General features: G+C 33.4%; 1 protein-coding gene and 3 pseudogenes across 1 annotated transcript; all 4 read left to right on the forward strand.

The window, feature by feature from the left end:
* The first annotated feature begins 9,295 nt into the window (after positions 1-9,295).
* Positions 9,296-10,213, forward strand: LOC141421563 (olfactory receptor 4A15-like). Its single transcript, XM_074067857.1, has one exon. It carries the CDS (start codon positions 9,296-9,298, stop codon positions 10,211-10,213), a length of 918 nt encoding a protein of 305 aa, XP_073923958.1.
* A 12,216-nt stretch (positions 10,214-22,429) lies between these two features.
* On the forward strand, positions 22,430-23,340 carry LOC141413760 (olfactory receptor 4A16-like; annotated as a pseudogene).
* An 8,313-nt stretch (positions 23,341-31,653) lies between these two features.
* On the forward strand, positions 31,654-32,600 carry LOC109676227 (olfactory receptor 4A16-like; annotated as a pseudogene).
* A 6,655-nt stretch (positions 32,601-39,255) lies between these two features.
* On the forward strand, positions 39,256-42,973 carry LOC109676229 (olfactory receptor 4C6-like; annotated as a pseudogene).
* Positions 42,974-60,948: the final 17,975 nt, after the last annotated feature.

Consider the following 60,948-nt stretch of genomic DNA (forward strand, 5'->3'; position numbering starts at 1 on the left):
CCTCCTATTAGTGGTCGCCTAGGCAGGATGTTTTTGCACACTCAAGGGTTCAATTTCTCTTGGTGTTAAATCTCCATTTCTGTGGTGCCAGTGTCATTGAACACCTCATCTGTGACATTGTTGAAAGTTGCATTCACTGGCACTTACTTTATAGTCCAGACTCTTATTGCCAATGGTGAAGCAACCTGTATGGTGGTCTTTATCCTTCTCTTAATCTCCTATGGAATCATCTTGAACTCTCTTCAGACTCACAGAGAGGAAGGGAGGCAAGAAGCCCAGTCAATTTATAGCTCACACATTATTGTCATTGTGTTCTTTTTTGTTTCCCATATTTTCACGTATGTTAAACCTTTTCCAACTTTGCTATTGTTAATCTCCACACCATTTTTATACACTGTCTGTCCATGTTTAATTCTTTAATTTGCTATCACCTGCTTTCATGAGAAATGGGTGACTAATACTTTCATTAATCTGTGGGATTAATAAAGTAGTTGATAAATTGTGTCTTTCATTATTCTATCTGATTGGGAGTTTTATGTACTTCTATTATGCACTTGTACCATTTTAGGATTACTTCTGACAGTCAGGTCAATATCTATGTATTTTCAATTCAGCGCATTTGGAGGGTAGGTGGTATTCAGTTTAGTTAATAAGCTTCTCAGTTAACAGTTTTGTTAAATGCCACACAGGTGTTGATAAGGCCAGACCCAAATTCTTGATGACAGGAAAGATAGTTGGTTGTAGAAAAACATAGTAGGCCAAGTATAAACACAGTTTTATGATACTCTTCACTAGTAAATGTGTAAATATTAGATTCCCAAAGAATATTTTTTATTTTTCCTAGGTATTGATGCAGAAAACAATAAAGGAAATTTGAGTTTATGTACATAAACAACATATTTCCTAAATGTTGCATTGAACTTCAATATTTTAATTAGAAACTTATCAAGCATGCATTTAGTATAATTAAGTTTTGTTACATTTGTATGTTAAAATAATAAAGGTTTGTTCTTTGTCTATTATCATCATAGATCATCACAAACCATGAAGAAGATTGAATTATTTTTATTGCAATATGGAAAACAATTATACTTTATAGAATTTTTGTGTTTTTTAAAATAAGTCATAGTCTGTATATATGTAGGTATACCATGTTTTGGTATGTGATATATGTAGATAATAAAAATATTACTGAAATGAAGCAAATTTTACATATTCATTATATCACATAGTTACCTAAATATTTGCTTTTGTGTGAAGTGTTTCTGAAACTTACTGATTTGTCATAAATTCAAAATACAGTATAATTTATTAGCTATTATCCTAATGTCAGTCAGAGGATAAGAAGCACTGGTAGATATGTAGGATACACAAATCTAATGTACTTTTCTTACTGAAGATACATATTTGAGATTTTATTTTTAAATGTCATATCACAATTTTATTCATATATACTATCTGAAATTTAATCATCAATATTTTAGCATGTTACATAGAATATTCTCAAAATAAATAAAAATATTTTGTATTCTATCCGATTGCAATTCCTCTAACTCTCCCATAAATAATCCCAATAATAATCTGTTAGTCATAGTTAAAATAGATTATATGAAAACATATATATTCTTAAAACATACCAATTATATTTTCTTACTTATTATCTTTATAAAAAATTATATTGTACATTAAGTAGTTTCTGATGTTTTTTGGCAGTACTAAGGGTTGAAGTCGAACTCAGTACTTGTTAGGCAGGGAATCTTCCACTTGAGCCACTCCACCAACCCCTTTTGCATTATTATTTTTGACATAGGTTCTTACTTTCTGCCTAGGCCAGCCTGGAACCTGATCCTCCTATTTGTGATTCTCTAGGTTTTATTTCCTGTTTTATATTATATATTAAGATATTTTAGACATCCTGAAGAATATATTTTAACTATGATGTAATTTCATAAACTTTTATAGATAATTGCATTGTCCTAAATTGCAATCCCACCAGCAATGAACAACTGTAACTTTGTCTACATCGTCACCAAAACTTCATAGTCCAAGATATTGATACTTTTTTGAATATAATGGTTACAAAACTGTTATTAATTGTGATTGTGATTTTCCTTATAGCAACTGAAGTTGAGTGTATTCATATGTTTATTGGGCATCGACTTTTTAACATTTAATATGAAATGTGTGTTTATATGTTTTGTCTATAGATTATTTTCCCTTATTTTTAATTATTGTAGTTATTCAGTTGTTCTGTGAACTAACTGTTCATTTTTTATACGATCAGAAGGTTATCTCTGTCTTGTTTCTTTTAAACACTATTATTATTTCATCTAATGCATAGAAATTTTTATTTTATTTAAAATATGTTTCTTTAAATATAGCAAGAATCAATCAAGAAAAATTGTATATCCTGAAACATATTGTTTTGAAATATACACATATTTCAGAATGATTTAATTTGCATATGCATTTCTTCACATAGTTAGCATTTTTTGTGATGAGCACATTTATAATACACCCTTTTAGTCATTTTTAAGTGTTCATTATTAATAGCTATATTCACTATGTAGTACAATAGAACTCTTGGGCTAATTCCTCCTGTCAACTGTAAATTTTTAACCTTTGACCAGCACACTCTCATTCCTGTCCCCGTCTCTACCACCATTCTGTTCTCTACTTCTTTGCATTCAGAATTTTGTAGATTCCATACATAATTGAAATTATGTGGAATCTGTCTTCCTGTACTTGATTTATTCCACTTAACAGAATGTTCTTTATGTTCTTGCATGTTGTTGCAAATAAGATTTCTTGTTTTATAAAACTGAGTAGCCACAATAGCCAAGTTATGGAAACAGCCAAGATGCCCCACCACTGACGAATGGATTAAGAAAATGTGGTATCTATACACAATGGAATTTTATGCAGCCATGAAGAAGAACGAAATGTTATCATTCGCTGGTAAATGGATGGAATTGGAGAACATCATTCTGAGTGAAGTTAGCCTGGCTCAAAAGACCAAAAATCGTATGTTCTCCCTCATATGTGGACATTAGATCAAGGGCAAACACAACAAGGGGATTGGACTATGAGCACATGATAAAAGCGAGAGCACACAAGGGAGGGGTGAGGATAGGTAAGACACCTAAAAAACTAGCTAGCATTTGTTGCCCTTAATGCAGAGAAACTAAAGCAGATACCTTAAAGCAACTGAGGCCAATAGGAAAAGGGGACCAGGTACTAGAGAAAAGGTTAGATCAAAAAGAATTAACCTAGAAGAATTAACACCCACGCACAGGAAATCAATGTGAGTCAATGCCCTGTATAGCTATCTTTATCTCAACCAGCAAAACCCCTTGTTCCTTCCTATTATTGCTTATACTCTCTCTACAACAAAATTAGAGATAAGGGCAAAATAGTTTCTGCTGGGTATTGAGGGGGGGAGCGGGAGGGGGTGGAGTGGGTGGTAAGGGAGGGGGTGGGGGCAGGGGGGAGAAATAAACCAAGCCTTGTATGCACATATGAATAATAAAAAAAAAAAAACTGAGTAACATCCCATTGTGTGTATCTGCCACATTCTCCTTACGCTAACACTTAGACTCATCTATCTATATTTTGGTTACTATCATTACTGCTGCAATAAACATATATTATGTAGATGTCTCTTCCACATACTTATTCTCATGTTCTCGTGGCTATTTTATCTTTAATTCTCATTTGTCTCATTTTATTGTTTTGAGCCTTTTCTCATGTGCCTGTTATCTATTTGTATGCCTTCTTTTGAGAAGACATGTCTATTCAGACATGCCCCTTTTAAACTTGGATATGTGTTTTTTAATATTATAAGTATGTTTTATTTCTCTATAATTTTCAACACATTTTCAAAACTTCTAACCCCTTTCCATAATCTGACAAGCTGTGAATTTATATCTAATATGCAAATATTTACAGTGTTTCTAAATTATCTTTATTTGATCAATCAATTATTCCTGTTATTTTAGGTCTAGATCATGTAAGAAGATTTTGACATGTAATAAAAGGTCTACAGCTCAAAACTTATTAAAACAACATTTTCCAACATCAAAATAATTTATGAGATTTTCATAAACCTACTGGGGTTATTACTGACAGTGCATTAAATGTATAATTAATGTAGTAAAGAACTGATATCTTTACCCGATTGAATTGTTTTATTGAGGAACATAAAGTCTATTTACTTATGTCTTTTTGAGATTTTTGATTAATTCTTTTCATTTTGTTTTACTCATGTTGAACAGTCACATCTTTTGAATTTATGTTTTGCAAGTTGGGTCACCAAAATATTCTTTCTACATTGTATTTTGTAAGTAATTATCACTAGTATTCAAGAAAGTTTATCCTTGAATTTAGTCACTTTACTTAATTCTTATTAAGGATAGATTTTTCAATTAACTTTTTGGATTTACTAGATAAATAATGATCTATGAAATAAGTGTATTTGTTCTACAATAATTTATTTCTGACATTTTCTAATGCATCTATTCTAATTTTATTTTGGTACTAGTTAAACTTGGAAAATGAATATTAACAAGTGGGTAGAGGAAACTGATTTATACATATCTTCAGTAGTGATGCCTGTGGCATTTCCCTATAAAAATGTGTTTCTTAGAAATGGTCATTACAACCTGTATATCAGTGCCATGACTAGAACAGACAACATATTTCAGAGGAGCAATCAAAACCCATTTATAATATTTCTCCACTGACAAATCATTGATTATGTATCATACCTCTACCTTCCCCTACGTCCGTGATGAAACACTGAGAAACTCAGAAACGACAAATTCCATAAAGGACTAGAGAAGAAATGTCTTACCAACTAGTAAACAACTGATTTATCTACTATTAGAAGAGTCATTTAGCTATTTAAACCAAGAATTGTTCTCAAATCTGATGCTAACTTCACTTTCTTCCAAAGCATTTTTGAAAAATATTAGTGTATGGCCTAGGACAATTACTAAATCAGATTCTCTTTAGCCTCACCAGAACTTGCTATTGCAGAGGATTTATTTTATTTTTAATTTAGGCATTTAAAATAGTGTGTTGTGATACTTTGTTATAATTTTCATTTTTAATGATTAAATGAGCACTAAATTCTTTTTGAATGTTCTAAACATGAGTTCTTTGTAGCTGTGTTGTTGAGTCAATTCTTGTATGTATATAAAACGTGGATATTCATGGTCATTGTCAAAACCTGATGAAAGGTGCACTGGTGAAGACTGTTTATGAGAATACTTAAGATCCTCCTCATTTCTGAGTCCACTGTTGCAATAGGTTGTCCTTCTATTCTGATTTATTTCTTTGAATTTCTCTTCTATTTTTCTTAATTAGCATCTGAGGATTTGTCAATTTTGTTTGTCCTTTTAAAATATCATTTTTTATTATTAATTTGTTCCTTTTGTTCTTGTATTCAGTATTTGATTTATGACTATTCTAAACGTTATTTTTTCCTTCCTTCTGTTATCTTTGGGTTGATTTGTATTTCATCTCTATCTAATTCCTATGATGGAGACTTGGTAATTTATTTCACATTTTTGGAGGGGTCCAACCAGGGTTCGAACTCAGGCCTTCATGCTTACAAAGTAGACACTCTATTGTTTGAGCCACATCTCCAGTATATTTTGCTACAGTTATTTTGGGGACAGGATCTTGTAAACAATTTTCCCAGTTGGGCCTCAAACTACTATCCTGATCTCAGCTTCCCAAATAGCTAGGATTATAGGCATGAGCTACTGGTAGTTGGCTGAGATATTTTTTAAACGTAGGTTTTTAATGCAATAAGCATCCCTGAGTACTGCTTTCCTGTGTTCTCTATATCTGGTGTGTGACAGCATATATGAACCTGGAGGATATTATACTATGTTATATGTCAGAAAGAGAAATTGATAATGCACTGTCTCACTTACGTGGTATATAAAATAGTTAAATTTACAGAAGCAGAGAGCAGAATGGTGCTTGTTAGAGTCTGCGAAGAAAGGAAAGATATGAAAAGCTGCAAAGTTCAATATGCAAGGTAAGTGATTTCTGCATTTTAATATATAGCATAGCTGCAGTTTACAAGAACATATTTTATCTTTCAAATTTAACAAAAGGATAGGTCTGAAGTTTTCTAACCATGAAATAAATGAAGAAAGAAAACATCAATTATCTAAACTGAGAGGTATGTTCATTAGCTTAATCGTGTTGTTCATTTCACAATGTATACATGTGTGAAAACTTCAAGCTGTTTAAGTACATGGGATTCCTATTTGTCAATTAACAACAATGAAGCTGAGAAAAGCTTAAAAAAATAGAACAATAATGCTAGTACTATTAAAATCTGACTACTGGTCACTGCAGGTTAGAATCCTTTTGAAGTCATTTTTACCTGTGGAATATATTTCAGTAGAGATTAACAGTTAAGAGTATTGTGTTTCAAATTTTTTAGGTTGTTTAATTTGTGAATAATTAGAGAAAATTTAGTCATGTTTTGTCATCAATTTCTAGGTGAGGTGAGTTGTTTATTATCAGATATGGATTCTGTATCATTTAAGTACTGTGACATACATAGCAATCTATGTTCTGGACCATGTATTATCTATTTTGATGAATGTTCTATTAACATTTAGGGATTTGTAGCATAATCTCAAACCTGTTTTCTCTTTCCCTACTCCAATACTAATACACAGGACATTTTCCTCAGTATTTCCACTTTTTCTTGCTATTAAATTGCATGAATTCCAGTAATTTTTGTTATTAACCACACAAAAATTACCTGTTTTAAGCTATGTGATAATCATGACCTTTTTTCTTAGGGTAAAACCTTGCTTTGTCTGCATTTGAATGCAGTGTTCAATGACGTGTTCTGAAATAAGTTTTCCTCTTATTCTGGCTGTGAGTTCAGACATCAACTGAAAGACCCTAGATTAAACTATACATTCACTAAATTCATATATTTTGTAGATCATGATTTTAATAAGAGAGTTTTCACATATTTTATTCCTTCCCCTAATGGACTTTATGTTTTTGATGATTTTTATCTTAATTTGTTCATTTATGATATTTTCCCCCAGATTTATGTTTCTGTAAATCTTGTTCCACAGTGTTCTTTTTTTTGTGGCATCTCTGGAGATACATAGCCTACTCACAGAATTATGGTTGAGGTGCCAATGAATTTAATTAGAGAAAAATCACCCTTGGAGATGAAATAATTGAATGATTAAGCAATATGTTCAGCAGCTCATATTTAGATAAAGTGCCCACAGCATTCTGCCCTTTTCTCAGAGTATTTTTCTATATCAGTATTCACATGCTTGAATTTCAAAGCAAGATCAAAGAGAGATTAAGATTCTCTACCCTTTAGGCAACCTAAAGTCATGCTACATGAAGACAGGCCAGTGTTCTTGACTGAGAATGAAAATATTTTAAAGGTTATTTCATTTTTCACTTTATTGGAATAAAACACACATTACAAATATTTATCTTAAGATTCATGATTCTCCTTTACACAAAATTCATTTTTCAACCTTAAAGTGCTTATTTAATATTTGTTGTTAAGACAAATTTTTGAGTTTCTGTTTTCATAATCAAGATTCAGAATTGATGAGGTGAGAGGACATTTTTGATAGTCATTTAAAAATCTTGATAATATAAAAAGTAACATTAGTTTCTGAAATTGTGATGAATCAGAATTTCTACAATCATTATAAGAATTGGTCAGAAGGAAACATTTCAAACTCCAACAGTGTGTCATTCTGCTCTCTGTTTTCAGTGAATGAATCATTTAGGACCAAGGAGAAGGCACCACAATCCAGAATTTGGACCGAATGACTGTCTCCTTATGCAGGTAATCCAGAAACTGTTCTTACATGCAAGATTCTGAACTACACTTTACATTCTGCAATAGTACATTGGTGTGTAGGAACTTAAAACCTTTTAAGAGATCTTCTAGGTGATTCTGATAATCAGACCCATTACAGGTCCATTGTGACTGCTATAATATATGTGTATTGAGTTAAATGTGTAACCCTGCTTTAGATATCTTAACATTATAAAAACTTAAAATAAACGTATCTTCATTAGTCTCAGTGTCCTTAGAAACAAATTTAAAGTGTAACTGGAAAATATTTTAATGGGCAGATATTTATAAATCTCTTGATACAATCAACTAGGTTTTTCTCTGTTTATTTACTTTATGGTATGCTTTGCAGAATTCTCAAACAATATGTTGGGATTTCAGTTAGTAGTTGAGATTTTCGTGACTCTTGAATGTAGAATGTCATATCTTCTTTATTAACTTGAAAGTAAATGTAGCATAAATCTTTCTTTAGTTTTACATTAGACCTTTAATCTACCTTTTTTTTTTTATGTTTATAGTATAAGCTAGATGTGAAATTTTGCTCAAACCAGGTGGGAAGCTGGCTGGGGCAGACTCATTTTCTCATAGTCTCTTCATTTTCCACATTTCTAATTTCTATTTCTCTCTCCACTAATCTTTAAAAATGCTGAAGTTAGGACACATGCTTTAGCTAGTCTTATAGTCTTATAATCTCTGACAGTTGTGGGATACAATAAGTCTTATCATTCACAAGTAAATTGATGGAACTGGAAAACCTCATCTTAAGCAAAGTTAGCCAGGCTCAGAAAGCCAAAACTTGTATGTTTTCCCTCATATGCAGACTTTAGATCTAAAACAAATGCAGTAATATTATTAGACTTGGGTCACACTCTAAGGGAACACAGGAGGAATAGGGAAAGGAAGGAAACCCAAAACATGGAAGTGTTTGATATGCCTACGGCAGAGGAGTTAATACAGTAACCTTAAAATGACAGAGGTCAATATGGGAAGGTGACCGGGAAGTAGTGAAGAGGTCAGGTAGAGATGAGTCAATTTGGATTGTAATACACTTGTACATGGAAGCAGTGCTAGGAATCTCTTTGTATAGCTATCCTTATTCAACTACCAAAAACGCTGTCTTTCTTATTATTGCTTATGTCTACTCTTCAACAAAATTGGAGAAAAGAGCAGAACATGTTCTGTCTATAAGCAAGGGGGGTGGGGGAGAGAGGGAGGTGGCAGGGGGCAGCAGGAAGAAATGGCCCAAGCAATGTATGCACATATGAATAAATCAATAAAGAAAAAAAAGAAAGTCATAATGTATATTGGCCTATTTATGGAATGCATAAATAAATTAACCCAAATTTCATAAAGTCACTGGTAATAATTATATTTGCAGACAGTGCAGTCTGACCACTGACATAAGGAAGCGCAGAAGGACATATGGAACAAAGGAACAATGTGACTGAATTTGTCCTCTTGGGGCTCACTCAGAGCCTACACGGTCAGAAAATATTATTTGTTGTGTTCTTGCTCATCTACATTGTGACGATGGCAGGCAATTTACTCATTGTTGGGACTGTGGTGGTCAGCCCAAGCTTGGATGCCCCTATGTACTTCTTTCTTGGCTACTTATCATTTATGGATGCTGTTTATTCAACTACAGTAACTCCAAACATGATTATAGACTTACTCTATGAGAAGAAAACCATTTCCTTCCAAGCTTGTATGAGTCAGCTTTTTATAGGACACTTATTTGGTGGTGCTGAGATTTTGCTTTTAGTTGTCATGGCCTATGACCGCTATGTAGCCATCTGCAAACCCCTGCATTATCTGACAATCATGAACCAATGGGTATGTGTTCTGATGTTGCTATTGGCCTGGATGGGGGGTTTTGTGCATGCTGTAGTTCAACTTCTCTTTGTTTACAATCTTCCTTTCTGTGGCCCCAATGTCATAGACCACTTCATCTGCGACATGTATCCATTATTAAAACTTGCCTGCACTGACACCTATGTTATTGGCCTCACAGTGGTTGCCAATGATGGGGCAATCTGTGTGGTCATCTTTATGCTCTTGCTTATCTCCTATGGGGTCATCCTGCACTCCCTGAAGAATCTTAGTCAGGATGGGAGGCGCAAAGCCTTATCTACCTGTGGCTCTCACATCACTGTGGTGGTCCTCTACTTTGTTCCTTGCATTTTTATGTATGTGAGACCTCCTTCGATATTGCCCATTGATAAATCCTTGACTGTGTTTTACACCATTATAACCCCTATGTTGAATCCCCTAATCTATACTCTGAGAAATGCAGAGATGAAAAATGCTATGAAGAAGCTCTGGACTAGAAAACGAAAATAAGGAGGCAGAGAGATGTGTCATCTATTTTCCTTGAAGAGTTGCTTCTTTCAGAAAAGCTATGCATGATTATTTTGTTGTAGCAAATTTTCCCTCATAATTAATAATGGTGCACAGTGAATAAGCATTCGTTATGGAAATTCTTCCAATGATCAGCATTTGTCTTCAGAATATGTAGCAAATACACATTCATTTTTTGGGTATAAAATGATTCCTTAGAGATTAAAAAGTTATGTGCTGTAATTAATGCTGTAAATTAATTTTACCTAATTGACTATTTTCTCATGTTTCTTTCTTAAATAAAATTAAACCTTTTTCATAAGTAATAGTGTTCATTACAGATTTTAAAAATAATGAAGAAATAATATGTAAATTCTTGGTTCATTCCACACCTCACAAACACAGAGACTATGAACTGATCATATTAACATTTGAAGTATGTATTTTATTTTTGTACTTGTAAGAGAGTTTAAATATATAGTCTTATTCACATTGCTTAGATATAAGGGTGAATGAAGAAAAATATCATAGTTTTAACACTAATTTTGAAAAGGCTGTCTGTAGCAAAAGATTCTGAAAGAATGAGTGAAATATGTATAAAAATAACTAAATCTTACTTATTTCCCTTTTGGGAAATCAGTTGAACTCCTTAAGTGGAGAAGTTTTATGCTGTATATTCATAAAAATAAAATTAATATTCCTAGTTTAGAATATCTGATAGTACCTTTTCTATGTTTCAACATGCCTATATCTTTCTTTCTTGAGTGTTCTTAGCATCCTAAAAGGGACCAAGCTCTGCCTTTCCTATGTAAAATTATATATCCCATCATCCATGATCTACAAATGTACAATGCAGAGCTCAACACTAGAAGCTTTGGAAAATATAATTGTCAAGCAACATTCTGGCAACATATACTGTCTATTTTTAATCCCTGTATTTTTTTTACTTACATATACTTATGATTTACTATTATTTTAATTGTACATATGTTGGGTACAGTGTAATAATTTGACACAAGAATATGATGTGTAATGACCAAATCAGGATAGTTAGTCTTTCCTTCTCCTTTAAAAATATTTTATTACCACATAACACTTGTACATATTTCTGGGTCAGGGTGTGATATTTTCATATGGTTATAAAATGAGTGCTGATCAAGTGAGGTCAGTTGATTTTTCTTTCTCTTTGTCATTCATTCTTTTTTGTTTGGAGACTACAGAACCTTTACTGATTAAATGCAGATAATTAGGTAATAAAGATGCCACTATATAGTATAATATTTGACAGAAGCATTATTGTTAAATGATTATTTAAAAGGCATCATTCTTAAAATCTTTCTGAAAATTTCTCTCTCTAACGCATGCTTCAAATAAAATATTTTCTGTCCCTAAAATGGTATAAAACATCTGGAAAAAGAAACTCATTTTTTCTGGCCTTTCTTGCTTAATCTGGATTTACAGGGCTAAGGCTATGGGGAAATGAGTGCTTTTCATGGCAAATCACATGGTAGTGGTAACTTTGTATCATTATTTTTATCTTCATTATTATTTCATGTAGATTGCTTATATTATTTCAAACTCTTTCCAATCATTTTATTTTTCAAAAATGATTATCAAGCATTTGATTATATCAGAGCTTATGAATTAGATTTCCATTATTAAGCATATAATTAACTTCCAAATTGCATAGCCATATTGAGAGATGAGATAATAGCTGGGTTAATTATTTCTTTATTTTTATTTATCCATAAGTACCCTGAAGTCAGGAAAAGATACTTACTTTGTGCTTTCTGTTTGCACAAAGTTTGGAATGCAGAAAGTAGTCCATAAATGTCATCAATTACTTATATACTTGATTTCCTAAATGGTTGGAATCAGAATGTTTGCTTATGAACATTCAGGAACTCTTTCTATATTAAAATATACATGTGTATGTAGCTCTTCTTTGATATTTACTATTAATATTTACCTTGTTTTGTTAAAATTGAGTGGTTTTATATACTGATGTTTTGTACTTTGTTTTCAACCCATCAGTGACTTAATTTTGGTTGTTATAAGATCTAAGCTAATGTTACTGAAATAGGTGAAGACTGCCTTGAAATTTGTGACATTAACTTTCAGTAATAATTTAAAATTTCTCCTTTTTTTCAGTACTGGCAGTTGAACTCAGGGCTTTACATTTGCTAGGCAGGCACTCTGCCACTTGAGCAGGCCTCACACCTTCATCCCATTTTGCTCTGGTTATTTCTGAGATTGGGTCTTGCATCTTTCCCAGGCTGGCTTAGTCATGCTATTTTATGCTTCCCAAGGTAGCTGGGATGACATGAGTGTGCCAGCATGCCCAGTTTTTCTGTTGAGATGAGGTCTCATGGCCTTATTTGATCCTCCCTCCCTACCTCAGTCTCCCAGCTAGGTTGGATTACAGGCTTGAGTCACTGTGCCTAGCTGAAATTTCTTCTGCTAATATGTTAAACTTTTTATGTCTGGAATGTTCAAATCTGTATCATTTATTTGCTTTTTTTGGTTTATTCTTCTATAACAAACTGTTTGTTTAATTAGTGAACGATTTTAATGACTTTTATTCAAGTTAGGGGCAATTCTGCTAGTTGCTCAACATTTTCAAAAGTGTCTTGGAACTCTTAGGTATTCATTCTCCCTGATAAAACATAAGGTTTTATAAATCTTGAAAACTTTTAATAAAATCGTATTTAGAATTTCATAACCTTACATATTTATTTATAGGAAAATGGTACATTGTAATGTCTAACCTTCCCATCCAGAATATTATGAATGTTATGAAGGCTTTGTTTTCCTTTCTGAGAATTCTTACCAGAAGATATCTGGCTCCTGTGTTCTAGCATGGATGAATCCCAAGCAGGACACATGGATATAGTAAGGGAAATAATGAAGTTTATTATAGGTGAAGGGGGAACAGCATTACAGATGTGGTCTCTAGGTGGAGTAGAGGGGCCCTGAGCAGGAAAACAGAGACATCTTTTTTTTCAGACATTTTAAATACCATCCTTAACTTGAAGGTGAGGAAAGACCTGTTCTATTCCAGGTCTCCAATGACCTGCAAGTAGGGCAGAAAGTGGGTAGACTGGCATATACATTTATGTTAATTTTCAGGTAACTTAAATCCATGTGGGGGGAAATTTGCACAGTTTCCTTTATTTCTAGTTCAATGGCTAACAAAGGATTTGGAATTGAAAAGGGGTTCAGAGGGAGTAATTGAGAGATGGCATCTAACCTGAGATGATTACATTAAGTTATACAGATTTGAGAGCCCTGGTCTTTCCTTAATTCATGTCTGCCTTACCTTGATTGATAAATCTCAACAATTTGCAATCATCTTCATAGAGTCTATGTACATCTTTCTTTTTGACCTTTATATTTAAAAAACTGAGTGTGGTAGTGTGGGGCTGTAATCCAACTATTTAGGAGGTAGAGACAGGAGGATTGTGAATCCAAGGCCACGTCAGGTGAAATTAGCAAAACCACATTTCAAAAACAATGTGCAAACCAAAGGGGTGGGAGCATGGGTCAAAGTGGTAGAGTCCTTGCCTAGCATTCAGGAAGCCCTATGTTCAGTCACCGGTACCCACGAAAGAGCATTCTCTTATTTACATTTGAATAATATTATTAAGGTACTCATCAGAGAGGACTCAGGGCTTTTTCTTTTATGAATTGAAGTACAATCCTCAACATCATAGTAAAAGATGTATATTCAGATTTAGAGAGGCTATTTTTGACCATACATAGTCTTTATGTTGTCTCATAGCAATCTTCATCTGACCACACATTTGGATCTGTGTTCAACTTTATATGGATATTATGTGACCACTCATAGCTCACTATCCAATAAAACCTTAGTTTGTACTCAACTCAGCACATAGGTCAATATCTTAATTTTTATTTTGAAGCAACTGCACTTTGAGGTTCCACCCATATCTCTTTTGTATGATATAAGACCATGTTTTAGGGGACTTAAAGTGACCATCAGTTTAGTTTTCCTCAAAATTTCATGGGCTGGGAATTTAGGGAGAAGTTAACTAAATATTTCTTCTGCTTGTGCAGAATGGCCTGAAGATGCTCTGTATAATTCAACTGATAACTGGGAAGTCCATAGGGTTTAAGACAGCTCATTTCACATTCATTGTATGTTGGGAGTGATGACTACAAGGGATCCACTTGTTCCCTTTCCCTGTCTATTTAGAAGCAGGATAATAGATTCTCTTTAGTTGAGAGTGAGACTTTCCTGGGTACTTAGAGATCATATGGGGAGAAAGTACTTCACTGAAGAGCTATGTCCAGAAGAAACATGGTGTCATGTCTAAGATCTATTGGTCAAAGCAGTCACACGACCATATCAGATTTGAGATGATGCAAAAATACATGATGAACCTTGATGGGAGAGTGACAAAGTCACATTGCAGAGCAGCATGTCAAACAATTATGGACCTCTCCAAAAAAGGGTACTTAGAATTTTAGACAGGCTGAATTAGAGCTACAGACCTATATACATTGCATAGATTTATGAAGATTTTTAAATACTAATTTTTTAAAAGTTTTGGTATTTTTAGTAGTTTAGGGATCTTGCTCATGTGTTTCTTAGTATTTATGTTTTCAGATGCCATTATAAAAGGTTCAGTTTTTTGTGTATGTGCGCAGTACAGGGGTTTGAACTCAGGGGCTACACTTTGAGCCACTTCACCAGCTCTTCTTTTGTGATGGGCTTTTCAATAAACGGTCTTGCTAACTATTTGCCAGGGCTGGGTTTGATCCTCAATACTCCTGATCTCTTCCTCCTGAATAGCCAGGATTGCAGGCATGAGCAGCTGATGCCCAGCGAAGAGTTCAGGTTTTTAAAATTTCTATTTGCTATTGATGCTAGTACATATAAATCCACCTGAATTTTTTGCCTTTGGAGTTATACAAAGTTTCGTAGTTCACTCACTGTTTTCCAGTAATCTCTCTCTCTCTCTCTCTCTCTCTCTCTCTCTCTATATATATATATATATATATATATATGTAATACACACACACACACACATATATATATATGTATATACATATTTTTTTGGATGGGAGAGTAGTACTGGCGATGGTACTCAGGGAATTGCTCTTGCTTGGCAGGCACTTTACCCCTTGAGTGATGTCCCCAGACTTCTGTAGATTCTTTAAGAGATTCTATTCTACGATCATGTTTTTAAATGAAACTAATTACTTATTTGGAAAGATCTGGGAGTATTTAGCTTTAAAAATTATTTTTGGTTCATTTTCAGAAGGGTATATTTTTCTTTTATCCTACCCAACTTTTCCAAATTCTTAAGTTTGCAGGTATGTGTGCTTTAGTTCTGACATCGGTAGTTTGGGTTTTTACCTCTTTCTATCACTAAGGTAAAATTAATTTTATTAAAAACAACAACTCTTGGTTATTTGAACCTTTATTTTTTCTTTTCGATTGACTTTTAATAATTATGAAGTCCTAGTTTTACTTACCTAGGTTTAGCTTACTCTTCTTTTATTGCTTCTTAAGGTAAATGCTGATTCTTGGCCCTAGCAAATGTTTCCCAAAATTCACTGAAGCAGTTCTTCATGTGTTATAGTACAATAGTACCCATTATATTTGTAGTTTTGTTTGGCATGGTAGAATGTATGAATTATTTTCCCATGATTACAGGTCATTCTTGCATATGTCAAAGTGGTGACCTTCAGAAACTAGGCCAAAGACATCCTATTCTTCTCGGGATATATTAAAAGGAAAGGAAATAAAAATCAAATAAATATAACTGCACTTTCTTGCTCATTCCAGCATATTCACAATATCTAAGATATGGAAATAAACTATATGTCTACATATGTGTGTGTGCATGTGTATGTACTAAAAAAGAGGAGATTCTGCCATTTGCACACACAAATGGACCTAGAGATTATTCTAAGTAATATAAGTTAGATACATAAAGAAATATATTGAATGATAACACTTGTTTATGAAATCTAGAAAAGAATAAAAATGAAGTATGCACAGAAAAACAACAAAACAGTTGGTATCATGGAACTATAATTGGTGTTACGGGGGAGGAAATTGGGAAATGTACGTCAAAGGATAAAAAGTAGAAAATGGATAGAATGAGCAAGCAAAAAATCTAATACACAGCATAAGGACTACAATAAATAATAGTGTATTGTTTTCAGGCTTTTTCTTAAGTGAGTATATTATAATAGTTCTTGCCATTATGAGAAAATGTGGATAACTATGTGAGATGATGACTATATTAAATTTTTTATTATAACAACCTTTTATTTTATATACATTATGATAACATGATGTTACACCTTAAATATATGCAATAACATTTTTATTCAAAAAATACCTGAGTGCTTTGGACTTGACAAACTTTATACTCTCTCAGAATAAAAATGCTGACTTTTATAACAGTGTTCTATATCACTGCATTTGTTGGTCAACCATCAAAGGCTTGTTGGCCTTATGAATTGTTTAGTCCTGACTATGCTGAATCAAGCCTTCCCTTGCTCTGGGTCATGTTTCTAAGTCAGATTATCTGGAAAATTCTCTGTGCTTCCCTGTCTGCGTTGCCCAGTGGATCAAGGGACCCTGGAAGTATCACACAAATTCAGAATCCAAGATTGTAAGTGTTTAAAATTTTTCAAAGGCAAATAAAATTGTGTGTGTGTTTAAATATTAATGTTCTTTTCAAGTCTGCATTTTTTATTTTTCTATTGCTAGTGTTATCAATTTGGCAATAGATATGGATTATAGAGAATTACTGTGAACTGTGGCATATTAGGAGGGAGCATCCACATCAGTTAATAGTTTCATTTATTTTTCTTAATGTCACAAGTAAATTCTGATTCCGGGTTGTTGTGGACACCATCTGAATGTTTTCATTCAGATAAACAGTCAGATAAACAGAAAACAGTAGTGGTTCTTTGAATTCAATGAGAAGGGACAGAGGAAATTGTACATTATGCATCTATTGATTTTCCATTTTCCATTCATAATTTATCTCACAGTATCTACAATTATGTCAGAAAATTGGTTACAATTAAAGTATGTTCATACATATCTTACCACTTAAACAATTAAGAGATGCACAGTATTAGTATTTATCTTACAAAAATATATATTATATTTGGATTTGTTTGGTTAATTGAAACAGACATTCTTAGTAGACTCCGTCACCTGTTAAAGAACTTTAGTTGGTTCAGATTGGTATTTATTTAACCACAAGCACTTATAATACCAATGATACATGCTGTATCATTCTCTTTTCCTTTCCCTCTTTCCCCAAGTCCCAGAAAGTAGTTCCACTATTACAAACATGTTCTATATCTGAGTTTGTATATGATCATGATTGTTTTGGTGTATATGTTTATCTTTGGATCTATCTTCCACATATGAGATAAAACGTGCAGCCTTTGTCTTTCTGAATTTAGCTTAATTCACTTAGCATTATGTCCTCCAATTGTAACTCATTTACCTTCAAACCACATGTCATTATACCTTATGGCTGAGTAATACTCCATGGCACATATATATATGTATATATGTATATATATGTAAAATATTTTCTTTATCCACTCATCAATTGTATGGTACCTGGGCTGTTTGCAAAGGTTGGCTATTATGAATAGTGCTGGGATGAACATAGGTGTACAGGTGTCTCTATTGTACCCTTACATTTTTTGGGGTAAATGCCCCAGAGGGGTATCAGTGGATCATATGGCAGTTCTATCTTTAGCTTTTTGAGGATTCTCCATACTACTTTCCATAGTGGTTGTACTAATTTGCATTCCCACCAACAGTCTATGATTTCCTGTTTCGCCACACCCTCAGCAACATTTGTTGTTGTTATGGCCCTTGATAAAGTCAGATAAATCTAAGTGTTGTTTTGATTTGCATCTCTTTCATAACCAGGGAAGTTGAAGACTTCTTCATGTATTTCCTGGCCATTTGTGGCTTTTCCTTTGAGAATTCCCTGTTTAATTCATGTGTTCATTTCTTCATTGGAGTGTAGATTCTTTGGGGGCTGAGTTATTTGAATTCTCTATAGATTCTGGATATTAGTCCATCATCAGATGAGTAGCTAGCAAAGATTTTCTCCCATTCTGTGGGTTGTCTCCCATTCTGGTGACTGTTTTCTTTTCTGAGCAGAAGCTCTTTCATTTGACACAGTCCCATTTGTTCATTCTTTCTCTTAGAAGGTCAGGCTTTTGAATTCTGTTTCGAAAGTTTTCCCTCTATCTATCTGTTCCAGTGAATTTGCTGCTGCTTCTTGGAGTTTAGAAGTTCTAGGCTTTATATTAAGGCTTTTTTTCCATTTTGAGTTTATTTTGGTACAGAGAGAAAGGTGGGGATCAAGTTTCAATATTCTATATGTGGATATCAAGTCTTTCCAACAGCATTTGATGGAGACTGTTTTTTCCCTATTGTGTGTTTTCAGCTCCTTTGTGGAAGATTAATTGGCTATAGATGCTTCAGTGTATGTCTGGAACTTTTATTCTGACCCATTGGTCTTTCTGTCTGTTTTTGTTATGGCTTGGTAGTATATTTTGATGTTGGGTATTGTGATGCCTCCAGCATTGGACTTTTTGCTCAGAATTGTTTTGTCTATTCAAGGTCTTTTGTGTTTCCATATATATTTCAAGACTGATTCTTTCATTTCTGTTTAAAATATCATTGTAATTTTTGTAAGGATTGTGTTGAACATGTAGATTGCTTTTGTTACACTGAACATGTAGATTGCTTATTTTCACAATGTTGATTCTACAGATCAATGAGCCTGGAAGGTCTTTCTATCATCTGATTTTTTCTTCGATTTCTCTCTTCAGTGTTTTATAGTTTTCATTAAAAAGGTCTTTGGTTTCGCTCATTAAATTTATTCCAAGGAACTTTATTGTTTTTGAGGCTATTGTAAATGGGATTGTTTACCTAACTTCTTTCTCTGTCATTTCATTGTTGGTATATTGGAAGGCTGTTGATTTCTTTTTTCTTTTTTTTAAATTTCCTTTATTCATATGTGCATACAATGATTGGGTCATTACTCCCTCCTTCCCCCCACTGCCTCACTTTCCCCCATCTCTTCCCTCACACTCCCACCCCCTCGCTTCCAACCAGGAACTGTTTTGCCCTTATATCTAATTTTGTTGAAGAGAGAGTACAAACATTATTGAGGACCAGGGGTTTTGCTAGTTGAGGTAAGGATAGCTATATAGGGAGATTCCTAGTATTGTTTCCATGTACATATGTGTTACTTTCTAAGTTGATTCTTCTTGAACTAACCTTTTCTCTAATTCCTAGTCCCCTTCTCCAATTGAAGGCTACTGATTTCTGTAAATTTTGTATCCTGCTACATTGCTCAAAAAGTTTATGGTTTCTAATAGTTTTTTGGTAGCATTTTAAGGGTCTCAAAAGTATAGAATCATATCATTTGCAAATAGGGATAGTTTGACTTCTCCCTTCCCTATTTGAATCCCTTTGATTTCTTGCTCTTTTTTTATTGCTCTGGCTAGGAATTCCAAAACTATATTGAATAGGAGTGGAGAAAGCAAACAGCCCTGTCTTGTTCTTGACTGATTGTTAAACAATCAATGCTTCTGTAGAAACAATTATTTGATTAATAAATAATTATAATTAAGGAATTGAATTAGTGGAATGAAGATAATTATAATTGTACCTGAAACAAATTCAAGCTTTGGTAGAAAGTGTCAACTCCAACTGAAAATATAAAGCTGTGATCACTTGTCGTTTCAAGAATTAGAATATCAGCTGTAAGGGACTCTAGTTACAACATTAACTATAAGAAGCTCCAGGTGCAAGCCTTCTTTTTCTGATCCTTAGAGGTTCTTAGGCAGAGTCTGTCCCACAGTCAGCATAAGGCTGTCCTTTGCTGGGATGTTGTTAAGGAAGGGGGACAGGGGCTGCTTCCTCTTTTGACCTTGTTTAAATATCATATTTAAATTACATATTTCCTAATGTGAAACTAATACATTATTAGTCAAGGTACTTTAGAAGCTGTCATTTCAAATTATACATTTTCCATATCATTTGGCAGTCATCTTCTCTTTCTTTGCAAGATCCAAATCTTTTCCTCTAGGGATCGTTCAAAGCAAGAAACTTATTCACAAGAGATTATTCTGTTTTAATTTCTTCCAATTATTCTAATTAACTAATCTAATACAACCTTACAGTCTCTTCATGTAAATTAGTGATGATGTAAAACTCATAGATTGTATTTACACTTATAAACGGAAGAATTATTTTCCTGGTAGAATGACTCAGGTGATTTTTGAAAACTCAAATTCGGCCCAAGATGAAGTACTTGGCCATGTTAGGTTTCACTAATCAGGTCAATTTTTACATAGCCATATAAACATAGAATCATTGTTTTTCCAGGAGAAAATTTTTCAGCAGGTGAGAATATTCAACTATCCTTATTTAAATAATAAATGTTATTATTTAAATATCTTTATATCTTAATCATCAACCTTGAGTACTCTTACACTCTTCTGAAAGATTAAAGTAAAGGGACAACTGTGTGAAAATATGGAAACTGTAGCCAATCGGAGCTATTTGTATGTCCATTCATCAACTTTACATAATCTTGTATTCTGTGATTATCCATAGTAAAATATCTAATTACAACAAATGAAAGAAGCAATGATTTTCCAGGCCTAGGATAAAATCCAAGATGTGACTTCATAAAGCAAATGATAGTGTATGCTAGGATAAAAATTCCTGTGATAGCTATAATCAATATCATAAATCATGCATGCTCACCAGCAACATCTGAATTGTGGGAATGAAGCTAATAAACTCAGAAATTAGTTAGAACATACAAAGTGCAGTTAGGCTTAGTAGTAGTCTTTTCTTTTTTTCTTTTTCTTTTATTATTCATATGTGCATATAAGGCTTGGGTCCTTTCTCCCCCTTGCCCCCACCCCTTCCCTTACCACACACTCTGTCCCCTCTCTCTCCCCCCATTAGTAGTAGTCTTGATAGGTGTTTATTGTCTTTTTTTATAAATAATGACTAACATATATTACACTTATAATAAATAAGCAAATAAATTTATAACCATGTTTTCTGGGATATTATAATTGCATAATGTGTTAGCAAAGGGTTTTAAATGCTGAAGATATAGTTGAATAAGAAAATTCAATATTACATAAGAAACCATTTGTGATAACATGTAAATAAACAACTGTCTATTACGTTCTGGATGCTTATGTGTAACTTAAAGATGATTCAAACAAACATGTTAGTATCCATAGAGAAAACCATTCTGGTTGATGGACTTTATTTAGTATAGCTTACAGATATTCATAAAGTTATTACTGTAAAGTATTATATGTGATTTTTTTATTATTGTTTCATGTTTTGAAAAACTCTGTTATTAAGGACTTTTATTAATTTATTTGACAAATATTAACTTAATGGTTTTAGTTGAAAAGCCACATAATACTATTGTCAGTTTTTATAGCATTAAATCTTTAATAACTCAAGCTATAAATAATAGCTCAAATCCTCTTCTTTTTCCCTATTATATAAATAATTAAACTTGCCAATGGAATATGTATCCTAATCAAAACCTGATTGAGGAGAATAAGCAGCAGAAAGTAAGATATAGCATGAATGCGAATTATACTAGACTACTTTATAGTCCTGTGTTCTTCCCCAGGTTGTGCCTCTATCACTCTGCAGCTTTCAGAATGACCAATCATCTGAATCTGTTGAAAGCAGAATGTGAATGAGAGATGTAGAAAGGTCATTACAGTTGGATTGTAAGGAAATCTCAGAATCTCTTTGCCTGTGTCCTTTTCCAGTACTAAATCCCAGTACATGTAATCCACTTGTTGGATTCCAGTAAAATGTATTTCTTCAGAGGTAAATAGTATACATATTTTCAAGGAAACAATTATTTCCTAAGAGATATAATTCTTTCATTTCTTCCAAAGGTGCTTTATGAGTTAAAGGTATAATATTCTTTATATTCAGAACCACATTTTTAATTCCTATTAAATTGATAGAGATACTAGTAATTTATTCTGATGCAATATTCACAGGGAAACATTCAAAACACTAGCATCAGATATCAATTATTTAGATTTTTCAGATGCACAGAAGTGCTGTAGTCATGCTACATGTAATAAAAAAATAACTCAAAGAGCTAGCTGCTTGGCTTTCCAATGTAAATGGATGTTACTCACAATGCTGATGGACAAAAAGGATTATTTGTCTTGTTTTTACTCAGGTACATTGTGACAATCGTGGGCAACCTGCTCATTGTGTTACTGTTCTTGCCAGCCCCTCCTTGGACTCCCCAATGTACTTTCTCCTTGCCTATGTGTCACTCATGGTTGCCATGTATTCCACTGCTATTTCACCCAAGATGACCATAGATTTACTCTTTGAGAAAAAGTCTATTTCCTTTCCAGTTTGCATGGACCAACTCTTTATACCACACTGTTTTGGTGATGCTGAAGTTTTTCTTCTGGGTGATGATGGCTTATGATCATTATGTGGCTATCTGTAAGCCACTGCACTATCTGACCATCATGTATAGAAGAGTTTGCATCCTCTTGTTTTTAGTGGCCCGGACTGGAGGTTTTGCACACTGTCATGCAAATTATCTTTGTGTATAGTCTCCCTTTCTGTGCGCCTAATGTCATTGATCACTTCATCTGTGACATGTACCCATTGCTAGAAATTGCTTGCACAGACACCTACTTCATAGGCTTCACTGTGGTTGCCAATGGTGGTGCGTTTCGTATGGTGTTATTTATCCTTCTCCTAATTTCCTATGGTATCATCCTGAACTCTTTGAAAACCCACAGTCTGGAAGGAAGGCTCAAAACCCTATCAACATGCAGCTCACACATCACAGTGGTTGTCCTCTTTTTTGTTCCCTGTATTTTCATGTATGTTAGACCTGTTTTCAACTTTCCCACTGATAAATCCATAAATGTGGTTTTTAGAGTTATTACTCCTATGATGAATCCTTTACTATATATCTTGAGAAATTCAGAAATGAAACATGCAATGAAAAAAACTCTGGTGTAGAAAGTTAACTAAAGGTAGAATAAGAATATATCCCCCATACTGAATACAATTGTTATTACTTTTGAATCAGCAAACATATAGTAAATTCTAACCAAATAGGAGATTTTCAACTCAATTTGTTTTCTAGAATTCTATTTGTTTTTACAAAACCATCAAAGAGAAAATTATCTTTTGAAGTTAGTACCAATCTTGTAGACTACTAGGATGTACATGTATTTGTCCTATTCTAAGTAAAAAAATACAAACTCACCTTGAAGCTATTATTTTAAATTTATATTGACAACTTAAAATTTTAATTTAATATAAGAGACTTTAAATGAATCTTTTTTAAATAGAAAACAAACTACTTTTTGAAAACTCATCAATACTCAAATTACTGGTAAATAATTTAATACTTAGATTAATTTTTGTTACCAAAAGAGTGATTTTAAATATTAATGATTATTATTGTATCAGCATGTCACCTTTCTGCAGCTGCACTATACATTTTTGTTTTAAGATTACCTTTTTTAGATCAATAGATATGCATTTTCTATTCATGAAATTTGGATAACAGATGATACTATATTTGGTTAAAGACATTAGCAGTACCTTGCAAATTGGCTAACACCTGTAATTAAGGCCCTTGGAAAGTAGAGGCATGCAGATTGTGAGTTCAAGTTCAACCTGTGCTTCATAGTGAGATCCTGAATCCTAAAACACAACACAACACAACATAACACAATGCAACATGACAAAATGAAACATTGACAGTGAACAGCTTTGTTCTATGAGATGTGGTTGATTTGGTGAGAATCTGGATACTTTGTTTTAGACAACCATCTATTTCTACTTCTAAAGGCATTTTGTGATTCTCCCTGTAATTATGACATACATTTTTGCCATTCTTTGAAGAGTAACACTTTCTATTTTGTCCTCAGGATACTGAGTAAATAAATGTGTCATTAAGCATAAGCATTACATTCCCTAAAAGTTGTATTCAACTCAAATACTTTACTAATGTGCTTAAAATGATTTGATTTTGCATAAATAAAATTTTGCTTCTTAATATTATGCAAAAACCCCATGTTCCTCAGTTGCAGCCATCTTAGAGTGTTACTGAAAAGCCAAAGATAGTATTGCTTTCCTTGTGAATGGAACATCTGCTGTTCTTTGTAAGACTTTTCCTTCCAAATGAGGAAAATTCTTTCATATAAATAGTGTATTTAAGCATTTGCTTTTATAGATGATTTATAGATGATTGCATTTTCTGTAAGCTGTCTTATGAATTGCACTCATACCAGCATTGAATAACAGTTCCACGATATTTGTAATTTATTCCACTATTTTATTTTCATATTTTTTATCCTATTTAATATATTCTTTACTAAGGCTGTTTTTGTTTTTTAAAATAAGGAAAATTTATATTTTAAAAATTAGTTGATATTCATTTGAATTTAAATCCAACATCTTCTTATTAATGTTGTGTAGTATTATAGTACTAATGCACATTTTGGCTCATTTCCACAATTCCTCTTCCTACTTGTTTCCATTTCCTTTTCTTCAGAATCTAATTCAGTGCCTGCGTATGCTAATCAGGTCTTGTACATCTGAGCTTCCTACTCAGCCTGAATACATTTTTACATTGCATTTTTATATTTCAGATTATTTTCCTCATCCTGAATATCATTCTGTAGATTTCTAGAAAGCATGGCTTGGTTAAGCACATTTTGCCTCATTTCTGTAAGGTGTTAAATTAATGGTTAATTCTATATTGATATTAATTTTCATTTAGTATTGACTATTTATTTCTTAAACTTTGGTTTTCACCACTTGCTGTTCAGAAGTAGATTGTCATTCTTAGCATTATTTTCCTGAATGCAATATACCTTTAGTATTAGATTTCCTTTTGTCTTTTGGTTGTGTTGTGCTTACTTATACTTTTGCAAAACTAATTTTAACATTGTATTCTTGAAAATTTAACATCTCATGAATTTACAGACTATTATCTTTCAAATGCTAGAGAAAAGTTAATCATATCTTCATATATTTTACATATTCTCCTTCTGAAATTATAATTAAATTAAATATATTCAGGTTATTTTTATTAATCAATTAATTGATTGTGCTTAATTACTTATCTTAGTCCTGGAAATAAAATTTTTGGCCTTTGTGTGCTAGGCAAGTACTGCTCTATCACTGTGCTATGTCTCTAGTCTTTTAAAAATGTTTTACACTGTCTTTTTTACTTCTTTAGTACTATTCCCTGAATTTATTTCGTTTCTTTCTTTTTTGTATGCATATTCTTTTGTAATATTTCTTCCAACTCACTAAATCTTGATTTGTCTGCTATTAATCTACTATTAAATACAAACATTGAGGTCTTAATTTCAGTTACTGTATATTTTAGTGTTTTAATCTTCAAAATTGAATATATTCCCATCTTGTGACTTCAGTATATCTACTGTACAGCTCCTTTTATCCATATCATCAATTTCTGTTTTAGTTGCTGTTGCTTTTAAATCTTGGTTTGTCATGTATACTTTTTTTTTAAATTTTTTACAGTGCTTGGTTTTGAACTAAAGACATACGCCTTGAGCCACTCTACCAGCCTTTTTTTGTGAAGGGTTTTTCTGAGATATGGTCTTCAAACTATTTGCCCAGACTGGCTTCCAATAGTGACCCTCCTGAACTCTCTTCCTGAGTAGCTAGGATTATAGGCATGAGCCAAGAGTTTCTGGCTTTATACTTTTAAAATATTTTCTTGATTGTCAGTGTTTCTGTGGAAAAACTTCTAGAGACAGCTCAAGACTTTTTTAAGTGTTTCTTTTCTTTTAAGAGAACATTTCTTGTGTTTCTAGCTGGAAGAAAGTTCTCAAGAAGTTAAATGACTTCATAATCTCAACTCAATCAAGAAATTGGACAATTCAAACTGGGTTTGAGTTCCTTTCAGGACTTTTAAAAAACATTTTTATTAGTATATAATAGTTGTATAGGAGGTTTCTTTGTGACATTTCCATATATGAGTACAATATACCCCACTTTGGTTCATCTCCTCCATTGTTCTCCCTCTTCTTCCTTCCCTTTCTTAAAATGACTTTCACAGGTTTCAGTGCTCCATATTCATGCATGTGTAGAAAGTACATCAATCATATTCACCCCCCTTTACCCTGTTCATTTACCCTCCCCCTTCCAACTGTGCCCTCTATTCATTATGACCTGTTTTTACATTCCTGTCTTTCATTGTGTAAGTGTCTGTTCATTGTTCAGTGGGGTTTTGCTTTGGTATTTCATCTGTAAATTTATTGTGATTTAATCAGTCTACCTACCTCTATTACATTTCCTTGCACTTTTTCTCTAACCTGTACTGTTCAACAGTTTTCAGTGAATTTTTCTATACTTTGTTCCTACACAGATGTAACATAATAATATTGAACATATTATTCACTCTGTATCATTCTGTCCTTCTTTCTCTCCTCCCCTAGTCTCCCTTAACAGTCAAACAATTATGATACTGTCTAACATTGCTACTTCAAGAGAAAAGCCTTCTGTGGGTCTGGAGCATAAGCCTAGTTGTTTATAGAGGATGCTTCTCATTGGCAGTCCATGAATTTCATTTGTGTCCCTCAGGATAAAGCATTTATAGAAAGTTCCATTCCAATTTTTACACTTTCATTTGTGGCTTTTAGAATCATTCCATATCTTTGAGAAAAGAGACCTGAAGTCAAGGTTTAATTTTCTGAATTTCCTACAAAATATTAAAGCTACAGCTTTTCTTTCTTGATGGCTTTAAGTATTCTTAAACACATATATTTTAAATTTTCCTATATCTTCTGGTTGCTCTTTTTTGGAACAAGTGATTTTTTTTTATTTTAGAGAAAATGTATACATATTCTCTTTGTTAATGTTCTAGTTTGCCAGTAGATATTGGCTATAGAATGTCTGTATAATACAGAATATTTGGAGACAGCATCAAAATCAGTTAATAAGTTCAATGTATTTTTTACTGGAACAAATTAATATGGGCTGTTGTAGACAACCTCTGATACATAGGTATTTTTGTGACCCTCTGTCTAAGCACTTATGACACCAAAGATCCAATATATATCTATGCATACTATGACATATGTTCAGAATAGCTGAAGGCAAGCTATGATAAGTGAGTAAGAGTGGGAAGACTTAGACACTGTTCATTTGTTGGAAAAACATTATTCCTTATAGAAATAATTATTTCATTAGTAATTAAAGTTAAGTTATTGAATTAATAGAATGATAGTCACTACAATTCCATCTGATGGAAATTCAGGACTTGATAAAAAGCCTCCAAAATAATGCAAAATTGTGATTGCCTGTTTTTCAAGGATTAGAACATTAACTACTAGAAACTCTAGTTTCATGCACTCAGCCTCTGATCCTCAGGGATTCTTGGGCAGTCTGTCTTACAGGCAGCATAAGGCAGTCCTTTGCTGGTATGTGGTAAGGTAAGGGGACTGGTGCTACTTCCTCCTTTGGCATGGTTAAAACATTAATTTGGCAGTTTGCTACTCTTTCTTGGCATGATCCAAGCCTTTTTTCCTTTAGGGATTGTTCAAGGATATAAACTTGTTTATGAGAGAGTACGGCATTTGAATTTGTTCCAAATATTCTACTAAACTCATCAATAATGATGTTACAGTTTCTTTCATTTAAATTAGTGATGATGCCTAAATTAATAGACTGTATCTGCACAGATAGATGTAAGAATTATTTCCTTGTTAAAATTACCTAAATGGTTTTTGAAAAGTTAGATTCTACCCTTCTTGGAGTAGCTCTTCAGTTGGTATCTAGACTTGAGTATATTTCATTTTCTTGTTATGTCCGTATTGCTTACAGAAGTTTGTAAGTCTCCATTTTCTGAATGAGACTGGGAATATATAGATACACATTTTTAATTACAAAGGAAGACACCTTACTTCGAAAGATGTTACTTGAATGACAGAAAATTTGAAGAGCTCTGCTTTTACTTGTGAGAAATCTCCATTATCAGCTTTTCCAAGAAATCAAATACCAGTCTTTGCCTTCGTAGGTACAGAGAAGAGGTAAGCACTTAAATATTAACATAAACCCTTAAATTAAAGATGTTGTTTTTCTACAACTGACCAAGTAAAGCAAAACTTCTTTTACCAATTTTAGTGTTGTTTAATTTTTTGTTTGTTTATTTTTGCTATCAAATAATGGACTTGGCCAGGTTAATATCCTTTTATTAGGTCAGTTTTCCTTAATCATGTAAGCATAATTTGTTTTTCCATGAAGTAAGTTTCCTAATAGGTGAGAATATCCAACTGTATTTATACAGTTAATGTTCATATTTAAATATCTTTATACCTCAGGCATGTACTTTGATAATTTCATGCTGCTCTGAAAGGCTTAATAAAAGGGAAACCAGTGTTGAAACATGGAAACAGTAGCCAACTGGAGCTATTGGTACATCCACCAATCAGTCTTACACTATCTTGTGTTCTGTGATCACACATAGTAACATGAGGTATCTAGTTACCCTGAATGAAAGAAGCATTAATTTTCCAGACTCAGGACAAGACCCAGTTTGTGAGTTCATAAAACAAATGACAATGGGTATTAGGTGAAATTTCTTTGATATATTGAACTATAACTAGCATCCTAAACATCATATATTCTCATTGGAGGTATCTGAATTGGGCAAGTGAAACAAGCAGAACGTACAAATTAATTTGATTGTACAAAATATACTTGGTTTTAATATTATAATTGTTAGTTGTTTATAGTCTCTTTTCTCAGTTTACCAGCAATATATGCTACACAGATATCAAATAAAATTAGTTTATTAGCTAATTGTGTGATTCTGTTTTCCCTAATATTTTATCTACAGAGTTAATTGGTTTAGAAATTCAAAATTATGTAGTGTATGAAGTGTGATAGACTGTAAAGCAACAAATGTCTATTGTTTTCTATAAGGTTGATGCAGGAGTTTACGTAATCCCAGAAAACATGTTAATACATTTATTAGAGAACCCATGTTTACTATAACTTAGATATATTAATAAAATTATTACTATAAACTACTATGTGCATTATTTTGGTTACTATTTTATTATGTTTGGAAAAGTTCATGTTCTTAAACAACTATATTAATTCTTGTTCTAGAAAAGTAAAGGCTAAAGTTGAAAGCATGGTTATAGTCATAAATTTCTATAACATTAAATTTTAAATGACTTTAAACTATGTTTAAATACTCAATGTTTATTCTATTATATAAATATGAAAGCTGCCCAATAGGATATACAAACCGGTCAAAACCAGCACTGGTAATTGATGGGAATGAACATTGAAAGTATGAGAGATGACAAAGAGAACTGGACATAGAATACTTGGTTGTTCCTTCATCTGTCTGCATCTTCAGAATGAGCTATCTTCTGAATCAGACAAAAGTTGTTATGTGAATAAAACCAGAAGGATGCTTATCACAGCCAGCTCCTAAAGAAATCTCAAGCTCTCCGCACTTGTCCTCCTCCACTACCAAATTCCTATGCATGGAAAATGCTTGCTGGCTTCCAGTCAAGATGTATCTCCTCATAGGTAAATATAACTTTTACTTAGTTTAATAAGAGAGATATTTCCCAATAGGTAAAACTGTATATTATGCCTCAAAAGAGCTTTGTGAGTTACAATTATAGTACGCTTGATATCCTGGAGCATTTTTATAATTCTTATTAAATACACCATGATCCTGATGATTTATTCTAACCAAATGCACACAGTGAAATATTAATGTTGATGACAGTTATCATTTATTTAGATTTTTCAAGTTGCCCAGCAGTGTTGTAGTACTTTATATGTAGTAAAAACAGCCCTAACAAGTAGATGCTATGGGTATCCCTATGGTAAAAATCATGAAACAGATGTACATAGAGTTACATAAGGTCATATATATGGGATGGGAATAACCTGGGAGTGCAACTCAAGTACTGTGACTCCAGAGTCCACACAACTGTGCTGCTTCTCTCTTTCTCTGGGAATGCCTTGGGTTCCATCTTGGTGCACACTGATACAGAAACTTGGTGTTGTCATTTGGTCACTGTAGCGATCACATCCTATTTACTATTGGCTAATAAATAGAAAATATTCAAATTATAGCAATGAACTTGGAAATTGCTATTTGATTATAAAATATAAATCCAGGAAAACATAATCAGAATAGTAAGGTAGGATTGCACTAGTAGTTTTGTTGATAGTTGGATTGTAAAGGTTTCTGAGGTCACCTAAACCAATCACTTTATCTTTTCATGTGCAAATTGAAACATATTTGTAATTACCATTATTCTTTTCCCTTGATTATGCTATTTTTTAATGTGGAGACTGAATTTCTATTTTTGAGCACTAGAGCTAGGAATTTATGTATATAAAAGACATGCCTTACTACTTACTAGTTCTCTTTTCAGCTTCTATTTTCTTCATCTTCACTACCCATCTTATCCTGAGTTCTAAAAATCATAGGAGCTACTAATGGAGTAGTTGGTTACCAAGTCATGAGTTTGTTTTGTTTAGTTAAATTTTTTTGCTGAAAATTAGGTTAATGAGTATAAATGTGTTATGAAATTGGTATAAGCAAGGATGCAATTGACAGAATTATAGTTCCTGAAAAAGCTGACAGAATTATAATGAATAACTTCTCCAGGAAGAAATGTGTAAAAAACTTTTGTAGTTATTTAATATAATTTAAAGACTATTTTTTTGGGACTTATTGAGCAATTCAGAAAAACAAAAGATCCTTTGGAGAATGACTGACTACCTAATATGCAGTTTGATGCAGCTGTATTCTCTGAGAAGAGGTGTTATTCAGAAGAGGTGCTATTTTTGGTGATATAAAAATCATATTGCAAAACTATTCTCAACAAATACTAACAATTCAAAATTGATGCTGTGGTTGCTTATACAGGTAATTGCCACAATTAGACAGTCAGTTTGTTGAAAGCAGGAACCCTATATTTGGTTATTATTGTTGACTTCTGTGTTAAGAAAAGACGTATTTTAATTCAGGACTTATTAAGTGTATATATGACTGTTTGGTGATTGGCTATTCTACTCTTTAGACTAGAACTAAGATGTAGAACTAGAGCCATGAATCTCTAAGCCCCAAACAAACTCATATGACGAGAAATAAAATAGTAATGAGAAGATCAATGGGGCTTCTTGGAAGACGAACTCAATAGACACTAGGTGTTCAATGTAGTTTTGTCACATTAGAAAATGTGGATGGAGACGTGCTCCATGACAGACTGGCTTCATGGTTCTATTCACAATTTCCTTGCAGGTCCTATTCTGATCTCTCATATCTGAAGCAAACACTGGAGAAGAATAAATGGGACCGAGTAACAATGTCACAGAATTTGTCCTCATGGGCTTTATTCAGGACTCTGATGGGCAAAAAGCATTATTCACCATGTTTTTACTCATCTACATTGTGACAATGGTGGGCAATATGCTCATTTTGGTGACTGTCATTGCCAGCCCCTCCTTGGGCTCCCCAATGTACTTCTTTCTTGCCTATCTGTCACTCATGGATGCCGTTTATTCCACTGCTACTTCACCCAAGATGATCATAGACTTACTCTGTGATAAAAAGACCATTTCCTTCTATGCCTGCATGGGCCAGCTCTTTATAGAGCATTTACTTGGTGGTGCTGAGGTGTTCCTTCTTGTGGTGATGGCCTATGATCGCTATGTGGCCATCTGTAAGCCACTGCACTATTTGATCATCATGAATCGACAGGTTTGTATTCTCCTGTTGGTGTTGGCCTGGGTTGGAGGTTTTGTGCACTCTGTTGTTCAACTTGTCTTTGTGTACAATCTTCCCTTCTGTGGTCCCAATGTCATTGACCACTTCATCTGTGATATGTACCCATTGTTGAAACTTGCCTGCACTGACACCTACTTCATAGGCCTCACTGTGGTTGCCAATGGTGGAGCAATCTGTGTGGTCATTTTTGTCCTTCTCTTAATATCCTATGAATTCATCTTAAATTCTCTTAAAACTCACAGTCAGGAAGGGAGGTGCAAAGCCCTGTCAACCTGCAGCTCACACATCACAGTGCTTGTCCTTTTTTTGTTCCCTGTATTTTCATCTATGTAGGACCAGTTTCCAACTTTCCCATTGATAAATCCGTAAGTGTGGTTTTTACAGTCATCACTCCTATGCTGAATCCTTTAATATATACCTTGAGATATTCAGAGATTAAAACTGCTACGAAAAAACTCTGGCTTAATAAATTAGTTACAAACAGAGTAAGAATGAATCTTCCACAGTGAGCACTTTTTTTTCATTTTAAAGCAACAATCAGGGCATAATTTCTAACAAAAGATGATCCAACTAAACACATTGTGTAGGAATACTTCCCTTTATTTTTTGAAAGCCAATCAAAGAGTACCTTACTTTTGAGTTTATGGTCAGTCTTAAAGAGAAACAGGGAAAATGATTTAAAAAGGTACTGGTATTTGTCTTATTGAAAGACCAAAACAAAGCTCACCTTGTAGCTTTATTTTTTTTACAATTTAGAGTGAAATGGGCCTAGGAAGAAAATGTTTTTGAAAGTAAAAAACAAGCAAATTTGAAACCTCAGTATTACTAAAATTATTGAGATGTCAATTTGTCTACTACTTGGATAAATTTTTTAGCACCAAAGGACTGATTTTTAATATTCATTTTTTTTAGCATAGCAACTTTCTAAAGCTATATTATATAGTTTTTCTTAAAATCACTTTTACTTTTAAATAAATTTGGCTGCCTTTTCAGTTCATGAGATTAACTGGCAATTAATATTGGTTCAAGACATTAGCAGTGTTATGTATGGTAGCTTATGACTATAATTCCAACACTTCAAAGGCTGAGGTGGGATAGTGAATTCCTGTTCAGCCTGCACTACATAGAGATTTCTAGTGTAGCCTAGGAAATAGAGTGAGATTTTGTCTCCATGAATAAAATAAAACAAAACACAACACACAAAAACAAATTGAGACCTCTGAAGTGGTCAGTTTTGTGATGTGTGATGATCCTCACTGGTTTACCATGTGCATTATTTTGCCATTCTTTGGTGAATAAGTAAATTTTGTTTTCACAACATTGAGGTAAAGAAATGTATTTCTGTGCATATATATCACATTCTCTAAAAGTTGTATTCAACTTAAATACTTTACTTACAGACTTAAAATGATTATTTTTGGTTTAAACATTTTGTTTCTCCATATTATACAAAACCCAGTTTTCCAAAGTTGCAACTGTCTTGGAGAATCACTAAGTAAAGGGGATAGAATTGCCTTTCTTGCAAATGGAAAGAAAGAAAGTCTTTCTATGCTTTGTAAGATTTTCTAAGTGAAAAACATACTTTTATGCTAAATAGGATGTTGATATATACACTTTTACAGATAATTGAACTTTTCCCTAATACTGTTTAAAATTTGCACTTACATCAGTACTATATAATAACTCTTTTACTATACAATTTGTTAGCACTATGTTATGTGATGTACAAGACTGCTCTTTTGTGACTTTTGCAAAATGTATTGCTCTTTTGCAATATGTATTGATATCAAAGTTGTGCATCTTTTTAACAAACGTCTATTTTGTCTACTCTTCTGTGAAATATATATGTCTTTTGCTAATTTCCCACATTACCAATTATTACACAAATATTGGTGTTCTTTAGAAATTGTGTGTACTGTATATGTTTTGTAAATTCATTATTTTTATAGTATTATTTTATTTGATGGACTGGACCTGTTTTGACTGCATTTTTATTTCAGTTTAATGTCTTTTTTTAACTGACAAGTAAGTATATATATTTACAAATAGATATCATCTATCTATTCTCTCGCTCTCTCTCTCTTTCTCACCATCTATGTTTCTATCTATCTATCTATCTATATGAAATACACATACTTTGTGGGATGGCCGAATCAAGAATCAAGCTAATTTACATAAGTATTACTTGGTATGACCTCACATAGTTTTCAGTTATTTTGTGGTGAGAATACATAATCTACTTTTTTCCATTTATATTTTAATTAAATCTAGTCACTGTTTCTTCTTTTTCTTTATGTTAATTATCTTGATCAGAGTTATTTTTATCTTTATTTATTTATCACATACTAATTGTGCAAAGTTAAGGGTTTAATTATATTTCTATAAATATCTTCATGCCTCACAGGCTTTTAAAAAATATATAGATGAAAACATTTCCCTGTTACCAATATTAAGGAACCATTTTCAGCAATAAGATTAGATAATCATTTATTTCAGCTTACCAAAAGACATATAAATTTGCAAAGCTACTTGTCTGTAGTGTCATATAGACAGATAGATAAACTTATATTAAATGAATATTTTATTATCTACTAGACACATTCACTTCAGTTAGGTTATTTGATCCATGTATTAAGCTGCTAATTCGAATGCTACTGTCACCAATATGCAAAGAAGCAGACTGAAGCCACGAGAGTTTTAAGTTATACTTTCCTCAGGTTATAGGTCTAAGAATTTCATCTACAAAATTCTCATAAAGGTCTTTGATCTCTCAATCTACTTTCTTCAAACTACACAGTTGTTTATGGTATGTTTATGACTATAGAGAAGTAATTTATTTGTTTACAGTAGTAATGTATTTCCCTGTTCTGATTCTGTTGTGATTTACTGAATTCAAATAAATTGATATCCTACGATTATTAATGCAAAAGAAAACAGTAATAATTCAAACTGTCAGTGAAGGATAAATTCAACTTGATTTTAGCTGCCTATCACATGTAGCAACATTTTTGGCAGCAAAACTCCTCCATGTACATGAAAGACATCAGGTCATTTAAGGTATTGTATGTATACTTACATACAAATCAATGCTTCTTTGACTACAGCACTGTAAGGAAAGATCATTTTCACAAATGTAATTTTTCTCAAACTCACTGGTCATCTGCAGCTGATTTAAATATATAGTGATGGCAGATCATGAAACCACCTGATTTGTGGTGTGATTGTGTGTTCTGTATTCTATATTGCACATAAATATCTCAAACTATAGCATTTTCCCACAGTCTAGGCCTGGAAGATGACATAATCAGCAACAATGTATTAAAATGATCATTTGTAGTTACTGCTAAGAATTAAACAGAGACTTCTGACTAAATGATTGTTTTATGATTAGACAAGAAGTGAAGTAAGCCAGAAATAAAGATCAGAAAACTATTGCGAAAATGTCACTTCCAAACTAAGACAAAAAGGATGATTTGAAGAGGTAACTGTAACCAAAGATTGTGTCTTAGGATGTACCAATTGCTCAGTGGAGGAGTGAGAAGTTTAATGAGACGAATTATAACTGTCAATATGAAACTTGGAAGGTACAGAAATTGAAGGAAGAGATTCAAGCAAGCCTGTCATTCTCAATTGTTGGATTCTTGCTGGTTTGGAAACAATTTTAAGAGATGTTAAGAAGTTTCTTAGTACCTATTAGTCTTTCATAAAAACTGCTGCCATGTGATTATTTTTTTCCTTAAATTAAAATAATCTGAAAGTATTGTATGTTTTTTCCTAAAAATCCATAGGATAAACAATACTGGTTTTGATATGTAAGGATGCTTGGTTTAAATTACACATTTTATTCTGTGAAAATATTAGGCATTAATAAGTGAATGAGCTGAGTGAACTATTGTTAAGGATAAGTATGAGGCATATATATTGCCAGGTCTTTTACATATTTTTAACTCTTTTAACACATGAACAAATATTATTAGATAAGTTTATGCCATTTTATATAAGATTATGAGACCCAATGAGGTCAAGTAACATGTCAAGTCTTTAGATCCTATTTCCTTCAATCTTCCTGTGTGTCACACTCTTTTCTGGCATCGTGTAAAATATCCAATCATAGATTTGATCATTATTTGGTGGGGGATACTTTCTTCACTTCTTCCTCTACCTTCACTTCCCAGATTATTCATACTCTCTTGATTCCTCTCTTGCTAGGGAAAAATCAACTGAAAACTTCATTCCCACAGATGTATGAGCACAATGAAAAGTGGGATACAAGGGACATATAGAAATTGATATATGTGTGAAAAGGATGTTTGGAAGAAAAATAAGCTAAATAATCATGGATATGATTTGATATACCTTTTTGATCTAAAGGCAGAGTCTTGTAGGTTTAAATATCTTTCTGTAGAGTTTTCCCCATTATTCTAGTTTCTAGAGAAGTAATATAATGTATATATATATAACATATAATATAATGTTATATATATTAAATACATATATTTCAAGTTTAAATATATATGTATAAACTTGAAAAGTGATGCTATGGAGAGTTTATAAAATTTTGGTTTATTTTGTTTACCGCCTCCAAAATATTTGTTTAGTGGCAACAGAATGTCAAATAATACTTGAGGCTGGATATACAGTATTGAACAATAAATATAAGAGCCATGATTGAGTGGAACTTAAATTCTCATGGGACCTGGATGGATAAAAACAAGAAAATACATTAATAAACCACACAATTTTATTGATGCATTAAAAGTATATAGAAGAAAATAGTTTTTAACATGTTGATGCAAAAGAAAAGAACTGGGTAGAGATTTGACAGTTGTTGAAGCATCCTAGTGTTTCTTAGATTTAAGTCTAAATAAACACATTATTTACCATTTAAAAAAAGATAAGTGAACTAATGTATGTATTTACAATGCATATGATATCTCCTGTAAATAAGTAAAACTGGCATCTTGAGAGATGAAAATATATTTCTTGATTTATACCTGAAACACAGATAGATATCACATGAATAAATTTGTAGGTAGTATAAATGTGGAATTTCAGAAATAGGGTGATGAGGGGAAACAAAACAACTAAAATCTCCCACGGGTATCAATAACACAAAATATTGGAGGAACACTGCTGTAACCCATGTCTAAGTGGTTAGTTAAGAGCATAGAATGTACAAGTGCTGTGGTTGGACTATCATCTGTGAAGATCGAATTTAGTAAAATTGAGGCATTCCCTTTCAGAGAATCATGAAAAGTGGAATGCAATGGGCTGAAAGTCAAATGTGTGAATGAACTAGTTGTAATCTGTGAAGTATGTTGTAAATGTATTGTACTGACATATTTTTACTACTGAAGCTTGAAAAATAGTAGAGGTTATAATACCAAATATTTCTAAATTGAAACATTATTTTAGAACAGTAACTGTTACGAAGTGTGAAAAAATTTAGTTCTTAATATTTTGGCTGAGGTCCATTTTTAAAAACCTTTTTAAAATGGCAGCTACTATGGAGTTAGATGTGACACAATTTCAACAATAGTCTGAAAAGGTGAAGAGAGTTCCAGACTAGGTGATAGAAAGCTTTGGCCCAGGGTACTTGCTAGGTAGCCCAGAGCTGGGTAGGAGGCCTTACCTAGTTTGGCCATCCTGTTACTGAAGAGCAGAGCTCAGTTGTGGAGTTAATTAAATGGGTCATGTTGTGATCTGTTTTTTTGTTTTTGTTTTTTTGCTTATGAAGTATGAGCTTGGTCTATTTCCAGTGAAAGTCTGTCCCAGGGAAATCCAGATAACTGCAGAGGTAGTTGGGAGTTTACTGGTACAATGATTAAATCCTCAGGTAGTTAATACACAGCCACAAGGGGATACAATTGGAATGATGCAAGGATGCACATTTTGAAATTCTGAGCCATTTGCAAATAGCACTCTGTCCTCTTTTAATCCAGGTCTGTTATTCAAAGAACAACTTCTAATTAATGGTGTTTCTTTGAAAGTGTAGATTGTTAACTGTTTGCAAATTAAGCTCAAAATTCAGCCAAATTGTAGACAAAGTACCATTAATGATGATTTTTGTAAGCAGGTCTACTGCTGGCTTCCTTTTTGGGCTTTTCCTGTTTAGAAAAAAATTAAGTCTTCTGCCAACCACAAGAGGTGTTTCCTATGGAAGTCCTTGGACACTGAGAGCATCTATTTTTAATCTGTCATTAAAATCATTAGAAAAGTTATTTCAATCAAAATAATTCTTCAAGAAATGATTGTATTGTTTGTTCTTTGAGCAAGTCCTGACTTATTTTTGAAATCTAATATGTTATGATTCCTTGCTTTTCTGTAGAAGAAAGTTTATGTGAGTATTTCACAGATGGGACTTGACTCTTGTCATCTTGACCTGATCTTTGAGCATTAAATGCACAATCTTGGCTTTTTATTTACTGGGGTCATTAAGTAACTGGTGCTATCTTTGTGATGATACCATATTGAGCTTTGGAGGAAGCCTTAAATTTTTATTTGAGTATTCAATATGTTTCTAATAATGTGAGGTCTAATTTTGAAGATGTTGGCATAATTAAATCAACTGACACATTCACAGCTGTATTTTGAACATGTCAGTAATCTACCAAGTTATTTGTTTGTGTGCACAAATTGTGGTCACAGGATGAAGAGTCTTGAGCTACCAACAATTTGTAGCTTTATTTGCTTTGGCCTCTTTTGGCAAGTTTTCAAGATTTATGTTGTAAGGAGGCTATGATGGCAGTGATTAACAATGAATTGAGAGTCCAAGTTATGATTTAGCTGTTTAATCCAGTTAAAGCATGGCTATGAACAGAAGTGGTAAAGATAAAGATGATAAATAGGACTTGGGGCTAGCATGCCAGAGGAATAGCAGCAAGGCTTGAATTACAGCACTCTCATTTCTGGAAGCAGAGACTGGCACTGGCATTTCTGAGGCCCATGATTATATGAAATTTTTCTTGGATGAATTAAATTTTATGGATTTAATTAAATGACTAATATGTACCACAGTATTAGGAACTTGATAGAAAGATAGTAAGTTAACCATCGGTAAGCATCCCCACAAGGAGAAAAAAACCAATTTAAAAATGAGCAATGAAGACTATTTACTCGTTGCTAACATGCAATCTACACAGGTGCATGTAACAAATATCCAGCATGACGGTGTTGAAGGGAGAAGGAGTGGAGTGAGGGATGAAGAGTTGCAATCCATCTGTTTTCAGAGCGCACAGGCAGAGGTAGCAGGACGCTATGCTTATAGGAAACGGGAAAAAATCATGATGAATATTGAATTGTGCTCTCTAAACATTGTTATGCCTGCTATTTCCTTTATTTTCATGAAAGTGCTGCAAGGCAGAACATAATACACGAGCAAGGCTGAAGAGCACAGTTTTTAGTAGTCTATGCTATGAACTTAATCACTTACCCACCAAAAGGCTAGAATCAAATTTCGCAGAGTTCTCTAAACCTTATCTGTTTCATCTGAAAATCAGGGAAGCAATGCTTTCTATTTTATATATTTTGGGGGTGCTAAAAGATAATTCAGCATTCTTAATAATAACCACAGCATATGTTGAGTTTGAGTTTTATTGTTTAGTTTTTGAAGAATCTAAGTTAGTAAATAGCTTTGTTGGGACAAAAACAGGCTGAAGTGTGTTTTCTGGCAGTAAACTGTCATTAATGCTCTTGAGGGAGACATACAAGAAAGGGAATTGATTACTGTTGGGGAAATTTTTAATGTCAGGCTAAGTTGAGTGAGATATGTATTAGTCACAAGAGAATTGTGATAGATTTATAGATTTTAAGGTAGAAATGGGGTTATTTATTATCTTTAGTATACATTGTTTTAAAATATTTTAGGTCTTGTGATTGTTTAAAGGAAATCTTACTTGAAAGTATAATGATTTAATGCAGATTGAGCTGAGCTGCTGTTTTTGAAAGGAACCAAGACCTAAAAATGGCTCCTTTGAATTTCAAGCATTCCACTAATCTTTGACAACTTCTTTGAGAGTCAGATGGATGAGCAGTGTAGCATTGTGTACCAGGAGATAGAGTAAGAAGGAATAAAATCAAGTTGTCCTGATTTTTAAGAACGTGCTCTGTCAGCTGGCCACTGGTGGCTCACACCTGTAACCTTAGCTGTTCAGAAGACAGAGATCAGGAGAATTGCAGTTCAAAGCCAACCTGGAAAATAGTTCATGAGACCCCATCTCAAAAACAAATATAAAAAAGGTATGGTGGAATGGTTCAAGGTGTAGGCCGCAAGTTCAAACCCCAGTACCACACACACAAAAAATGTGCTCTCTCCAGTTCATTAGGGCTATTCAAGTACAACTTTTGAAGTTCTTGAGCTGGATGTGGAAGAGATTGGGATTAGTATATATTGTAGATTTTCAGCGCATTTATTGGCAACTGTCAACTATATTCAGCAAGGTGGAAAGAATTAACAGTGGCCTCTGCTATACTTGAACCAAATGGCCCACAACTTTTGCTTGTGTTCTTAGCAAAGACACGTTTGGTAATTACTGAAGCAGTTCTTTTTTCCTATCTTTTAAAAGATGAATTCTTGCTATGAATTAAAGACTATCCTCACTCTCACTATAAAGACCATGCTGGCCTCCAGCTCATGATCCTCCTGACTCTACCTCCTGAGGGCTGGGATCACAGGCAGGTACCACCATGCACTATGCTGTCCCTCTGCTTCTGGCTCACATGCGGAGGTGGTATCAGCTAAGTTGTAGATTTGGGTTCCTTGGAGCAGAGAAAGACTTAAGTTTCATTTCTCTTTTTTTCCCCCACTGTACTGGAGTGTGAACTCAGTGTATTCTTCCTTGTAGGATTGTTATTGTATTTACTGTAAAATCATTGAATTAAAAAAAACACAGTAATCATAAAGCCATCTCACTGAAGAGTAATGAAAATGGAATTATATCATTAAGGACAATATCTTATTGATAATGAGCACTCCATATTAATGTAACAGAAACAATGCAGATTGTTATTAGTATTAATTTGGAATCAGGAAAAGCAGATTTTAATTAGGCTTAAGTGTTTATTAGTTGTGTGAACTTGCTGCCATTTTTTTCCTACCCCTTTAAAGCACAGAATCTAATCTCTAAAATGAATAAAATATATCATAGGATACTTCACTGCCTAACACATAGTAGAGATTCACTGGATGTCTATATGCAATAATATCTACAGTCAAATTTTAAGAAGTAGACATTTCAATGGAAATGGTATAGTCATTCATAAATGGAGAGTTATTGGGATGTGATCTATCTGTTCCGTAGCTCTTCAAATAGCATACTGAAAATCTTTAGTAAACACATTGAATACACAAATGAAAATTCATATAACATTTTCCAAGTTTTAGATATGTGTAATGGTAAATGTAGGTCAGCATCCCAGCTTCAAATACCAAAAATCACAAGTCAGGAAAAAGTCTCATGTGTAGGCAGTTTACTTTGGAAAGCAGAATGGGAGCAGTGGGGAGAGTGAAACGGAGGTAAAAAAGCTAGACCAAGATTGTGTTAAGCTGGTTGCAATTTATCCATTGCCTCCTATCTACTAATGGTCAGCATTTTCTTCAAGGGTGGTAATTATATCATATTTCTAAGAGCACATATGTAATGAATAATTAATAATGAAGCATTTTTTCCTAAGTGTCACAACAGACAGCACCAAGACAGAAAGCAAGAATTGCACCAGTGCAATGTGATCTTGTTTTGAGATGTATTTGTTATTAGTAGAATTGAAGTTGCTGTCAAGTTTTTATTGCTAGAAGCTAATTTCCATAGGGAAAGCCAGTAAAAAAGTAGTTTAAGGGGGGTATGAGATGGTATAATAATGCAAATAATGTCTACCACACCCAATGATTACTAGCTAAAAATTATATTCCTTTTTCAGATTTTCCAGCATGGAGAGATGTGTTTTCCCAAACTCAGGTTAAAAGGAGAAACTAAATAATGCAACTGAATTCATTCTTTTGGGTATTACAAAGAATCAGAGCTGAGGAGAATATTAGCTGCTCTGTTTCTAATGATGTATGTGGTGACGTTACTTGGAAACCTACTCATTGTGGTTACTATAACTGTAAGTCGGAGTCTAAGGTCACCCATGTATTTTTTCCTTTTTCTTTGTCCTTCATGGATGTCACCTACTTTTCTGTCATTACCCGCAAGCTGATTGTGGACTCCCTTTCTGAGAATGCTACCATCTCTTTTGAAGGATGCATGACCCAGCTCTTTGCACAGCATTTCTTTGTTTGTGAGGATCATCCTTCTCATTGTGTTAGCCTATGACTGCTATGTGGCCATATGTAAGCCTCTTCACTACATGACCATCATGAGTCCTCAAGTGTGCTTCCAGATGGTAGGAGGGACTTTGGTAGGAGGATCCCTGCATGCAACAATTCAGCTTCTTTTCATGTGTCAAATACCTTTCTGTGGTCCTAATATCATTGGTCACTTTATGTGTGACCTATTACCTTTGTTGAAATTGGCCTGCATGGACACCCACATCCTGGGGCTCTTAGTCATCCTCAATAGTGGGTGAGGTGTGTGACCATCGTCCTTATTCTCATTCTTTCTTACGTTGTTACTCTTTGCTCCCTGAAGTCTTCTACTCTGAAGGGAGGCACAGAGTCCTTTTTACATATAGTTCCTAGTTCATAGTGGTCATGTTGTGCTTTGTGCCATGTATTTTCTTATACATGAGACCTGTGGTCTCTTACCCCATAGACAAGACAATGGCTGTGTCATTCACCATTGTTGAACCAGTGTTAAATTCTTTGATCTAGACCTTGAGAAATGCAGAGGTGAAAAATGCCTTGAGGAAATTGTGGATTAATCGAGGGAATCTGGGCGGTCACTAACTTAAGTGCCAATGAACCAGTCTTTCCTACAGAACCAGTGGAGTCTTACCTTCCTAGTGACCACAATCCATTGGTCACACAGAAGTCAGTGACATTTATAGAAAAAAATAGCAGCAGCTTAGCCAGGCTACTGCTTTTGCCTCCAGGACATCATACCAATATGTTTTGTACTATATGCCTTTTCTCACAAAACTCTGGATACACTTAAAAAAAAAGAAAACTTATTTGAATAACATGCACCTTTCCCAGCTCAGCTTTTCTTATTGCTTTTCTCTTCTCTCTGCTGGAATGATCTTCTCCAGAAGATTTTCTTGACTGACTCTCAGTCGTTTTGTTCGAAGTCTACATGAAATATTATTTGACAAGATTAAGTATTACTTGATGACTTTCTCTAGTATGTCCTTTCAAGTATCCTCTACTTATACATTTAGGTCAATCTTTAAAATTTCCAATTACAAATTATTTTTTAGAAATATTCCTTGACTTTTATATTCATTCCCCACCCAATGTAGTTGTATTTGTCAAGGCAAGGATTATGCTTATCCCTTCATGATACAACCCCAATGATGAGAAGACGCCTAGTCACCCAGAATGTGCTTAATAAGTAATTTGGGGTGGATATAAGTTTAAAGAGACTTAGGGTCTTAGGAACATTTGTGAACAGTCATAATGAAAGTAGCAGAATGGGTGAATACATACGAGTACTTTAGGAATTAGAATCCCCAGTTCGCATGCTGCCAAGTATCCTTTTATTAGTGTGCAATTTGATACAAAGACCACCACTGTACCAACATTCTCAACAACCTGTGTTCATTCTTAAGAGAAGCATACAAAAGAACACTTGTGGTGTGATCAGGATATTTCAGCATGGAGTGTGTGGTTTAGCTCTGCCTGGTTACACATTCTGTAATCTCAGCTGCTCAGGAGGCATTAGCAGCAGGATTGTGTGTTCATGACCAGTTTATGGCAAAGTCAGTGAGATCCTATATCATAAACAAAATAAAAACAAAAAGACTGGGATATGGCTGAAGTAGCCGAATGTTTGCCTAGCTTGGGTACAATCCCAGCATTGGAAAACAAAAAAATTGTCTATGTTTTGAAATTATATAGTTCTTGTGGAACTAGAACAACAATATAGACATATTTTTCTAACTGTGGAGGAATAATTTTACTTTTATGTTTAATATTTGTGTTTCAAAATCCAAAGAATATTTCTTCTCCAAGATTCAACTTTTAACCAAACTGAAAAGACACTGATGGTATTCTAGATTGCCACCTTTAATGAGGTCTAAGGGAAGACTAAGGTCTTAACACAGTATAGTATTTTGTGTCCTTATTAAATAAATATATAGGATATGTGGTGAAAATAGTTGTAGGATTATTTACAGTATTAAAAATCATGGCTTTTATTTTTAAATAACGTGCATATGTTTAGAAGGTATCTAGCTCCAAGAATCACCAATTATGTGTAATAACTACATGGTTCACTCAATATTGAAAAGGATTTGCTGAGTCCTTATGAAATTTCATATATCCTTCTGGGATTTGGGTTTACAGTGGTGAATAGCACAATACTTTTTCCTCATGTATTGGAGTTTGCGTTGTAGTGCAGGAGACATAAAATATACAAATGAGAATTTAGAAAGTGCAAATTAATCTCTGATCCTCCTAAAATTGCAGTGGGGTAGTACATAAGTGACTTTATGACTCAAGTTAGATTCATGGGGAGAGTTTCTGAGGGGAATTTCTAAACTGAGTTCTGAATGATGGGTAAACACATTCTCACACATAACAGTGAGGAAAACACTCAAAGCAAAAGAAAGGAACTTGTACAGATACAGTTTGAAGTGAAGAAGGTATAAATAATCAGACAACAGTGGTGAGGTGAGTGGGATCATGGTGCAAGTTGAGATTGGAAAGAAAGGGAAGAGCACTGGTCAGAGAATGATATTACTTTTTAATCCTTAAATTCACAAAGAGCATGGATATCAAAATGACTCCATCAGAAGAGAATTAAAAATTCTACTTAAACTTATATATGGTTTTAGAAAGAGTATCAAACATAAATGCATGTAGCTTACATTTAACTTTTACTATATCAATGACGGAATATAATATTTGCTTCTAGATAACATTTTAATCAAATAACTGATCTTTTAAATTTTTCTTCACCCTGCCTATGCCAAAGAAGAAAAAGACCTTTTGGTTTATGTAAGAACTATATATAAACCATTTTCTTAGTTCAATTGTAAAATTAAAAAATTTGAAGGATTAGATTCCTAATCTTAAACATTTGTAATATTCTTGATGATTTTTAGAACCAAAAGTAGGCCCAGAATCTACATCTTCCAGTACACAGAAAAGAGATATTCTGGCATCCATGCTAAAATTATTACTGGTTTTTTGTATACCAAAATTTCTTCTTTTGTATGTTGTATAGATCTCCTGAATGCTTTACATTGAATAATTTTACTTATCAAACACAGCAGCTTACTACCTCACAGCTCACTACTTTAATTTTTTCCAGTCTGACTTCTGAAACAAGTCTTTGTCTTAAGTTTTTTAATAGGGATTTGTTTTTACCAATAACAGTTTGTACAGCATATGATAATGAATAAAATTCAGTGCTATTCATGATATTAAGGCATAGCAAACTAGAAATAGAAGGACACTTTAACTGGAAGGAGAAGATTTGCCTAAAATACTACCACAAACACCAAACTTAATGGTACATTTTAAATGGACTTAATTCCTATTTCACTGATAAAATTTAAGATATCAGAAAAGAACTTGCACACACCCTAATGGCTATGGTATATGAGTATTTCAGTACCCATTCATTTATGTACTGCCCTTATCTTCTACTATAAAATAAGTATCTGTGCCTCAATGCAAATCCAATGAAACTGATTTGCCTCTATCTCGTAAGCCAAATTAAGTCAATCAGAAAATGTTGATGACTCCACCATCAACACATTTTCCAAAGTCAATCATTTCTACTCAGTTTTAGAGCTGCTGTCCAGTTCCCAGCCACTACCATATTTCACTCTAGGCTATTATAATTGCCTCTTACCTACTCTCCCTAGTTTTATCTCAGCATTTCCTGCTCTAATATTTGGTCTTCCACAGAGAACTCAGAGCTATTAAACTCATAAGTCAGATAACATAATATCCCGTATGGGGTGCTTTCAACATAACATTCTACCCATAGGGTCAACCAGATGTTTTCAGAAGCTCTAGCAGCTGAACCTATAAAGTTATTCCAGGTTCCATGGCTAGGACATTAGTTGAAGGAATATAGAATGGGAAACAAATGGATTCCATAGTTCATTAATTCTTTCTTAAAATTGCACTACATTGGTTATTAGAATGGTATCAGAATGCTGATTTAGAGTGGCATAGAACAAGGTCAAGGTTCTGAATTATAAATGGCCCCCTGATGACTCTTGGATTTCACCATCTGTCATGAACCTTTTTTAATCTGCCAGCATCTATTGCACTGTGGGTGGTAGGATTTGTGTGTCCTCCCTGCTGTACCCAGCAAGGTGACACCACCCCTTCCAAAGTCTCTATGCTGAGAGTTGTCTAGGAGTAGTTGTGCTTATGACATTCAAAGTCTGACGATTATTGTTCTGCAATGATGAATATGTTCTTGCATTCCATTAATACCTTGAACTGATGCCTTCTCTTTTTGCTACTGGATGTGATGAAAATATGTGAACCTGAGTTGGTCCTAAGACATGATAATAAGGAACATTAATTGTATGAATGGGATATTTTCTTTATCTGCCACCAAGTCTTCCCTCTATCCTCACTGCTGGTGTCATTGTGTGGAAGGCAGTAATGTGGGCAATGTCAAAAGACAACACATTCCAAAATGTAGTGATTAGGGCCTAACAATTTCAAGGGAAGACAGTCAGAAGATGTGTATTAGTTCTACACTTTATAAAAGTCTACATTATAAAAGTCCAAACAGTCCATTTAACATGACCAAGAAAGGAATTATTGTTCACATTTTCTTGCATAATCTGGCTGGCAGATTTGTGTCTGTGATGATTACTAAGAAAATATCTTTGAGAGGGTCATTGAAAGTCAGTAAACATACGCAGACTAAAAAAGGATACAGCATCATCAAAATGGTATAAAATAGGTGGAAATAAATGGTACTAAGGAAATGCACATGCATCATATGATATAACCAATTTCTTCAGATTAATAAGAGAAGACCCCTGGACACAACAAAGGAAAGAGATGCCTGGACAGATGGATGACTATTCAAGTGCTCTGACTGGATAATGGGCAAATACATAAGTATGTCCTGTCCAGAATTTTCTAAATCTTCATAAATAAATCACTACATCTGATCCTGACTCAGGTATTTTGTAGTAAAGTTAATAGTCTACTTATTTTGTATGTGAAAGTGAATGTATATGATGTTATAAACAGGAATTCTACAAAAAAAAAAATTTGGTTAGGTCTCCAAATCCTAAAGGTAATCCTGATTTTACAGGCAATAATTTTCTGATGAATTAACAACAACTTTCCTTCCCTTCCTTAATGACAAAACATTATTTCACAGAAATTGATAATCTAATTCTAAAATTAATGTTGACCTATGCTGATTTCAATACAAGCCTTTGGAATAAAAACATGAAAATAAAGATGGATAACTGGATATGTTAAGTATCAGAACATATCTTACATGCTGTTTTTAATTTTTTTCCTATAAGATAAGTAATAAAGACTCCATAGAACTGAGGTAATTACCAAGAAATTGAGCAAGTTCTCTAAAAATTTACTATAAATTTTGCTATTTAATAAATGATAATAAATTTAAATCAGTGAGACAGTGTAGCTATTGCTTAGATTCTGAAAGTGCAAGTGGCCGTCCCTCACCTTTACCTCCTTACACCTTGGCTGTGGCCACTCAGTCTCTTAATCTATCTTTTCTGATTTGAAATTTAAAAATTATTACCTTATTTTTTACAGCTGAATAAAAAACACTATATTTCTAATATTAGCTACTCTACTTAATTTCACAATTAATTTTTGATATTATCCAACTCTTTTCTTCATAGAAATTGGTAATAAAATATTAAACAAAACAGGACATAATATAGTTAAAAATTCTAGATGACATCTAGGATTCCAGAATATACTGCTAAAGACCTATTGCTAAGTAATAGTCTAAAAATATCCTTGACTCTTCTGTGTCAGAGCAACTATGTAAAATTAATTAAAATAAAAAACTTCACTGTTCATTGTATAAGCTATTGAAATATTGATGCTTCTAGGCCTTGACTTTTCTTACAAATCATTTCAAATCTATATTTCTTTGTGAAGTGTGAATAGACACAAACATATGTAGGATGCAATGTTCAAAGACTGTGTAAAACAGTAAATTGTTTGTTATGGTTCCTCTTGAAGTGGCCTGATGAGTTAGGTCCAAGTTGTCCCTCAAATTTCAGTCTCAATGCTATGTCCCTTTACTATGACACAGAAAAGAGAAAATTTACTTTAGATGCCAGCAATTGCGATTTTATTTTTGAGATCATAGAATATCAAAATCACTTTCTAAGAAGAAAAAATATTTGGATCAGTATATAAATCTTTACATTATCAATATGAATTATTATTTTTAAGTACTCTTCTGCCCCCATCAGTACAAGTCTTCCTAATGATTGATACTGACTTATTCCAGAAATCAAGCTATTACATTTAGTAAGTATATAAGTATTTTGTCCCAATTCTACAAAAGGACACTATATTATCACCCTATAAATGCAGTGTTCTATTCTTGAACATGATTGAAAATGAAAGCATTTTGAAATGGAAAAGCAGAAGTTTTTTTATAAAAAAACTAATTGAGCACATAAAGTTTTGTAAACACTTGAGTAGTGAAAACACACACACAACCGTATCTTGGAAAATCAAACTGATGGAAAATTTCCAAGCCCAGGGGTGGGTAGGACTACTGGTTCATGAACACTCAGAAAAACCTCTTTAAATTGTAGTTGGAAATCAAGAGGAAACCGCTTTCTTCTTCAGATTTTTCTGAGACTATGTTGAACACAGCACCTGACAGGCAGTGTGACTCTTACCTGGTTTGCTGTTGCCGCTCTTTCCTTTGTCCCAGATGAGGAGCGTTAGAAAGGATCTGGACAGTTTGACCAGACACTGAGTGGATTTTTCTGCACAGAGAAGAGGAAATTGTCATCATTAGAATTTTTTAGGAGCTGATACATCCTGAGACTTATAATTCATATTTTTGCAATTCCAGAGAGGATTTAAAGTTGTGATGTGGTGCTTAAGAGCATAGGGGTTGTGGTCATGCTACCATGTTTAATGCTATCCATGGTCCTACCTATGACTGTGTATGTTTGAGTTCATTATATAATCTTTCTGGACTTGAGACTCTTCATTTTTAATGGCACTGTATTACCAAGACCAGTGGAAGGAGAAGTGTATAAAATGACATGTGCGGATATGTGTTTAGGATAGCACTTGATACACAGTAAGTGACTAATAAACAATGACAAATATTCTAAAATAACCTCTTGGAGCTCCTGTCCCTTCGAGTCTAATGAAATTAAACCTATCTTCATATTTCCATATTCAATTTAAATCCAAATAAGTTAGAAATGCAACAGTGCACATTTTGTCCTAGCTTTCTAACATTTAATTTGTTCTTTCTAAACATATTTTAACTCAGATTCCTTTCTTCTAAAACTTACTCATCCTGACATTTGTTTAGATAACAAAGTGAAGTTTTCAGAAGCTGCTGAAAGAATACTATTATAAGAGCATGGTAAGCTCAACTGCTACCGTAGCATTTACAGTTATGCTGTATAACATAGAATTTAACATTTCCACATCCACAAACTAACAAGGGGCAAAAGAAAGAATATAAAATGGAGAGTGTGACGCAAGTCACAGAATCATCTGACTTAATTATGACCACTTAATTTTCTCTAATTATACTTGATGTCATCAATGGCATTAGATTCCTGTCTCAGAATTGTTCAGAAATAAATGAAAAGGATAAAGCTCTGAACTTCTTTTGTGGTAGCAGTTATGGTTTAGTGTCAGTCCCAAAATGAGCTAAATCAATAAGACAATGGAAAAGAAAGTTCTGGCATCCATTAAGAGGGGTAAAAATGGAAACAAAGAGAGGCTAGAACATCATTGAAGGGAGCAAAAAGTTACTGAAATCTGAAGAGAACATAAATCCTACACAGTTACAAAAGGGAATTGGCTTATGTAGAGGTGAGGAATAATTTTGTACTGGTGAATAATCAAATATGTTGGATGGATTTAAGGTACTTAAAGAAATGGTAACTTTTTTTCTTTTATTGATTTATTTTTATCATAATGCTGTTGTACTGAGAGTATATTGTGACATTTACAAAAGTACTTACAATGTATCTTAGTTAATTAATACCATTGTCCTTTATCTGCTTCCCCCATTCTTAGAATAATTTCAAGTCTCATTGATCCATTTTCATACATGAGAATATAGTATTTCTATCATAATCACTCTACTACACCCTTTCCTTTTACCCTTCCCCATCCAACTGCTACAATCTCCTAGACAGGATATGTTTTACCTTCCTGTCTTTGTTTATTTATGATATCTATACAGAGTTTCATTATGACATTTCCATGTATATATATATATATATATATATATATACATTTCCATGTATATATAGTATCTGGTATTGATTCATCCTCTCCTCCCCATTTTCCTCCTTTCTACCTTAGTTTTTATTGAGCCAGGGTCTTGCTATGTAGCCTAGGCTGACCTCAAACTCATAATCTTCCATCCTCAGTTTTCTGAGTGCAGGAATTACAATTGTGCACTACCACACTTAGATTTTACGTATTTATTTAACTTTTATTCATTTATTCATATGTGCATATATTGTTTGGGCCATTTCTCCCCCTGACCCCCACCCCTTCCCTTTCCCCCCACCCACTCTCGTTTCCACATAGAACCTGTTCTGAACTTCTAATTTTTTTGAACAGTAGCCATAAACAATAATAAGAAACACAAAATGTTTTTACTAGTTGATAAGGATAGCTATTCAGAGAGATTCCTAGCATTGTTTCCATGTACAAATGTGTTACAACTCAAGCTGATTCATCTCTAACAGACCTTCTCACTAGTTCCTCATATTGACCTCTGTTGCTTTAAGGTTTCTGTATTAGTACATCTGCAGTGGGGACATCAAACACTTTCATGTTTTGGGTTTCTTACCTATCCCCATACTTCCCATATGTGCTCTCCCCTTAGCGTGTGATTCAAGTCCAATCAACATTGCTGTATTTGCCCTAGATCTAAAGTCTGGATATAAGAAAACATACAATCCTGGCTAACCTCACTGAGGATGATGTTCTCCAGTTCCATCCATTTACTTGCAAATGATAAGATTTAATTATTCTTCAAGTCTGAGTAAAATACCATTGTGTATAAATACCACATTTTCTTTATCCATTCATCGGTAGTGGGGCATCTTGGCTGTTTCCATAACTTGGCTATTGTGAATAGTGCTGCAATAAACATGAGTGTACAAGTACCTCTGTAGTTACCTGTGTCCCATTCCTTTGGGTATATCCCCAAGAGTGGTATTGCTGGATCAAATGGCCAGATTTATGTTTATATTTTTAAGATGCCTCCAAATTTTTTTCCAGAGTGGTTGTACTAGTTTGCATTCCCACTAGCAGTGTATAAGGATTCCTTGTTCTCCACATCCTCACAAACACCTGTTGTTGGTGGTGTTTCTAATGATGGCTATTCTAACAGGGGTGAGGTGGAATGTTAATGTAGTTTTGATTTGCATTTCTTTTACTGCTAGAGATGGTGAGTATTTTTTCATGTGTTTTTTTGCCATTTGAATTTCTTCTTTTGAGAAAGTTCTGTTTAGTTCATTTGCCCATTTCTTTATTGGTTTGTTAATTTTGGGAGAGTTTAGTTTTTTGAGTTCCCTGAATATTCTGGTTATCAGTCCTTTGTCTGATGTGTAGCTGGCAAATATTTTCTCCCACTCAGTGGGTGGTCTCTAAACAGGAAGTACTTGCCTACACCTATTAATTCCAGAGTATTTCCTACTCTTTCCTGTACCAACTTTAGAGTTTGGGGTCTGATATTAAGGTCCTTGATCCATTTTGAGTTAATATTAGTACAGGATGACAAACATAGATCTAATTTCAGTTTTTTGCAAAGTGCTAACCAGTTTTCCCAACAGTTTTTGTTGATGAGGCTGTCTTTTCTATATTATATATTTTTAGTGTCTTTGTCAAAAATAAGTCGGGTATAGTTGTGTGGATTCATATCCGGGTACTCTATTCTGTTCCACTTGTCTTCATGTCTGGTTTTGTGCCAATATCATGCTGTTTTTATTGCTATTGCTTTGTAATATAGTTTGAAGTCAGATATTGTGATACCTTGAGCATTGTTCTTTTTGCTGATTATTGCTTTGGCTCTTCATGGTCTCTTGTGTTTCCAAATGAATTTTAGGGTAGATTTTTCAATCTCTATGATGAATGTCATTGGGATTTTGATGGGAATTGCGTTAAACATGTAGATTGTTTTTGGTAGTATAGCCATTTTTCCTATGTTAATTCTACCAATCCATGAGCACAGAAGATCTTTCCATCTTCTGTAGTCTTCCTTGATCGCTTTCTTCAGGAGTTTATAGTTTTCCTTGTAGAGGTCATTCACATCTTTTGTTAAGTTTATTCCTCGGTATTTGATTTGTTTTGAAGCTATTGTAAATGGAATTGTTTCACAGATAATATCTTATTTTGTCCATTACTAGTGTATAGGAAAGCTATGATTTTTGTAGGTTGATATTGCATAACGTTGAGGTACATTCGTTGTATTCCTAGCTTTCTTAGAGCTTTTATTATGAAATGGTGTTGGATCTTATCAAAGGCTTTTTCTGCATCTATTGAGATGATCAAGTAGTTTTTGTCTTTGCTTCTGTTAATGTGCTGTATTGCATTTATTGATTTGCGTGTGTTGAACCACCCCTACATTTCTGGGATAAAGCCATCTTGGTCGTGGTGAATGATCTTTTTATGTGTTGTTGAATTCTTCTTGCCATTATTTTATTGATGATTTTTGCATCAATGTTCATTAAGATATTGGCTTATAGTCTTTGCTTGGTTTTGGGATAAGTGTAATACTGGCTTCATAAAATGTGTTTGGCAGTTTTCCTTCCCTTTCTATTTCATGGAACAGTTTAAGGAGGGTTAGTATTAGTTCTTCTTTAAATGTCTGATAGAATTCAGCAGAGAATCCATCAGGTCCAGGACTTTTCTTTTTTGGGAAACTCTTTATTGCTGCTTCAATTTCACTCTGTGTTATAGATCTATTCAGGTGAATAATGTCCTTTATTACATATAATTTGATATATGCCAAGTCTTCCATAGACTATGGAAGTGATTGTCCCCTGGGGCCTTACTTTTTCTCACAAATGACTTAAATTTTCCATGTCTCTATGGGGTGTGAAGAGACATAAAAACAGGTAAGATACAATGTATAAAAACTGTGTAAACCAACAAATAATTTGGTGTGATCGTTCTTTGAAGGGGTCTGAAGAGCAACTTTAAAGTTTTCCCTCAGGTATCCATCTTAGTATTCCATAAAACTAAACAAATTTGTCATATCATTTTTAAAATAATATGAAAAGAGAAAAATTCCTTTAATCTCTAGAAAGTGTGTTTTTCATTTTAAGAAATAAATTCTCAAGTTCAATTACTGGGGGAAAAAAACCAAAGGATTTTTTAATATATACTTCTTTTTTTATTTTTGCATAAAACATTTTTCTTTAAAAACAGTCCTTGCAAACCTGTGCCCCCCAAATAAATATTTCCTTATGCATTGATGCATAATGTGTGCATTTCATAGGACTGGGTGTCTAACAAAGATATAGACATGCTAAGGTGCTTTTCCTGTTTCTTCTTGCTTCACCATCATGTATTCAACTTAACATGGCAAAGGTTGTTTCTTAATGTCCTTTCTCTTCACACAGAGGTTCTTATTGTCAAGTAGCTCATTTATCCCTAAGAAATACCATAAGAAATGGGGATCTGGTATTGTTGACTCAATCACCTCATGAATCTGTGAATCCAGTATTGGTAATAAAGCTATTCTGACCACATTGTTGTAACCCACACAGATTCATGCTTTTTTTATCACACACTGAAATTGAAGCACATTTTAATGATGTTCATTTCTATTGTTTCACTGTGGAATTTGATAGTAGTATGCATGATGAAGGAAATCATAAAATCCAGCACTGGAATAAATAAACACTGAAAGGCTCTATAGATTTTCATTCCTAGGAGTTTAAAGAATAGGATTTTGCAAAATTGTCCTAATAATTGTTTCTCTAGCTTTCCATTTTGTGCTCTATGTTTATTTTGCCTAGCTAAAGTGAAACTCATTGCAAAGTTTTCAATTATCAGGGAAATTAACTGTTGTCTTATTACTAAATTTGCTTACTCTAATTGCAATACATATTCAAAGACTTTTCAGAGACAAATTGCCAATGTTAAAAAGAGGAAATAAAAATGTCTCTGGAGCTGGTGGCTGGTGGCTCACACCTGTAATCCTACCTACTCTGGAGACAGAGATCAGAAGAACATGATTCAAAGACAACCCAGACAAACAATTTATGAGACCCTAACTTGAAAATATCAACACAAAAACGGGCTGGTGGAGTGGCTAACTGGTAAAGTTGCATGCCTAGCAATTTTGAGGCCTGGAGTTCAAATTGCAGTACTTCTCAAAAAAACAGACTCTAGATAACTGAAAGAATATAATACTGAACTGATTTTTAACTTAAATAATTTAGAATTACATCTTGTTATACCAGAAGTCTGATAAAAATCACATTCTTTTCTTAAAGTCCCTGAATGTTTCCCCTTTCCAACTATAGTCTTTAAGCATACTATGATTCTTTGCTCATCCTTGCTCTGTGAAATTGTCTTTATTACATCTCCTAATTATCCTTCCTTCCTTTATGTGTGTTAAAATTACATTATCTAATATTTCTATATCTTCTTCACTATTTTTTTAAATATGCACTTAAAATGCTCTTCACTTAGATTCTGAATATTGCATCCATTTGATGGTCAGAGCATGTCAGATGGTTACTTCATTACCTACCTGTGCTTTGTTGGGTTTATGCTGATGCTATCTGGACATGTGGAGTGTGATGCTTTCTTTGGCACAGTGGGGTTTAGTGTTAAAAGGAGATATCTATGGAGTATGACAGGTTAGTTGTGGTCCTTAAATTTGTTCTTTCTTCCCTCTCCTAATCTCTATTTTCCAGTTTAATCTGAAGTGCAGAAGATGATAAATATCTGCCATCAAAGATATGAGAAATTAAATGAATGAAATATGTTGAGGAGGAAGATACATAAAGAAATACATATTCCATTAAATGAACTCATATGGACATACATTGTAAGAGTGGGAGACTTGAGTATGAATGCTGTTTGACTAGGGTAATCTGGGAGAGTTTTAATGATGAGATAGAAGTTGTATTTGTTAAGTCTCAGGTAAAAAATGGAGAGTGGAGATAATACCAAAGGGTTATAACAAAGGGAGTGTTATTAGACACTGTGAGATATGGAGCACACAGGGAATGAGTCATTCTAGGTGTTTTTATGCTGGGCAGAATGTATCTGCTGTGGATGGAAAAAGAGTGGGCATATGCTCTGGGAGGAAAAGTGGATAGCAACATGGCGGCACATGATAAGGAGCTTCAAAGACCATATGAATTTTTCACTAGGGTGAATATTACATTGTATGTATAAATGGTTGTATGTATAAAGTGTTCATATTCCTTTCAAGTTGTGAAAAACAAGCAAAAAAAGAGGGTGAGGATAGAAAAGTGACAGTACAGGGAGCTTTGCCAAAATATGCTTCATAATATGGTTTTCATGATGCAAAGTTAGGATAATTTAGTTTTCTAAGCTGTTCTACTATGACTTCGGATTCTGACTAACTTGTGTTTTCAAAATGGATTTTCTATTTGCCAGTGAAAACATTTTCCATCTCATTTTCATTAAAGCTTGCTTTTAATTCTTTCATCCCAAATTATTCACTGCTCCAATTTAATATAGTTGAATCCAATGTGGTCACAACTAAAGAATTATCTTTTTACCATTGGTCTAATATAGTCAAGATGCTGTGAAATTTTTATTTATTTTCTTTGTAATATTCCCTAAGGATTTGGAAATGTCATACCTAGATTCTGATCACCATGGTAAACTAGTAGGAGCCACAATGCTGATATATTAATCACTTACTGAAAAAATTTCATATTTTAACACAATTATATAGCAAACCAATGGAAATTAATATTTTTGAGTAAGAAGAGAACTTCTTGGAAAGCTTGTGTTTGTAATCATGATGAAAGTAAACACTCTAATTACACATAATGCATAGCCTATCTTCTATGTACTTTATACATTTTGAATTGGTCAATCTTCACAGAAATCATACAAACTTGATTTTTATTATTCATATTTTACACATAAGAATCAAAAGATTTTGTAGTGGGGAGAGTTTTGAGACTTGGCAGTGTGGCTCTAATTTGTTTACTACTTTCTTAGGGTGGTCTAATTCTTATTTTGTTTGCATCTCTAAGAACATGGATAGAAACTTGTTTTCTGTTAATTTAATTTATATTTCATTGTATTTACATAATTTTATATTCTTCGTTGTACAGTCTTAACTACTACTACTTGTAGTAGTAGGTGGAGGGAAGGGATGTGGATAATTGCAAGAAATGTACATTTCATCAGTGCAGTGATTCTGGCCTAACAAATTCAAGGGAAGACATAGTCAGAAGATGTATAGCTCTATACATATGTTAAAAAGTTTAAAATAGTCATTGTGACATGACCACAATTGAAATAATTTTTCACACTTCTGCATATTCTGGTCATCAGATTTATGTCTATGATCATTATCAAGAAAGTATATTTGAGAGATTCATAGGAAGCATTACACATGGGCAGTTTTATCAATTACACAGATTCAAGAAAAATTATGTAAATTGTAGTAAAACAAGTTACAATGAAATTCAGAGGCATCATTTCAACATGAACAGTCTCTGCAAAGACCATTAAGAAATAATTCTTGGGCCTGATAGAGGAGAGGGATGCCTGGATAGTAAGAAAAAAATCCTCACGTACTTTGATTGGACAGTACCTAAATAATTAAGTATATCCTTTCTGTATGCAATTCTAAATATTCATCACTAAATCACTACATATGATACTGGATAGGGAATTTCGTCACACAATATTTAGTCAAATTGCATACACACACACACACACACACACACACACACACACACATAACCGATTCCATAAACAGTCTCATTAAAATTTACCTGGTTCTGCACACCCTAGGGTAGTCATTGACTTTTGATTTTATAGACAATAATTATTTCATGCATTAGTACTTTCTCTCACTTACCTGTACAAGGAAAAATTAAACATTTTCACAGAAATTGACAAGCCAATTCTAAAAATGTTGTAGATTGATGCTTGTGCGTCAATAGCAGCTTTGATAATAAAAAAAATGTGGCAATAAAGGTGGAAGATTGGATCTATTCACATCAGAACATATATTACAGCTGTGGTTGTGTAAATTTTGCTATATTTTGAGGATAAACAAATTCTATAGAAAGGAGGAAATTGCTCAGAAACTAAGTCATTTCCCCCTGTAAACTTACTATAAGCTTTGTAATTTGACAAATGTGGTGACCACATTTTTAATCAGTGGGAAATGATGAAAGACTGGTTAAACTCTAGAAGAGCATACTGACTGGACATATTTTCATCGACTATAGATGCAATAGTCCTTCAGGATCTTAACTTTTCTCATGAATGACTTAACCTCTGCATGTTACAATGGGGTATGTTTAGATATAGAAATAGGTAGTGTATAATGGCTAAACACTATATAAAGCAGCATCTTGTTATGGGCCCCATCTGAAGGAGTCTGGGGAAAACTTCCAGTTTTTCCCCAAAGCATCAGTTTCAATGTTATGTTCCCTGGTATTAATACATGTACTATATCATCTTTCAGACAAAAGTGCTGAGAAAAATTACTTATTACTAAAAAGCTTGTTCATAGTTAGGAAGTTATGTATTTTCAAGATCACCATCTGAGGGAACAACATAAGATACATTCTGAGAACCTTTGTAAATACTACAATGTACCCTTCCCAGCACAACAATAATAAAAAATGCTATAGGTTAACATGTATCTCTAATTATATTTTTGCATTAAATGTTTTCTTTAATAATCAGTCTCCTTGCTACCCTAGTTACCTAAAATGCAGAATTTCATTATGGATTGATGAATGAATTACTTGACATAAAATGTAGCTCTTATGTTTAGTAAGTACAGAGTTCTTTATTCCACACCTTATCTACAATATTCTATTCATGACCATGATGAAAAATTAAATCATCTTTAATTAACACAAGTGATTTTTTTAAAAAAAAGACAAAAAAATCCTTTTGATTGTTTGGGAACAAAAAAGTTTTGAAACACTTGAGCAAGTAAAAGTATGCAAAATTAGCTTGGAAAATCATGCTGACAGAGATTTTCCATACACTCAGGGGAAGTGAAAATAAATTTTACATGTTCACTACCTTTAAAGAAATATCTTTAAATTCCAGTTGGAAATCAAGTGAGATACACTTCTTTCTTAACTTTTCTTTTATTCTTGATCTCATCTGAAAGACAGCTTTTGCAAACAGTGGGAACCTTCTCCACCTTTATTGCCAGAGAATCTATTCTGTCTCTCCTAAATGCAGATGAAAGAGTTGGAAATAACTTTCACATTTTGGAACACACTCAATTGACTTTTCTCCACAGATAATAGAAGACGACCATTATAATATTATTCAAGGAACTGGTATGTGATGAGAATTATAATTCACAAACTCACATTCTTTTGCCTTTCAGAGAGGATTTCAAATTGTGATAGAGTTCTTGTAAATGTGAGTTTTGTGGTGATACTACGAAGATTAATGCAAGATGCGGTCAAAGAAAAACTGTGTGCTTAGGTTAATTATATAACATTTCCATCCCAGAGATTCCTTATCTTTAATAAGGATTATCATATTACTAATGTCAAGTGATGTGGATGTGAATAAACTAACATCATGAAACCACCTTCAGCAAAGTATAGTTAAGCTTGAATTAAGTACTAGCTGTTATAAAAGAATATTGTATGACTGAACCAATTTCACTGAAATTTTAGAATGGGTATAAGTTTTTAAGAATACTATTAAAAGTATATATTTTGTTAACTGATTGCATTTTGTACCTGACTTTTTGCATGTAGACATGGCTTAAATAATGCTCATATCAGTATTTACATCTTCATTTTGAGTTAGACTTGTTGATAATAACTACCTGCTTAGCTCTCAGAGGTAAGAAAACTTGAAATTTGGTAGCTTGCTAAAAGACACATAGGAAGTAGTCTGTAAAGTAGAGATTGCTAGTTTTCAGTTAAATGAAACTGAACTATTTTATTCTTTTTAATTAATGTTTCCTGTGGGCTAATTATAGACTATCAGAAATAGTATAGTTTAGAGTGATCCAGTATATTACTTATCTAGTATGTCCTTAATATTGTTGTCTTATATTACCATAGGTACCTTTGTCAGGTACCCACAAACACAAGTACATTACTATTTACTAAATACCAGAATTTATTGTTATTTAAATATTTTTATATTTAAGTAATTTTTCCCTTACCATCTGTTTTGTATTCTGTAGAGTTCAGAACTCTACTGTTTGTAGAGTTCAATATAGAACAGCACAATGCCTTTAGGAAAACTACCTTTTAGATGATTTTAAATCATAAACTGTACAATCATAAAACATGAATACATTAATATATTCCTTCTTGATGTTTTGCCAATAATTATAGAAATTTTATTTTTCGAAAAGGCATTGATTTGTTTGTAAAGAACGAGTTTTTTAGTTAAAAAATTATAGAGCACGATGAATAAAGAAAGTAGAGAGCTATCAGTAACCTAATTATTAGACTAAATGATTTATCTTCTTTTCAACCTACAAGTTAATTTGGTTTTCTTTGCACAATGAGACTATCTGAAACAGGGTCCAAGTACAGCAGTGATGTATCCTAGGATTACTGAGAAAACTTAAAAGTTTTATGCGCCTTAAACATGTCATTTCTACACTGCAACTAATCCAATAAAACCTTTTCCATTTGCAAATAAGAGAAGAAAGGAAAGCACTTATCAGCCTTGGACATGGTAATGCAGGAATTTATAGTACAAACGTTGTCATTTCTGGTCTGTTCAATGGCTGTAGTGCTTGTGCTCACCACTCATCTCTCCTGGGCTTCCGACTGCACTCATGCTTTGACCTCATCAAAAAGATTCTCACCAAAAATCTTCCTATTATACCCATATATACGAGTGAAACTTCTATAACATTTAAAGAATGTTAAGTAACCTGATCTGGTCCATAGAAGGAGTAGAAGAGCCTGGATTTGAGTCCAGGTCTGCATGAGTCTAGCGCACTTGTCCTTGTGCATACCAGTATTTTGTCCTTCCTGCTTTGGCTCTACTCTAAATTTATCACTGCTAATCTGTACACTGATCTTTATAGAATAAGGTTGTTATCTGATCCAATGACCTCCTAAGGTTTGTTTCTTCTGATTTTCTTATTTCCTTGGCGATAACATGTGAGTAGATATGGGGTTCACAGTGCTGACAAGTGTTAGCAAGGAACCCAAGAGCACAATGGAAATGGCTGTTTTAAAGTGAGCAGAAGGACAGATATGAATATACATAATAGTATATGTTTTTATTTTCAAAACTAAAAATTGTATTGGTTACCTCTAAGAGGCAATCATAAAAATCAGCTTATTTTTATTCAATTATTCTTCCATATTTTT

This window comes from Castor canadensis, chromosome 1 (genome assembly GCF_047511655.1).
Source record: "Castor canadensis chromosome 1, mCasCan1.hap1v2, whole genome shotgun sequence".
NCBI classification, from domain to species: domain Eukaryota; kingdom Metazoa; phylum Chordata; class Mammalia; order Rodentia; family Castoridae; genus Castor; species Castor canadensis.

Coding starts and splice junctions, on each gene's coding strand:
- LOC141421563 (XM_074067857.1), top strand. CDS start 9,296: ATGGAACAAAGGAACAATGTGACTGAATTTGTCCTCTTGGGGCTCACT.